The 72,089-nt window shown below is 36.5% G+C and overlaps 1 non-coding gene and 1 pseudogene across 1 annotated transcript; one reads left to right on the top strand and one right to left on the bottom strand.

The window, feature by feature from the left end:
- Positions 1 to 15,401: 15,401 nt before the first annotated feature.
- LOC121406619 lies at positions 15,402 to 51,693 on the bottom strand (annotated as a pseudogene).
- TRNAR-UCU lies at positions 42,118 to 42,189 on the top strand. The gene has a single exon. It is a non-coding gene; the product is annotated as a tRNA-Arg (tRNA).
- Positions 51,694 to 72,089: the final 20,396 nt, after the last annotated feature.

Consider the following 72,089-nt stretch of genomic DNA (forward strand, 5'->3'; position numbering starts at 1 on the left):
TCAAAACCCATTTGCGCCAAGTCAGACGATTACCTGTACCCGCTGAAACAGAGACAAAAGCATTCGCACAAACAGTAAGCGTTAAGTTTATGCGTATTTTTATTAAGCAAGAAAAATAAATAGGAGAACCAGTAAATCAATAAATTATCTTCACTGAAAAGTTCCTTTTTATTGTCATTTGATGATGTTTACGATGCCCCCTTGGGTATTCCACAAGATTACCTTATATTTCGTCGTGATCGCCCTGATAATCGGCGTGGAGGTGGCGTCTTGCTTGCTATAAAGCAGTACCTGATACCGGAACGGAAGGTAAACAACAGCTGTCTTGAAATCATCTGGGCCTCCTTCAAGAATGGTTCTGACTCATGGCTGATTGGTGTATTATATAGACCTCCTAATAGCAACACATCTTATTGGGATAGGTTGCAAGCTGAATTAGATTTGATCAAACCTGATGATTATGATGGATGTCTCCTTCTAGGTGACTTCAATGTTGATATGTCGCCAAATGTTCATTCTTCAAATCGGATTCACTTGTCATCAATGATGAATGAGCTTGATCTGATTCAGATGGTATCCTCTCCAACTAGATTGTCGAATGGATCTTCCACTGAGGGATCAATCATCGATCTTGTCTTTACCAACCGTCAATACGCTCTTCTGGATGTTAATACCATGGCTAATCCTGTGGAGTCTGACCACCTAGCAGTAAGTGTTCGTCTGCGATCACCGAAGCCTGCTCCGACGCCTTCAGTTCTCCGATCGTTTCTTCATTTGAAACAGGCAGACTTTGGTCATCTTCGGCATACTCTACACCTATTACCATGGAATTCTCTATTGGATCCGGCTGACATTGAGGAAAGCTACGAACTATTTCTTGACCTGTTTCATGCTGCCGTCAATGATGCTATCCCACGTACCTTGAAGAAGAAGTCTAAATGTTCACCTTGGATCTCAGCAGAACTAAAGAAACTTGTCTTGCTGAAACATTCTTTGTTTAGAAACGCTAGACGGTCTAAAAGACCTGAAGATTGGACTGCTTACAAAGCTCTTAGAAATAAGGTAAAGAAAGAAACTAGGAAATCTTACTGGACTTATGTGAACTCTCTCTTTACTTGTAAAGATAACAGGCGTAAATTCTGGTCATTTATACGTAATAAAAAGCATGCTGTACCACCTCCTAAATTCAAGTTAAATGATATTAACATGTGTAAACCTTGCGACATTGCTAATGCTTTCAGCACTTATTTTTCCTCCGTTTTTGGTCCTTCTTTACCTCTTCCTAAGGCTCCTTCTTTATGTACTTTGCCTATCCCTTCTCTCTCTGACCTGTCCGTCTCCACCTCTGATATTCATTCTGCTCTTCTTCGCCTATCCAAGAACAAACCACCGGGACCTGACGGCTTGTTACCCAGTGTACTCAGTAACATTGCCCTTGAAATTTCACATCCTCTATCTATTTTGTTTAATGCTTCTCTCCACAGTGGAACTGTGCCTTCTGCTTGGAAACGAGCCCATATTACCCCTGTTTTCAAGAAAGGTGAAACATCCGACATTACTAATTACCGGCCTGTTGCCCTAACATCTGTGTTGTGCAGAGTGCTTGAGAAGATGATCGTGAAGTCTATTGATAACCATGTCGAATCGTTTGGTCTCCTTAATAGAAACCAGCATGGTTTTACGAGAGGGAAGAGTTGTGTTACTCAGCTGGTGAATGTGCTCAATAGATGGGCGACTGTCTTGGATAAGAGATCCCCACCACGAATCGACGCAGTTTTTCTAGACATGTCGAAAGCTTTCGACAAAATGCCTCACAATGCTCTTCTTGCCAAGCTATCCTCTCAATTCAACATTCAGGGTAACCTGTGGAGATGGATTTGTTCTTTCCTTTCTAACCGCTATCAGTCTGTTCTCTTTCAGGGTTCAACCTCTCCTTGGATTCATGTTCCTTCCGGAATTCCGCAAGGGAGTGTTCTGGGACCAAAGCTATTCAATCTCTTCATTAATGACATCTCCATCTCCCTTTCTTCTGAAGCTGTTCTCTTTGCAGATGATCTTCTCTTATTCCGTGTTATTTCTTCTGATGCTGACGAAACCATAGTCCAAAATGACTTAGATAGCTTGATACAGTGGACTGCCAGCAATGGTATGTCCTTTAATGCACACAAGACTAAAGTTATGCATGTGACCAGGAAGAAAAGAATCCAAACTCCTCATTACTATTTAGGAAACGTATGTATATCATCCGTATCTTCATTCTTGTACTTGGGTATTACAATTAGTTCAGACCTATCATGGAACCCACACATTGATTCAATTGTCTCTAGGTCGAACCGTCCGCTTGGTTTTATCCGAGTTGTTGCACGTGGTGCCTCTACCAATGCCATATTTGCATTATATAAAGCTCTCATCTTGCCAATCCTCGAATATGGCATTCCTGCCTGGCACCCGACGACCTTAACTCAATCTAGGAAAATTGAAAAGATTCAGCGAGCAGCAACCCGCTTAGCTCTCAAGCAGAGGCGAGGCGAAATGCCGTATGATGAAAGACTTCTGGCACTTAATTGGTCATCACTCACATCTCGTAGGGACTACTTGTTATGCTCATTTGCATACAAGTGCCTGTCGGGTTTATGTGACTGTGAATCTCTTCTTGAAAACATACTCATTAACCCCCGTCATATGGAAGTTCTTTCCTTTCGACATCTTTCTTCTAGGACACAATCCCTCTTCTGCACCCCCTCCAGAAGACTACCTCGACTGTGGGACACACTACCCAACGACATCAAGGATGTTGCTGTTCTTTCTCCTTCTACTTTCCTCAGTTCTGTAAAGCAAGCAATTCTATTTCCTGATTAAGACCTTTATGCTTTTCTACTTTTCCTGCTTAATACAATGATTCTGGTTCTGCCTTGGAGACATTTTCTTTTCATTATCTCTGCCTCTCTCTCTCTCTCTCTTCTTCTTTTTACTTTGTATAAATTATATCTTTCTCTCCTATCAAAATTATGCAATTATACATTATGCACTTAATTGCATGCTTTTCTCCAGATTTTATCTTGTATTTTATCTTGTAAATTATCTTAATTATTTTAAGGCTAGTACAGTGATATTCTTATCCTTTCTCTTTATCTCCTCGATTCGTTAATCCAATGCTTTCTCATCCCAATTTCCTCTCCTGATGAGTTTTATCATGTTATCATGTTTTTTCACTGAACATGTATCGTTATGATAAATCAAGTGATTATATCCTGAAAAAGTTTTCGATATTAATTACATTTTACTTTGGACTTTTACCCCCCTTATTTTTTCAGATCTCCAGTTACACCAGATCTGATAATCATATATATTTGAATTACCAATTGCAAGTTTATTTAAAAATACCCCTTTCATTACTGTTCAGCACCGAGGTGTTATTTTTTACTATGTTATATTTTTTCCAATTTTGCAGTGGTATTTTTTTATGCATCTCAATACTATCTAATTAATTATTTTGGCACCCTTTTCAGTATTCCCTTTTTAAACGTGCAATATTTTGTGTAATAGTATTTATATATTTTTATTTATGTCTTGGGAGCGGCATGTGTGGGGGCTCATGCCTTCGGGCAACAGTGATGAATTTCGCTTTTGTGCCCCCTGACCCACATGCCGTTCCCGCATTCTTTGCATGTTAATGTACTATAAATTTTCTAATGTAATGTGTATGTACTTTTTTATATTGGTCAAATAAATGATAATAATAATAGTAATTTTTGCCACAACTTGGATAACGCTTCCCGCCTTCAACATGTTCAATCTTCCACATGTTGCTCTGATGATGCACTGCTGCAAGTCATCCAGATCTGCAGGTTGGGTACTGTACACTTTTGACTTCAATCATTGCTTCTTCTTTTTTATTTGTCGACTGATTTTAGATTTAGATTTAGATTTTATTCATTTTCCGTTCACAAAGCACAACAAAAATCAAACAATACATAGTCAAATTCAAAGTACATCAATCGAAATAAGGTATAAACAATGAGAATTAATGCAAACTGCAAACTAAAGTAACTTTGGCTATAATAACTATATAAAACAGAACGGAGGGGCTTGCCAAGAAAAGCGAAGCTTGTATGGGAGGCAAGCCCCCGTAACTTAGTTTCAATACGTATATTACAAAACTATAGTATAAAGGAGAGACGGAAGACAGTTTAAAAGGAGGCTATACAAAATATCGAAGGTAACAACGAAAGAGTGAACCAAATTAGAATAAATAATAATAGTAATAACAATAAAAATAATAAAAAAATAACAACATGGTTACAATAATTGTGATTATGAGGGAAGAACAGAGGCAAATATAGGGAGAGAGGGGGTGCAGGTACAATTGGAGGTGCAAAGAAGAGCATGGCAGGTGCGGAAACAGGTAGCAGGCAAGTTGTATAATGGGAGGAAAAAAAATTGTATATGGTTTTGGTTATGTGGTAGATTGACTTGTTTGCGTAAAGTATTGGCAAATAAGCATCTTTTTAAGGTTATGTTTAAAAATTGTGATGCTTGGGGATTCCTTAAAGGCGTTGGGCAAGGAATTCCAATATACAGGACCAGAAAAAAAAGAATTTTTTGCAAGTAAAGTTCGGGTTGGAGGTAGGTGATAAGAGTTTCGTTGTCTTGTAGGATAATCGTGTACAGAGGAGTTTTTGCAGAACATAATTGAAAAAATTGCGGGGAGATCATCTTTATTTAGTTTGTACATAAATTGGCCGAGTTGGAACAGATATATATCATTAACTTTAAGGATTTTGTTTTCAAAAAATAATTTATCTGTGTGACATCTGAAATGTGTATGAAATATTATCCTAAGTGCTTTTTTCTGTAACAAAAGTATCCTATGTAATTGTGTTTGAATTGCACAACCCCATGCCAAAATACCGTAATTAATGTATGGTAATATTAAGGTGTGATATAATGTAAGTAGTGTACGAGATGGAAGAAAAAATTTGAGCTTGTTGATAATTCCAATATTTCTTGAAATTGTTTTGCATATATTATCGATGTGTGGTTTCCATGACAATTTATTATCAATAAGTACACCCAAGAATTTTGTTTCAGAAACATTTTCAAGGACAGTGTTTTCAAAAATGAGATTGCCAGGCAAACTATTTACTCTATTACTAAATAACATGTAATTGGTCTTTTGTAAGTTAAGTGAGAGTTTATTTGCCTTAATCCATTCAGTCACATGCATGAGTTCAGAGTTAACGATCCTAATAAGTTGGTTTATGTTATCATGAGAAAAGAAAATGTTGGAATCATCGGCAAAGATTATGAATGAAAGTAAATTTGAAGTTTTGTGGATGTCATTGATGTATGTGATAAAAAGAAGAGGGCCTAGTAAGCTACCCTGTGGTACCCCGCATGTAATTGGAAGGTTGGATGAATTGTGATTATTTATTGATACAAACTGAGTCCTATCTGTAAGGTAGCTCTTGAACCACTCCAAGGCCTTCCCCCTAATACCGTAATGAGATGGTTTATGCAAAAGGATTTCGTGGTTAATGGTGTCGAAGGCCTTGGAGAAGTCCAGGAAAATACCGACAGTATGACAACCTTTATCAGTGGAAGTAGTGATTTTGTTAATGAAAGATAAAATTGCATGCGAGGTGCTGTGATTTTCGCGAAACCCAAACTGAAAGTCCGAAAAGATATTGTTTATTTTAAAGAACGTACTGGTTCGTGTATGGACAAGTTTTTCAAGAATTTTTGATAACGAGGTGAGCAATGATATGGGACGGTAGTTGGAGACGAGCTGATTATCTCCTTTTTTTAAAAAGAGGGACTACTTTTGCGATTGTCATAAGATTGGGTACCCTTCCAGTGTTCAAAGAAATATTAAAAACATGCACCAAAGGATCGACGATAGCCAAAATAATTTTCTTAAGTAGGAAGTTGGAAATACCGTCAAATCCCGGGCACTTTTTGGACTGCAGACTGTTAACAATATTTATAATTTCTCTTGAACTTGTGGGATTAAAAAATATGGAGTTTGGGTTTGGGTTGTCGAGAAAATTATTGTAAGATTTGTTAGTTTGAAGAATTTTGCTTGCTAATTTGTTGCCAACTTGTGAAAAATATGAATTAAACTCTCTTGCTATTATGTTATTGTCATCAGTGATTGTATTGTTTGATTTTATTTTTGTAATTGTAGAACTCCTCTTTTTATTGCTTAATGCCCCATTGATGATTTTTCATGTGTTCTTCATATCATTTTTGTATAGATCGAGTTGAGAAGTGTAATATTCTTTTTTCGCAATACGAAGTAAAGATGTAAGAGTATTTTTATATGAAGTGTACTTGTGGCGAGATGTATCACTTGGTTTAGTTATGTATTTGTAATATAAATTGTTCTTGCGGTTGATGGATCTTAAGAGTGATTTAGTAATCCAAGGGTGGATAGGGATCTTTTTATAATTTGATCTTCTGTTAGTTGTAAAGGGAACATGTGTATCTAGAGAAGATGTTAGTAAGGTAATAAAACAGTTGTATGCATCGTCAGCGTCCGAGGAGTCATATACAGTAGACCAGTCTGTTATGTTTAAATCATTAATCAAATTGGTTATGTTGTCGTCAGTTATCTTTCGGAATGAATAATTAAATGTTTCTTTATGGAGACTTTTATTAGTAGATAATTTGGCAAAAATTGGAAAGTGGTCGGAGATATCACTAAGAATGATACCAGCTTTATGATTTTGTCGAATTGTATTACTGAAAATGTTGTCAATTATAGTGGCCGAGTTATTCGCCACTCTTGTCGGCTTAGTTATAAGGGGCAAAAACGAATGTGATAGAAACATTTCAAGAAACTCTTGCGACGTGCTATTAGAGTTGCAATTTACTAAGTTGATATTGAAGTCACCCATAAAAAAACAATCTTTATTTTTCAAAAGAGGATTTAGTAGAATTTCATTCAGTTTTTCTAAAAAAGCATTTGCATTTGAATGTGGAGGTCTATAAAATACACCTAGCATAAAGTTTTTACCCATCGGATTTATGATTTCAACAAAAAGTGTTTCTAAAACATCGTTAGATATTGTCATGTTAGCTATAGGAGTATAATCGTATTGTTGAGGTATGTAGAGTGCGACACCACCCCCTGGTCTTCTTGTTCTATTATTAACAATCAAATTAGAATTGGGGAGTGAAAAGAGGGAACATGGATTGTCCGAGAACCACGTTTCAGTTAAACCAATGAATGACGATTGCGGAAACTGGTTGTTATCTAGAAATAACTTAAGTTTATCAAAATTTTTGCTTGCACTGCGAATGTTTATATGGAGAAGGGGTTGTCCTCCGCTTTATCTGACGTAACGAATGATTTGAAATGTTGTTCTGTGAAATATTGTGATGTAACGAGCTGCCCGCATTGATCATTGGAATCGAAATTGTAATTAAGATTAGCGGTATTGTTATTCATAAAATTTCGTATGTATGTATCGTATTTGGAATTTTCATGATTATCTAATGTTTGAGAAGTGCCACGTTGCGCCGAGAGAGACAACAAGTCATCATTGTTCAAGAAACTAAATGGAAACTTAGTCAAGTCGGTCATTAAAATGGGAGGAATTAAACAATAGTACCTAACGAATCGAATACACTATGCCATATACTTAACTACCTTTAAATAATTTACAAAAAAAAAAAAAAAAAAAAAATTGAAAAAAAGCAAGAAAAAAAGGAAGCAAAACGTAAGTGAACAAAATAAGAAAATAATATAGACAACAAATCTTCATCCTGTATCCGTCTCTCCTGTAAAATTATGACATAATTAAATCAAGTGAGGATACATAAGTACAAATAAGAAAACCGTATACTAGTAACCAAATACAAGATTTAAGCCTAAATGATCGGAAGAAAGCAAAAGAGATTGATCAACCATCAAGCGGACCGAGACTACAGATATCGTGGTCTCTATACTGTAAATTTATATATAAAAAAATAAATACCGAAGATAATCGATTGGAAACAAATTAAAAATGTACAGAAAAGACACTGCGCATGCATGGAGTCACGTTACAATCAAAAGAGATATACGGTCAATTCAAGCGAAGAGAGAAAACGAGGACGAGGGACCAATAGTCGTATGCACCGCCATGTTGACCGAAGACATGCATCATTGCATGAAATGTTGTATCAAATTATTAAGTTCTTGTAAACACGATACATTTATAGATTGACTGCACTTTTTTAAATATTTATTTATTTATTATCTATAATTGTGAAGTCATCTTGTTTCATATGTGGAAATATCATATTATCCAAAATCGTAAATAGGCCTTCTATGCTGGAAAATATTTGATTTAGACACTTCGCAAAGCCATGGAAGCAATGCTCCATCGAGCTCAGAAGTGCATCAAGAGAAAACGGACAACATATGGAAGACTGAAGGTGGAAAGCTTCGTCCAAGTCGTGGCCGAAATGACAATGAAAATGGACTTTTACGTGAAGATGATTTGATATACTGGTTCTCTTGTTTACTTTTCTTGATTAATAAAAATAACTTTACGCTCATTGTTTGTGTGAATGTTTTTGTCTCTGTTTCAGCAGGTACATGTAATCACCTGACTTGGCGCAAATGGGTTTTGACACTTTTTTCAAACAATGACGGTTGTGCACTCAACCATTACAACACTGAAACAAATTTTACCAAGTGACAAAGGAATGTTTACTCTATTTTCAAATGCTAAAATTTCTCTCTGAATCCCACATTTTCTTGAAAAATACTTAAAGGGGAAGTTCACCCTGACGAAAAGTTTACTGTAAAAATAGCAGAAAAAATAATAAAAATATTGCCGAAGGTTTGAGAATAATTCATCAAATGATTAAAAAGTTATAAGAATTTCAATTATTTGATTTGTGACGTCATATGCGAGCAATATTCATACATAGCGAATGGTAAAAAATCAATGAAATGTCATTTTCTCAGAAAATTGAAAATGGTTTTCACTGTAGCTTTTGTATATCAATAGACTGATCATTTCACACCCGATCATGAAAAGAATACAAAATTAAGTCGTCAGGAACCATACAAAATTTGAAATTCATACATTTTATATTGCATAACACATGGGGCAGCTGCTCGTTTATGACGTCACAAATCCGAAATTTTGAACTCTAATAACTTTATTACTCTCTAACGGATTTTCCTCAAACCTTCACCAATATTTTTTACTATTTTTTTTTTACAACAAAGTTTTCTTCAGGGTAAACTTCCCCTTCAATTTAAAAAGTGTAACATTTTTTCTGACTCACACTGTATATAACAAGCCAACACTTGGTAGAAAAACAATGATCATGGTTAAAAATGAAGATGATGAGGACGATGATGATATCGATGATGGTGATGATGATGATAACGATGAAGATAACGGTTGTGGTGGCGGAAATGATAATGATAATGGTGGAAAAGGAATAGGAAACGATTATGACACAGGAAATTTACCTTGCATAATCCGATAGTAACATGACATTAACTTTAGCATAAGATGGATGTAGAGAGCAATATGATTTTATTTACAAAGGTCAGAACCATGATGTATTACTGATCTCTGGGCAACATGTATTTTGGATTGAATAAATGTAAAAAATGACTATCGTCAATGGTGGGGTATCATAAATTGTTGAATCTAAAGTATAAATATTTTGAAATGGTGATAGAGCATTCCGTTAAAATAATTTGATACGAACAATGATCATTTTAGTGAATTAATGTCAATACGTAAAGTAATGGTCTGGTGAGAGATAAATACAACAAACCAGTACAAATGCAAAGCGCTTTCTTTCGCAATATGTAACTAACATTTATTTGTTGCTTTATTCGAGGTGGCCCATACTCTATTGCGGAATTTAAAAGAAATTTATGTTTAATAATAAAAATAAATAAAAATAAGTATACAGGTATGCCCCCACTCCTTCATGCACACTTTTATACATTCCCGTCTACTGACAGCTCTTGATGGGGGTGGGGCACCCTAAATTCTACCAATTAGTTGCTCAATATATTGGTCTCACCCCCCCCCCTCAGATGAATTACGCCACTTGACCTACGTGATTTCCATTGTTATATAGCCCCAATATTTTCGATATTCTGATCTAAAACTGGATGATTTAAAAATTGAACAAGTTGCGAATCTGAGTAAAGATGCACGCACTTGTTTCCGATCAAGACCTAGAATCTGGGCACTCTAAATTGTTTTTTTTGTCATAAAAATCCAAGCAAGCGTAAAATATTCGATATTCCGATCTGAAAAAGGGGTCAATTTAAGGTTTATAATATACATTTCAAGCACTCGGTGTCAGAATGAAACTCTGGTGACCGTTTATTATTTTTTTTCTTCAGATTTTATATTCAATGTAATAGATTTAAATTTTTTCTCTTCCGATAGAGATTTCCCAGATTACATCCTATTTGATATAAAAAACCATTAAAACAAAATAGTAATATAACAATGGATGTATATACAATGTAATTTATGTACATGCAAAAAGGCGTAGAAAAGGCGTAAAACACTAAAGAAGGTGTAAATGTGTTTATCATAACACATTCGTCTTTATTAAAGGTCAGGATCACCCAAGAAAATTGTTTATTTGAATAAATAGAGAAAACTCGATCTAGCAGAACACTGGAAATTTCATCAAAATCGGATGTAAAATAAGAAAGTAATGACATTTTAAAGCTTTTCTTATTTTTTTTTCACAAACCAAATATATTCACAACTCAGTGACATGCAAATGAGAGAGTCGAGGATGTCACTCACTCACAAGGGTCGTGTGGTTAGAGCATTAGACTCATAATCGCAAGGTTGTGAGTTCGAATCCCAACTCTGCCATTGTCTCCACTTTGATAAAAAGGCCCAAGAGTGATATCTGTCGTCTACTACGTCAGCCACTATAACTGATCAACCTAGACGTAAAATGTTTCCAAGGTAGTTGTTATATACCAGCTTGGCGTTTACCAGCAAAATGCTGTCCTTCTTAGTTCTTGCGGGAGTTACCACAAACAGAAACAGAATTTATTTATTTTTTTTAATCATGCAATATTTCATTATTTATAGACTTAACAATAATGACCAACGTGACTGAACCATACATTATTAAACAATGCTAATTCCACATGTTCAGGCGGAATTAATTGTTGTTTCACTTGACAATGAGGAGAAAATTAGAATATTTCATATTTCATATAATAAAATCTAAAAGAAATTGTGAATGGGTGACGTCATCAGTCTCATCTTTTGGATATTGACCAGGATGTGCATATAACTGTTTTGCAAAATTAAACGAAATGTCATAACTTTCTCATTTTACATCCGAATTCGATGGAATTTACATTGTTATGCTTGTTGGATTTTTCTTTTTTATTAAAATCAACTTTTTGTTGAGGGTGCATTTTCTAAAAAAATATGAATATTGTCTTTTAAAGGATACGCAGTGCACCATTTGACCTGGATATCGTCGCTTCCTTTTATTCCACTACTTGAGTAAATGGGGGACTAGATATTCTCGTCAATATATCCTTTTCGTGTCGAATGGTGATAGTTTTCTTTAGTTGTTGATGTTTATGATAAAACAGAAATGAATAAATGCACATGCCAATTTTTTTTACCAAAGTAAGACAATTAAGTGATAAATTCATTTTTTGTCAAAAAGTATTTATCTCTTTTGTTCAGAAAACGATCGCAATCTATTTCTACTATCTAAACCATTCATTTAATATTTTCACATTGTCTGTAGAAAAAATGGAAATAATTGATTTTCATGAAAAATCCAAGATGGCAGCAAAAATTTCAAATTTTGAACCCCATATGGAACACGATTTAGCGAAGGAGCATGAATATCGATAAACTAGACACTATAGGTAATTACAAAAATATGTTGGTTAGAAATATCTCATGATGCTTCAAGAGAACCCACATTTCCGACCCAACTATACATTTCATATGGTCTTGAATGCTGAGGAGAAGCAAACCCCCCCCCCTAAGAATATGCTTAAAGACACAAAAGAGGCTCTATCAGTCTTCGGTCACAACCCAGAACCATGACCGACCAATTAGGAGCCTGCATAAATAAATAAATGAATATTTAAATAAATGGGGAAAAATCATTTTAAAGCCTCAAGTGATGAAATTACATCAATACACTATTCTAAAGATCTATGAATCTAAACAAAATATGACCGATCAGGTTAGGATTTGTTTGCTGTTAGCAAATAATTCATACGCTTTGTCAATGTATAGTGTAAAAGCAATCCCTTATTAGCCCAGTCATTTTAGCCCAAATTTTGACCAAACTTGGAAAAAATTGCAACAGATTTGTTTTTAACACAATGCATTTCTGTGAGGTCCCTAGTACAACATACTAAAAGTCCCAAACTTTCCGAATAGGGGAAAGGCATCTAATTTGCATAAATCCAAGATGGCTGCCAAAATAAATTGATATGCCTTATCCTTAATATTTTTGTACAAATAATGGAAAAATCAATTCACTATGATTAAGGTATCATAAATCGATTGCAATCGTTTCCGGGACTGTCCAGTTCATATTTTTCGAAAAAATGTGAGAAATTATGCCAAAATTTCCGTGTTTTCGGTCAAAAATTTGCATGTGCATTGAAATATTTCTGTTTTATCATCAACATCAACAACTAATGTAAAATATCAGCATTCGAAAAGAAAGGGGATATATCAACGAAAAAATTGATATGCTTCATAACAGTATTAATGTCTTAACTTGCTTAGAATAAGGGCGAATACATCCGAATGTATAATGCGATATTGCGATAAAGTGACACCACAAACCAACCTCCGTGTCCCAGTCGATCTTTTATATCGACTACAACGCGATCGCTGGGATGCCTTTGAAGATTGTACAATATATTAAATCGGTCTTGCCTCGCCTTTGTTGGTGTGACTAACACGCGTAAATACAATGACGTATAGCGATACCAAGATGTATATTACTTAAATTGATATGTGGGCAAATGGCTTTTTCTAAATATGAAAGTAACTTTTATGTTAATGAAATCTCTTAGAAAAAGTTAGAGGATGCATTGCTCTACGTGCTGCATGCTATTACGTTCAAGAACGTCACAGCATAGTCCCGCAATAGCTTGTCAAAGTTATCCCCCTTTGCAAAAGAGCAGACTTTTATCTATGAGTTACATATAAAGAAGTGATGGCACAGCAAATCCTCCCTTTCAGGGGTCTTCCGAAGTCACCAACCCCTTTTTGTATTTTGCTCATTCTTGGAAAATTCGCACAATTTTTAGCCCCATTGAGGCAATAGGCGTTTCCCCATTGCAGTAAACCGATTTAATTGTTTTGTTAGCAGTTGGGGATGAAAAAATAGATTTTCTTCTATCAGCTAAATTTAAAGATGTGCTGGCACAGCAAAATCTATCCCCTACGGGGTTTGGTAAAGTCAATCATCCCTTTTCCATATTTTGCCAATTTATGGAAAAATCTATAAATCCGGAGCCCTCATCGAGGCAAAAAGATGTTTCTGCTACAATGTAGCCACTTTTATTGTTTTAAAACCACTTGGAAACAAAGAGCAGCCTTTCTTCTATGTGCTACGTATAAAGAAGTGCTGGCACATCAAAGCCTACATCCTTCAGGGGGCTGCTGAAATCACCCCACTCCTTTAGCGTATTTCTTGTTAAATTTTGGAACCCCAGTTTGCCGAAGTCACCCATTACTTTTCCATATTTTGCCTGTTTATGGGAAAATCTATCAATTCGGAGCCCTTATTGATGCAAAAATGTTTTTTTTAATATATTTATAGCAAACAACTTTCATTGTCTCTTAACGACTTGGAGATGAAAAAAAAAATCCTTAATCAGCTACATATAAAGAATTGCTGCCTCAGCAAAGCCAACTCCATTAGGAATTCCTTAAGTCTCCCCACCCTTTTTGCCTATTTTCCCCTCCTTGTTTTATTTATAATTTATGGGGAAAATCTGCCAATTTGGAGCCCCTATTGAGGCAAAATTGTTGTTTATGCTCTATAGCAAACCTCTTTCATTGTTTCGTAACCACTTGGAGATAAAAAGGTCGATTTTCCTCTATCAACTACAATGAAGAGGTGCTGCTCAGCAAAGCCTATCTCCTTTAGGGTTTCCCGAAGTCTCTCCACCCTTTTTTGCTTATTTTTCCTCTTTCTTAAAACAAAATCGCAGTTTTTGACCCCCTATTCAGGCAAAAGGCATTTGTGCTATATGGTTAAGTCACTTTTATTATTTGAAACTTAAAGATGAGTAGGTTTAGTCTATCAACGCATCGATCCTTCCCTCTTCAGGGACTCCAAATTGACAGATTTTCCCATAAATTGGCAAAATACGGCGCATCGACCCCTCCCCTCTTCAGGGGCTCCAAATTGACAGATTTCCCATAAATGGGCAAAATACGGAAAAGGTGTGACTTCGGTATATAGTTAAATAGAAGTATAATAGGATGTGGCTAGTCTAATAGCTACATCTTATTTTTCTCTTGAACTCTGAGATCGAGCAAGCAGAAAGTGTCATTATTTGGGTGTACAATATCACGTGACTAGCATATGATAGTTTCCATGCCTAGACCCTTTCATGTTAAACAATTAATACAGTCCACACAGAATCGAATTTATGTATGTAATGTTAATAGTAACAAAGTTCTTGTAGTATAAATCTTGCTTACTGATATTTATGATATAGCGATAGTTTGAGGAAGTCAATGTTTATAGAATATCGAGGCCGGAATTGATAGGATTTGTAATCGGGTCTAAGTACATAGTATACACTAGCGTCGTCTGCTACGTAAACTTAATGAGCGAATATGACAAAAATTAACCATTATGTTTATGCAAATTAGAACACTTTCCCCTATTCGGATTTTCTGGGACTGTTAGTATGGTCTTCTATGGACCTCAAAGAAATGTTCTGCATTGGAATAAATTCTGTAGCAATTTGTTCCAAGTGAAAAGTTAAAATGACTGGACTATATACAAAAATGATTATGCAGTATTGAACGTAATTACATCAGTATCCTTTCATCCAGCTTCGCGATCAACATTGGAGAGGTGAATTAAGTGCTTCAATTGTTTAAAGATTATACTTAACAAGCGAATTTTCCTCATTGTAAATCCTGCTTTTAAAAGTAAAATAAAGATAAGAAAGAAATGGATACTATTAGCTTTCACTCTCTATGCTCTTTTTATATTTCAGGACGATGTTCACATCGGTTATGGTTGATAATGGCAATGGCGGGTCAAGGTTGGTGGTCTACCTTTGCCGCTTGAGAATGGAATCTACATGATCAATGAACAAAACTGATTTGATGTGTTCTCGATATGGAAATATGGATATAAATATTTCTTCAAGATTCACTTAATTAGCCTAACCTTTGTTTTCTATTCTTTATTCGAAAATATTCTTCTTTTTGACGTTTCATGATGTCAACAGCCTTCTCGTAAATCAAAATATCTTCTAATAACGCTTCTCTTACTTCAGCACTATTAAATAAATCTTGTTTCATCTGTTTGATAGACGTTTTATCCACGTTTTTTCTTTCCTTTCCAGCATTCATCGGGACTGAATATGCAGCCGTGAAATTCCTTTTGAAAACTTCTCCAAAAAGCTCGAGGGATAACTGATATTCCTCTAAAAGTCCTATTACCCCGAACCAGTTCTCTAAGTTTTCAAGAATGTAGTGGAGAAGTGCACGACGTTCCTCTTTCGTTAGAGTTTCTTTGTGTAGAGCTTTTTGTTGGAACCAGCATGCGTCTTCGCGTTTTTTTATGTACGGGATAATATCTCTGGTATGGTTTTGATAGCGCTTGACGTACTCATAAGATCTGGAATCATTCACACAAGTTTCCGGGAGCATGAGAAGTTGATTAAAGAAGTGACTACCTTGATGGATCGCCCAAGTAGTGATGGAAATGTCTTTTGCTGTCACAGGTCCACACAGTACGGGATGAATATTATAACAAAAATAGTACGCTGATATAATCCTGTCATATGGATTACGAAGAACCGCCATGTATGTACATGGTCTACCCTTTAGAACATCACATATGCCAAAGCTAAAACCTCCCATGAAGATTTTAGGTTTGGATGTCCACCCTTTTTTTTATGTAACGAGCAAAGATTTCGGTATTAGAGTTCCTGGTCATCGTTACTACAGGCATTTCTGTTTTATTACGAACATGATTTAATACATACTTATTTGTGGATCCTCCTGCCTTATGCAGGTGTACGAAGACAATGCTACATTTCGAGTAATCTTCCCCTAGTCCAAGTCTGGTCCCATGAATGTAATAGTTGGGCAAGCCTTTTCTATGCTGAGTGGCATTGGCGAGAATAGAAAAAGTTAGACTGGCGCTTTTGTCGTCCATGAGTTGATTCAGTGTCCTGTTTTTCCCCAATCTTCTGTCTTGGAAACCATGAAGGCCCCAAACTTCTGCACTTTTTGAAAAGATCGTTCTTGATGAAAATGAAATAAAGAAAAGAAAAAGGGATAACTTCATTAACATTGGATTAAAAATGTGTTATTTTCGAAATATCTAAACTCATGTACCTACATATGCATATTTGCATATATATTCTATTTTTCAAAATCAATTATACTTATCTCTTTTTTCTCACACTCATATTCATGTTTGCTGTCTTGTTTTTGGCACAAGTTGCTCGAATGAATTTATCACTTACCAATAAATCATTCAACGGAAAATCGATTATTTCAGGTACTATTTATACTGCCTTAAATCGCTTGATTTTATTTTCATTTCAAATGAAAGCCCGGTGGGTCCAGTGGTATGAAAAAAAGAAATTGATAAAAAATACCATAAGAAAAGCAACATAAATAAAATTTTCGCCACAGGGCTTCATCCGGAAATGATGAAAGTACGCAGTGCACAAAGCGCAAAATGTAAAAGACAACACGCTAAAAGTTAACGTGTGAAATGCAGCGGGTCATAAAGGAAATAAAGAAAGAGACGAGATGAGAGAAAGAAAGAGGGGTACCTTAGCAAATGCACATTACACCCCCAAAAATGCATCGAAAAAAAAACAAAACGTAGAAAAGAGAGGGGAAGAGAAAGGAAGTGAAATAAAAGAGAGAGAGAGAGAAGTAAGAACAAGGTAGTAAGCGGAAATGAAAGAAACAAAGAAAAAGTACGCGGAACTAAATAAAAGTAAATAGAGAATAGAGCCAAAGGAGTTAAAAAGAAAACAAAGAAACAGGGGGAGAGAAATAAAAAGAAACTAGAAAAAGGAAGGGCAAATATGTAAATGCAGATGAAGAGAAAATGAACTGATGTGCTTCGCGCTTTAACGTTTACGCGTTGTACTTTGCTCACCTCGTAACTATATTATGATACCGTTAATTACATTTCAAAAAATAATTTTATGATAAAACCCCATGGTCAAAAATCCGAGTTGATTTGGTATCTCTTAGGCTTGTTTGTATACCTCGTCTTTTCATCTAAACAACCATGTATGCATGCAATATCATTGTACATGTACATGAATCTGGTCCCGCATCAAGTTTGGTTATATGAAATATGGATTAATGTTTAAATATCTTGTTGCGCATGTGCATGAGGATGCTTAAGGCAACGAAGGTTCGTCAAAAAAAAATTAATTGCTAAGGCTCTTTGTCGAAAGTCCATGCAGCGTTCTTTAGCGTCTTTACCGCTTCCGGGTTTTAGTCTCGGGTTATCTGGCCAGCGTTCCATTGTCTTCAATGGAACGGCCGTCATCAAATGCCCCTTGATACCACCGTTCCTTTGTTTGGCTTTCCTGCAGACCTTTTTTTTGTTGACAGACCGACTTATGTATGCTAAACAGCTCCCTCTACGACGAAAACAAAAGCGTTGCTTCATACGTACGCACACCACTAACTGGATCAGGCAATTTTGGAGAAAAAAAAAATGACGTAATGGTAAAAAAAAAACATTTAAAAAATCAACGGTGCAGATCTGAAAATTTTTCTTTCATATGGGCATAGAAAGGGATTACTACTGGATTTGTGTCAGTCCCATGGGAGAGCAGTAATTTTTCAATGCTGGAACTTAATTTTGGAAACTTAATTATTTGCCCAAGAAAGCCTCTGAGCATTGTGACTGTAACCAAGTTTGCATGAAGTCTTGTTTTGAGCCCCTATAGCTCGAAAAAAGGACTGAAAAACAGCTTTTCATATATTTAGCGTTTGAAGAAAATTAAATGAACTACCAAATGATAAGGGTGTGAATGATGTCGTTATTAAGACTTTGTTTTTGCGATTTTTTCAAAGCTAAATTTTAACACATGAGTCTATGGGAAAATTTTTAGAGGTGTGTGCCCATACTGTATGAACCACGGAAGATAACCTCCATGGTCGGACACAGATCTGAGTATACTACAGTGTACAGATCAGTGCCGTCGGATCGGACAGATAGGGTCACTGTTCTGTATGATAGTTTAAGTCTGTAATGGAAGTTCGGGTTCCGTCATTATGCTACGGTAGCTCAAAAATAACTGACAATCACGCACAATATGTCATAAATCTTTACTTATCATTTAACTTTGCTGCAGTCACCTGTCATGAATCCTCGTTTTGCAATGAGGAGAGGGTCAATTTTTCATGTTTCAGTTGGGAAAATACGATTTCCCACATTGGCGTTTCGTAGGCCTAAGACATTAACTCTTTAAGCGCCATTGGCAGCTATTTGTGCCCATAGGCCACTCGTGCCGGTGGCAGCTATTTGTGCCCAAGTACCTTTTTTTTGTTTAACCAATTTTAGAGCCAGAAAATCAACACCATATTCTGCATTTTTTATGTTGTTATACTGGCAAGGAATTCACAATTCATTTTATCATATAAAAAAATAGTGGTTTACGTAGACAATTTTTGAGTAAAATTGTATTTTTGCATCATTATTTTGAAGGGTTGATAATGGACATTGCCGCGATCTGAATCAGGATTTCCCCTATAGAAACGTGTGATATAACGGTTGTGTGTAGCAATACACGTACTTCTATGGGCAGAGCAAAGGCGAGTGTGCGAAAGCATTCAGCTCGGAATTGACCAATGACAGAGCGGTACGATGTTCCTCACTACTCGCCCATTCGCTATTGTTACATGAATATTCATAAGCTATCGATCGGGTCTTGTGCAGGCCGGTATGGTAGTATTCTTGTGTCAAGGCTTTTTTAAACCTGCAAATGTGCACGGTTTGGGGGAGATATTTTTTTTCTTTTGGCAGGGAGGGAGGTTTTATACTTTGTTTTTTGCATTCTCACAAAAATGTTGTCGTTATGAATATATGAGTATAGAAGGCTGTCATTTCCAACTCTCGTCGCACTGCAATCATCACACTCATTGTTTATTTATTCATTTATTTTTTTATTGTTATTATTATTATCATTATTAGTATGTGAGTATTATCATAATCATTATCATTATTGTTATTTTAATTGTTATTGTCATTTTCGATATTTTCTCCTTCACCTTATTCTTATCATTAAAGGGATGGTCCGGGCTGAAAGTATTAATAGTTTTATAAATAGGGCAGGATTCACTGAGCAAAATACCGAAAAATTCATCAAAACCGGATAACAAATAACAAAGTTATTGAATTTTAAAAGTTTAGCAATATTTTGTGAAAACAGTCATCATGAATATTCATTAGGTGGGCTGATGATGTTTCGTATCCACTTGTTCGTTTGTATTTTATTATATGAAATTAGGTTTATTAATTTTTTCCCTCCAACCAGTACAAAAAATGAATTGACAACGGATTTAATGCATTAGATATTTATTGCTGCAACTTATTTCATTATTAGGGAAACATATTATTCACACAAGTATGAAATAATGAAAAAAAATATGATTTTATGTAATAACATAGGAAAACTGAAAGTGGGGATGTGACATCATCAGCCCACATAAAGAATATTCATGATGACTCTTATTTTCACAAAATATTAATTAATTTTAAATTTCAATCACTTTATTATTTGCTATCCAATTTTGATTAAATTTTCGGCATTTTGCTCAGTGAATTCTACTCTATGTATAAAGATATGAATATTTACTGCCCGGAACATCCATTTAATGTTATTGCCATCAGAATCAACATCATTATGATTATTATTCAAAAATAATCGTTGTAATCATATCGATTGCATTTCTCCTGCAGCCAAACTCTCTCGTCATAAATTTAAGATCAGGCAAATAATGGTTCATATTTGTTTGTGTTTTTAAAGCCCATACCATTATTAAAAAGAATGATTGACATTGGTATGCTTATAAATATCATCTTCAAACTTTTCACAAAAATATGAATCGTTCAATATTCTCCTCCAATAAAGTAGGAAGAAGCAACAAAAAGTGACAATTAAATAATGGCCGTTATTAACGCTTTATTCCTCTCATGATTTATTTTTTTCAATGTGAAAGACTTTCTTTGCTAAATCAAAGCATTAATTGGTCAGAGAAAATGTAAACGGAGTATATACAGTAATATCAGATGTTTTGAGAAAAAAAGGATAGGGCAGGACAGCTGTTAATTTCAATAACGAAACCGACCAGACTTACCTATTAGTTCTTGCATCCTTGACGATATGTTGGCCCAGAAAACTTTTTGTCAGAAAGCAGTAACATTTTGTTGTATCAAATTTAGATAAGAATATATCAAGTATGTTCGCTTCGGCTACAAAAACAACTAAATCTGGAAGGACATGTCCACCCCAAACAAAACGTTGATTTGAAAAAAAAAGGGACAGAAATCCAACAAGCAAAACACTGAAAATTTCATAAAATCGGATGTAAAATAAGAAAGTTATGACATTTTAAGTTTTGCATAATTTCACAAAACGGTAATATGCACATCCTGGTCAGTATGCAAATTGGCAGACTGATGATGTCACCCACTGACTATTTGTTTTGTATTTTATTATTTAAAATATGAAATATTCTGATTTTCTCCAAACAAAACGTTGATTTGAAAAAAAGGACAGAAATCCAACAAGCAAAACACTGAAAATTTCATAAAATTGGATGTAAAATAAGAAAGTTATGACATTTTAAGTTTTGCATAATTTCACAAAACAGTAATATGCACATCCTGGTCGGTATGCAAATTGGCAGACTGATGATGTCACCCACTCACTATTTGTTTTGTATTTTATTATATAAAATATGAAATATTCTGATTTTCTCCTCCTTGGCAAGTGAAAAGAAGTTTTATATCTCCCAGAACATGAATTGCAATTGCCATCATTTTAATAGTTTATGATTAAGTTAAGTTGTTCCTTATTGTTCCATCATTTAGATTACAGGAAATTTGAAGCATATTGTTGATGGTAAATGTCTTAAAGCTCGAGGATAGTTTTGGTGAAGGATCATAAAATCCAGTTGTATGGGTCGTGGCTATTGAATAACAAGAACTGATCATAATGCAATATGAGAGTGGCAAAATTTCTACTTGAAAATGTCTAAATTTTAAATAAACTCAGAAAATGAAGTCATTATCCTCGGCTGAATTTCACCGACATCTTACTCAATCTACCTATTCGCAATGTTTAAAAAGGTCACTTTTCACAGCGCCCACTTTCGTCCATGACTGAGCATTTGTTTTTCACGTGACCGATATCTACTTTACTGGAAAACAAAATTCTTCCGCGCATCGTCTGCTATCGCTAGGCTACACTGTGTGCATGCAATGCTTTAGTATCCAAATTTCACCGCGAGTGAGCGTGGGAGCATGGCCGGAGAAACGCCGAGCAGCCACTGTCGTAAAGTCGATTTGTATTGAGCCAGAGGAATTGGAGAGATATCTGTTGTAGATTTACCTTCGCTATGCTAATGCCATCACTCAGACTTACATATATATATATATATATATGTATTTATATATAGTGTACTTTGATATCCATAAAATAGTATCGTTGAGGTTCCTGAGAATATTTTGTAGAGATTATAAGACGACTACAATTTCTGCAATGGTTGGTCGAACAACCAAAACACAGGACACCGGATGCGATGCACAAATCGTAGCATCGCCTGAGGATGTGTACGGCGGGCCGGCCGCTGACATTCACATCACACTCATTCACGCGAACACTTCTGACCGCATGTAATACGTGCCGCTGAAATCTGCATTCTCTTTCTTATCACATGTGACACACAGCCGCCTCTCGACCAATTTACTTTTTCTAGACTCTGTAAGCAGCTCTGCCATCACACATTTTTCTTCAAAGAACAATTTACATGACCGGCGTCGTCATGTGATTGTAATCTCAATAAAATTCAACAAATTTCTCCTTTCTATTGTCTTATTGCTGACAGTTCCCCGGGCAGTTCCCCCCTAAATTTGAGGTGAGGGAGGGGACGGTGCTCCCTAAAATTTTTGTTGATAACCTTTTTTTTGCTTGTCAATTTCCTTTCATGCGTCCCTCCTAAATTCACGTGGACCCCCCTGAAACGTTTTGTGTCCCCCCTAAAATTTAGGTTGATGAACTTTTTTTTTTGCTTGTCAAAAATTTTTGGTGATCCACTCCTAAAACTTAGGTTGACAACCATTTTTTTTTTTTTGGGGGGGGGGCTGTCAAATTTTTTACCTGTGCCCATCCCAAAATTTCAGCTGGACCTCCCCTAAATTGTTTGGCTTCCGCCGCCAAGGTGTATTTCCATCTAAATATGTAAAGCATTTTCAAGAAACAACATTTCAACTAATGTAAAGAAAAAATGCACATTTTCGAAATGGCAATTATTGGGTCCTTGATCCGTAAACAACAAGAGACATCCTCTTTTTTATCATTATCTTTTAAAGTGCTTTGCAGATTTTCGCCTGTATATTTTGCTGATAAATTTATATGATCTTGGCCCAGGGCCGGCGCTAAGACTCAAACGTAATATTTTCACCTGCAGCCTACCCCCCCCCCCCGAACAGCAAATCGATACTTTTCTTTTTGGGAGGGGGGTGCAAAGTTCCAATGCACTGATATCTAACTGTATCACAATCCTGATCATAAAGAATTCCATTACGAAAATATGTAAAGGTCAGGATGGAGAAATAGGCTTTATCTATTACATAATTATATACATCTCTTCTATTTTAGCATCTGACGTGGCGTACCTAGGATTTTCCAAGGAGGGGGGGGGGGCAATTTGACAAGTAAAAAATAAAAAAAAAAGTCTTCAACTAAAATTAAAGGATTTCGTACAAGAAGAAAATTTGACAAGCAAAAAAAAAGAAAGAAAAAGGTCTTCAATTTCAAAGGCACGGGCCACATGTGGCTCATCACGGATCAGTTGTGACTCGTCGGGGGGGGGGGGGGGACATGGGTTGTGACTCGTCATGGGTTGGGTAGTCTGTCCCTCTGTAGGTACGCTAATGTCTGCTAATGTCTCCAAGGTCTCCCCCAAAAAAAAATAATAATAAGATTACACTCGAAATTACCAGGAACTGATCGCTTCTATCACCGACATGCTGTATAAATAGCACTGACCAAGTTCCCCCATCTATCTCTAACCCCGTTTTTTTTTCTCTTTTTTTTTGGGGGGGGGACAGAATCTTATGCCATTGTGGTACTAAATGAGGTGCACATTACGTTCGGCATGGCTGGGGGGGGGGGCACGATAAAACAAGTCGGGAGTCAGTTGATATTGATCGCGCTTCTTGCGCTAAATAGCCATATAAAATGACCTGAACATGGAATGGGAATTTATTTGACGACCGTTTATACAAGCTATAGGAATTCACGAAGAGCTAGCGTATCGCTGCTAGCACGAAGCGCGAGCTGATATTGTTTGTATTCCCCGGTTGTATTCAAACCTGACAATAGTACATTGGAGGAGGCCTACATACTAGCTTGTTTTGCAATCATGCCGTGGAATCTATATAATTAACAATTATAATAAGTAAACAATGCGAGAGCGAAGCGCGAGCTGTGTTTTTTTAAATAACTATTTATGTTTACCCCCAAATCGAACGTTTGACATGTAGGTTTGTGATGAAAAAGATATAAAATCCAAGTACAAGTGCGAGCTCTAAGCGCGAGCTTGTTTGTTTTTTTCAGACTGGGGTGGCGGAAGAGTGGAGCACTTGCCACCCTTTCCACTAAAAAAAAATATAATTTTTTCAAATTGAAATGTGCCTTACAAAATTAATGCCCCGTTTGAAGTAAAACAAAATACATTTTAGGCTAGAAAATGACAAATTCTGGGCTGGCGCTTCGCGCTCGCACCGATTTTTGTTCGTGCAAGAATCATCATGTTCATGGTTACATTTCGTGATAATTATTGATATTCTGATGTGAAACTGGATAATTTAAGTGCAGGCTATCGCGCATGTTTAAGATTTAGACCTAGAATTTGAACATTCTGAATACATTTGTTTAATGGAACATTATGGAATACAAGTATACAATATGAACTTGGCAAATCAAAGAATGTGACCACGCAGCGTTAGCTTAAAATGCTGATATGTATAGACCATAAAATTGATATTTTACAGAGCACTTAAATTTGTAAATGAAAAAAAAATGAAAGCTCGTTGTCCGAGCTAAAATATGTTTTGTATATTGACTTCAAAACTTGCTCCATATCAGCATATTGAGCAAGATGTTAATCTATTCGAACACGCAATTCTTGCGCCAAGCGCAAGCAAAACTTTTATATGGTAACATGAAAGATTTGCAAGTCTCCTCACATTATTACATTCACTCGTCTTCCTCCTCTTATTTTCCTCTTCTGTCTTTCTTCTTTTCCCTTTTTGTTTTTCTTTCTCCCTTTTTTTGCTCTGTCAATTTTTTTCAGGGGGGGGGCACGTGCCCCCAGGCCCCCTCCCCGTAGCTACACCACTTCGAGTCAGCGGTCACTTCGCCCCTGGGTTCGCCAATGCCCAATTTTTAATGATCCTACATGTCTTCATTACAGAACATTTTCAGTTTATTTAATCCCATTCAATATTAAATCTATCAATAATTGTCAATATACATGAACCTCTATGAAGGGGCTAGTTTTAGCGGCTTGTATTTCCGCTCAGAGTTTTAGAAAGATGCAAATTGGTCGCATCCCGTAGGAGAACCTCTTTTCTTATCAATCATGGCAATGATTCTGGTGAATTAAGTTACCAAAGAACGATCGGTCAGAATAATTTATGTAATTAATGTTCAGTGATATCGAAGTTGAATGGCCATTTTCAAATTAATGAGCTTGCCTAACAGTAAGGCAAGCTCGTTAATTTAAAATGGCCATTCGTATAGGTTTTTTTAGCTTGTAGAATAGGAAGGAGAAAATAATATCATTTTGGATATTGAAACAAGGGGTAGAAATAAGTTTTTTACAAAAGAGGGGATGCAGGTGGCAATTTTCGTAGATTTAGCTATATCGTGCGGGACTCTCTGGAGAAGCATGTATACTCAAGAAACTAGCCTTGGAAAAAAAACCGGGAATAGATAGATAAATAAACAAATAATAAATGAATGAATGAAAAAAATAAATGTAAGCCTATGTCCGCCAAAGATGATATGCCATGAGTGTCGATCGGTGGGGGGGGGATGGAGATGGGGAAATATACCCCAAAAGAATTCAGGTGGGGATGGCTTGTAAAATCGCACCCCCCATTATATTGAGGGCATCGAAAAAACAGTATATCTCCAGAAAAAAAATCGATCTTATAAAAATACATGAAATAAAAAAAAATGTTAACACGGAAATACACAAAAGAAAGAAAAACAATTTGTTTTCCAATTCAGTTATACTTTTTTCTGAAGTTGACAAGTCTGTTTTGAAATAGTTACACATTTATCTGTAATGATAAGTGAAATTGCCGATATCTTAGGGTAATTTCATGAGCCATGAATAAATGCAAATGTTTAGGCCCTCTCTCCATTCCATGGTGCAAAGGTAAAATTGTATTAACAACAAAAGCATTTTATATATGTTATCTGAATTCATAGGCGAATCTATAGGGGGCGAGGGGAACGATTCCCCCACTCCTATTTGCGGAGCAAAAGAAGAAAACGGGGAAAAGTTAAAGAGAGGAGAAAAGAAAAGGAAAATAAAAGAAGGAAGACGAGTGAATAGATAAGACGATGGGAAGACTTGGCAAAAAAATCTTTCATGCCACTATTTTCGATCGCGCGAAGCGCTCGTATTGCTTGTTCGATGACCCATATCTTGCTCAATAGGATGATATAGAACTAAAAATATCAAGTACTGAAGTCAATATACAGAACATATCTCAGCTCGGACATCGAGCTTGAGCTTTCAATATTGCTATATAGTGCTTGAAATAGTGCTTAAATTACCCCTTGTTCAGACCGGAAGAAGAACAAATATTTTCAGCTCACGTTTCGCACTAATGATTGAGATCGGTTAAATATTAAAATTTTTCTGCCCGCGGTTCGCGCTGGCATTATATATGTAGGAAGAAACCAAATTGCCCAGATTTCATGACTTACAAAGCATGAATTGAGAGTTCTATTTTTAAGTCAGAATTTCATCTTTTTCCGCTGCTCGCGCTTCGCGCTCGCATTTATCGTTTAGCTTTATATCCTGTCCTTTTCATGATTACAACAAGTTGTTAGAATTCCATTGTGCCAAAACGTCAACAAATTTCAGATGTATACCTATCCTGTTCATGATGAAAAAATCAAACGCTCAGTGCTCTTTCTCACTTCATAAAAGATGACGTATGGAATATATAGGCGAGTATAAAGTCAGAGATCTTATCATTATGAGCTACGTTTCGTTGACAAACCAAAATTACACTTTTATGTCGGTAATTTATTTTGATTATTTTTTCCTCGCTCTTTGCTTGGTCCGTATAAGAGGTTGAGGAGTAGCGATTTTGTAAGTCGTGTAGTTGAACAAAGTAATATTAAAAAAGAAAGTGTATTTATAATGACCAATATAGTAAAAAGTATTATTTTAATATCATTTAAAATTTTGTTGCAATTTATCGATTGCAACACAACTTTCTGCCATTCTCTCATGAAAGCAGTCAGATGGACAATTCTGATAATATATTTCTCCCTTTTATAAAGTGAGAGGTTGAAATTGTTTTTTTATTATGTGAATGGATTGTTTGTAAAAAAAAACAACAACGAATTTATACTGCAATGAAGTCTTGAAACCATCCTTGTTGACAACGCGATCCAGTTATTCCCTTTCCTTCAGTTCTTTCTTTCTTTATCTATTTATCTATTAATCTCTATTTTCTTTCATTGCATTCTTTCTTCCTTTCTATCTCAATTTCCCCTCGTGCAGTTGTTACTTGAATAGAGCGGTCTTTCCTGCTTTGTACAAGGCCCATTCCGTTTTTTTTTTCAATTTACTCGCTCGCGGATTCGCCGCGGCTGCATGTGCTGGTCTATTTTCAGTTGGTATAATGTCAATTCGTCTAATTATGAACTGGTCTACTGGGGTCTACCATCATCAGTTCGTCCACTCACTGTTTTGTCTAATAACCAGTCAGGTCAAATACCCATCTAAAGTCCATATACCCCCGTATTTAGTCTAATAATTGGACTAAAGTGTGAATTGGTAGAAATTAATAAAATAAAATGGGTATTAGACCAACTGGTTATGAAATGAATGAAAATAAAATGGGTATGAGGATAGACCAAATTGTTTATGAGACGATTTGGTCACTGTGATAGACGAAGATGAAATGACGATCGAAGTGGATTTGGCAACACGAATTGGCACTTTACCGCTGTGCTTTACGGTGGGTACAAAAACAATGATTAAAAGAGGCGAGCGTGACCCCCCCCCCCGAGAAAAGCCCCGCAAAAATGAAATAAAAGAGGAAAACCCAAAACACGAGGCCTATATTCGGGTCGCTCTTTGTAGAGAATGTAAATTCCTAAACATCATCCCTCACATTCGGAGATCATGCATATAAAAGATAACACTATTGCGATCCAAAATAAAGTCGTGTCATTTTTCTAGCGACAGTTATGAAACATGTCTATGTCTAATAATTGCATATCGTCATACATGTACATCGAATCCCCGGGACCCACAAAGTTTTTTCTCATATAGTTAGTAGCTTATGTTAATTCTAGGACGTATGTGAAAATCATCCATCAAAATATGGAAAATATACTAAACTCAAATGACACTATATACAGAACTTTATCAAGTTACTTTCCATTTCCACATTTGAAGCTTGGTATTATATAACCTCGATTGAATTATTTCTGCAGAGGACAGTATACATGCATGTAGTGTAGCAACATAACCGTGTATATAACGCATACATAAACCCATATACATGTGTGTATATATATATATATATATATGGCCTTTCCAGTAGACCGATGCATAATGCAAGCATTGAACTATGCATGACCTCGTCTGGACTAGCAGTATATGACCTTATTACGTAAAGTTCATCTGCTCTCGAATCAACACAATTCCCATGCATAGTACACCCATAGAGCTGTTACACATAAAAACAACTTCATGTAGTTTATGATTTCAGACACAATCCACCCAGTGATGGTTTGTTTCTAATTGTTTTAGCGAGTTAACACTCCCGTAAAAACATATCCAAATATAAATTGCCCCCGTCTTTTGGCAATTGGAGATCAGTTATTCAAATACACTCATTGTAGCATATCGTGGTTCCACTTTTTTTAAATGGGATGATGAGGGTTTGTTTATCGTCGGGGTTTAGTCGTCGATTGGCAATGAATCTAACTTCCAAGGAATAGGAAATCAAGGTGCATTAGCTATAAGACTAAGTTCAGTGAGGTACGTATCGTTCAAGTATTTTCTTTTGTTCTTCTCTGCCGTTTGTTGTCACGTTATGCATCGGAATTATCATCGAATAAATAGTACGTATACAGAACGGGCTTAGCAAACCTGAGTGACATATATAGACTGGACAACTCCTCTTTTCAGCGGACTACATTTTGTTCCCGCGTACGTAGCTCAAGCGGTGGTGCGTGTATACTGCAGAGCGCTAGCTGGAGGCCGAGGCAGTGCATGCAAAATAATGCATGGATTTCGGTGATAGAGGGAGGCAGCTCGCAACCTGCTCGCGGCAGATCGCTCGTCAGTTCGATAATTCTGGGATACCCGACAGGGTTAAATTACAAGGGAAATTGCAAAATTAACTATGTAAAACACCATTTCATTTCATGTCATCCACATCATGGCTGTTTTAGGGCATAAGCATTCATATCATATAGAAATTAATTAGAATGGTGACAAGCAGATTTTGAGGATTAACCAAAACTATCCACCCTCTTTAAAGTCGAAACAAATATTTGAATAAAAATTATGTATTTTAATGGCAATAAGTCAATGGAAGGTGTTGGGGAAAGAGACAGAGGAATTTTAATCTTGATCTCAACGGAGAGAAAAGCTATTGTTCGTATTGGAACCTTTGAAAGTATTCAAATGTCAAATCAAAAGACACGCGCGTGGCCCGACTTCTATGAACATCCTGTGCTAAATTGCTTTCCTCGATAATAGGTCAGGAGGGAGCGCAGATTAGACATTCCTCATGAAAGGGAGTCTGGGCATCTATTGTTCATGACTTGGTGGCATGAACAATAAAATGTAGTCGCTATCAGACAGGTGGCTACTTTGGTCGACCATTATTCTTTTTAATGCCGAAACAGATATAATGAATATTTCGCCCCATCATGAAATGTCCACAAAGTGAATTTTACCTGTTATGTTTATTGTTCTTTCACTGTTCAGCTACGATTTTATATCAAATAGTGATCCCATTGGGCTTCCTTGCATGTCGACGCAGACCGTTGCCTTTTTTTCAAACCGCTTGCTATGTATGCTCGCTTGCTGAATGAAATGAAGCCTAAAGTTTGAAAATAATCAATTATTCAAAGGCAAAATATGCAATGAGGCCCTTTTCTTGTCTAAGACGTCATTATATTTTCATATTTATATTGCATTATATTTTCCACAAGAAAAGAATATCCGGCATCTATTGTCAATTCCTTGGCATGTACGAGATGCATAGTTGGCTCAGATTAATATCCTTTCATAGATGAGGCTACAAAGATCAGATATGATCATATTTAAAAAAATATTTTTTTCCAGAGATCTTTATATCCTCTCTATACAAATCATCTTTATTTCATAACAAAATATACAATTTACCCAGTTCCTTTGCCGGAAATAGTGGGGCAAAGTCCGCGTCACTGGCAATATGCAGGATTATGGAGAATATTCACTCGGCAAAAAAGTTCTTGGACACTTATAAAAGTTAAAATATTCCATATAGATATTTGATTAAAGGCAAATTATTGTATGTCAACATGAACAAACAATATTCCTCTTCCAGTATGACATGACATTTTCATGTGACCAGTCATGCATGGGTGGTTAAATGCTTTAAACATAGCAATGTCAGTAAAAGAAAATTGCAAGAAATGGACCAGTCAGTGCATGGCTGGTTACAGGCATTAAACAATAGCAATGTCAGTAAATGAAACTTGCCAGAAAACGATCAGCCATTCTTTCAGTTGTGAAAGTTTATGTGGCATCGATATCTATTTAACGATGAAAGCAAAGTTAAATTCAAATACCACTCTAAAAGTGAAGAGTAAGTTATCCACCTTGGATGCATCACTATTGCACTGGAATTTTAAGTCAAAGTTAGTCGATGAAAAAATGTCCAATTTCAGTATCTTTGCATTTGTCCGCCCTGGCTCTGAAGGAGTGCAGCACATCGATGTCACATGCTTGTCACAAGTCGGCGAATTTGCTCGGGGGTGATGTTGTCCCATTCTTCCCGGAGATAACGCCGGACATCTCTAAGAGTGTCTCCTGGTTGAATTCTTTGATTGATCAATTTTCCTAGCTGATCCCACAAATGTTCAATCGGGTTCATGTCTTGTGAGCAAGCGGGTCATGGATCCAAGAGCTGAACATTGTGGTCATCCAGAAATCTTGGACAATATTCGTTCGATTGGGGATGCGCATTGTCATCCATGAGAAGAAACTGTTCGGATCAGCTAGGAAAATCGGTCAATCAAAGAATTCAACCAGGGCCCTGTTGCATAAAAGTTTATGTATTGATTTAGGTCATGATTTATGTCACGATTTATGTCTTATAGCATAAATCATGACATAAACACAAATTATGACATAAATCCGTTGCATAAAACTTTATGTCTTAAATCACGACATAAAATCATGACATAATCCATTTGAATGACATAAATTTATGTTGTGATTACAATCAAGACATAAACGGTGGCTTTCCGCAATAAGTGACTTAAGGGTAATTTTACTTTCAGTCTAGAATCGCCCCTTTTGTGCTTAATTCAAATGTGATTAAACAAAAAATTTGGTACGCACACTGGACGATTTCAAGTCCGATGTTGGCGTTGATATTGGAATTTGAATTGCTTCCCGTAGCTTTAAAATCTATTTTGTGTGTCAGAATTCATGTTGCCATGGTAACGGCATATTATATGACATAAAATTGGTAAAAACGTTCAGTTTTAATTACTAGATCAATTTTTAACAAATTTTCATGAAATTTGGTTCATATATTGAGTTAGAGGTATAGATGTGAAAGACACATATTTTATGTGTGTCAGAAATTATGTTGCCATGGTTACCACATACTATTTGCCCCAAATTAGGTAAAAATCTATTGGTTCCTGCTTCTTGATTAATTTTCAACAAATTCTCATTAAATTTTGCTCACACATTCAGGGTGACCAGACGTCCCGTATTTTGCTCCTTTGTCCCGACAAACCCTTCCCGTGACGCCTATTTGTCCCGTATTTGGGAATATTGAACAAAATGTAGTTAATACATTTAAAAGTGACGAATTTTCATCAAATAACCAACAGATCCGAAGCAGAAACAACAATAAAATCGATAACTGTAAACTTTTGCAAGTTTTGCGGTGATTTTCTTGCTAATTGAACCCGATACATTGCAACGAACAGGCCTCCTGCCCGTGTGAGGCAGGCTATACTATCTAGGCAAGTATGATCGGAGCAGATTCTCAATGGTGCAAACAATTTTGATAAACAGTTTTTCCACCAAAATAATCACATAATCGGCGGGAAATTTGTATAATTATATCATGGATTCTTAGATTACTGATTTGGAGATGTAATCGGAGGAACAAGTGATTGAGTTTTCATAACTAGATCTGGTTGTTTCAGCTTTCGATTTGAATCTTAATTGTTGTGATGCTGCAATGATTCATCTCATTTTTAAGCTGACAATGTTTCACTTTGAAATTTTATTCCATTTTAGCTTTTAAAATTTCAATGATATATTTGAAAAACACCAAATATTATGATTTTTGTTAGATGATTGGATCGTTTTTGTTTGCTTTAAGTTTGAACTCTTTTCCTTTTTTCTTTCTAATCCTTTTTTCTTTCTAATTCTTTTTTCATCCTTCTATCCTTCCTGCTTGCCTTTTTGTTGTATCTTTATTTCCTATATTTCTTTCCTGATCCTTTCTCTCTGTGTTCAGTTTTCTTTCTTCCTCTTTTCTCTTACCTACCATCTTTCAGTAATCTTTAAAAACATACTTGTTCTCATGTTAGATTATTTTGTTTAGGAAAAGCACCATGTATGTTGCAATGTTTTATTTTTTCATTTTGTATTAATGTATTTTATTTTCAGTATACCTGCATTAGACTTAATTGCCTCTTTTGTAAAGCGCATAGAGATTCCGTCGAATATTACGCGCTATTATTATCATTCTTTGTTTAAAATTTTCTTTGTTTCCTTCTCCTTACCTCTGCTTTTCTTTCTTTCTCTCCTTCCATTATTTTTTTTCATTCTTTCCTCCCTTCATTCTTTCCTCCCTCTCTTTCCTCTTTTCTTTCACTTTTTTTCTAATTCTTTTCCCTTATTCTTAACTCCTTCCTTCCCTCCTTTCTCCCTTCCTGTTTTTCTTCTTTTTTCTTTGTTTTTCTCAAAAAATGAAGGAAACATTTTTCTTTCCTTCATTCTTTCTGTCCTCCTTTATTTTTACTTTCTTTTCTTTCATTTCCTTTATTTTGTCTTTCACACATTTATTCATCTTCCATTTCTTTTTCTTTCTTTCTTTCTTTCTATATTCAAATCAAAGAACGACGGAAACCCCTTTCTCTCTTTTATTATTTCTTTCATCCTTCTTTTATTCTAACTTTCTTTTATCTTATTTTTTATTTTTCCTTCATTTTCCATTCATTTTTTCTTTCTTCTCAATTCATCTCTTTTTCTCTCCTTCATTCTTTCGTTCACCCTCCCTTCCAATTTTTTTTACAAGTCTAAGAGTTTTGTTGCCTTCTTTGTTGATCTCTAATTTTGTCAATTGTCCCGTATTTCATTTTGTGAAATCTGGTCACCCTGCACACATTGGTCTCGAGGTTAAAAAGTAAAGGACATATTTTTTTAATGTGTCGGAATCGTGTTGCCGTGGTAACAATATATATGTCAGAAATTAGGCAAAATCTTGCGGTTCAAACTACTTCATAAGTAATGCTCATGACTTGCTAGTGGAGGTCTCCTTCACAGAGAACAATATTTGTATCAGTCATCCCCAAACCATGAACACCGATTGAAAACCATGCATATATCCCTGTAATCAATGATTAATTTTTTTCTTTGTAATTTAAAATTTGTATTTTATAAGCATGTCATGGAACCACCTTGCCAGTGCAGTTGGGGTGAGGGTTACAAATGTGGAAGCACAATGGGGGAATTTCTTCAAGAAAATATTTGACAGAAAAAAAACAAATAAACAAGCCTAAATAAAAAGAAAAGAGACGGGGTTTAATCCTTGCCCAAAACTGGCGATTAGAGATGGGGCGATGGGGGGGGGGGCGGTTGTTGCACCCACAAATGTAATAACACTTTACCCACAAATATAATAACGCCCACAAATGTAATAACACTTTACCCACAAATGTAATAATTTTTGATCACCCACAAATGTAATAATGACTTTACCCACAAATGTTATAAATTTGAAGGGATTTTTGGCGAATCCGTTCTAAACTAAAATCCTATAGTAATGCGTTCATATAGCACAAAAGTGCAGCCTTTTTTCAGACCGGGTTTATAAAACATCAAAGTACAAGTCAAAAGTCTTTTTCCAGACCCGGTTGTTTCAAAAATTATAATATAATTCCAAAGTCTTTTTTCCAGACCCGGTTGTTAAAAAAATATAATAAAAGTCCAAAGTCTTTTTTTTTCCAGACCCGGTTGTTTCAAAAATTGTGATATAAGTCCAAAGTCTTTTTTCCAGACCCGGTTGTTTCAAAAATTATAATATAAATCCAAAGTCTTTTTTCCAGACCCGGTTGTTTCAAGAATTTTAATAAGTCCAAAGTCTTTTTCCAGACCCAGTTACTTCAAAATTTACAACATAAGTCCAAACTAAGATACGATAATGATATTCCTGTGGAAAAAAAGGGAATTGAGCTTAGTCTTTTCTCCAGACCCAGTTAATTAAAACTGGTGGAATTAATGTCTTTGTTGTTGTTTCAACTTATACGGTGTATATTGTGAATATATGCACTAAGAGTAAATTGAGAATCAAGCGTAGTCTTTTCTCCAGACCCGGTTACCTGTTATTTAAACATTATGAATAACAGTTTAAAAACAGTATAAAGACCCCATAATCTTAGTAATGCTGGATATAGCGTAGTCTTTCAGCCCGACCATTTTTTTCTTTAAAAAAACGCTAATAGTAAGAATTAAAAAAATCAAAGTCTAAGACCAAACAAACCTTCAACCTAAGAACCTGTTTTAAAAGAGGTTTAGAGTAATGTCTTTATTCCAGACCTAAAACAGTTACGAAAAAAAATCTTCTATCATAAGACCTTATATTCTTATTCTCGTGGAATAACACGAGTTTTAAAACGTACTCTTTCCTCCAGACCCGGCTATTAAAAAAAAGTAACTGAAAAACTTCAAATCTAAGACCAAATTTCCAAAGTTTCACCCAGTAAAAATATGTCTTTTTTTTATAGATAATACTACTACCCCTACTAACCCGTGGATAAGGCAAACATCCTTTCTCCAGACTTGGTTACTATTTGAAAAATAAAATAATTTTTACAAATATTCTAAAACGAATACCCAATAATCTTATTACTGTGGAACATCATGAAGACCGATTGTCGAAGATCGACTTTCCTCCAGACACAATTATTTCAGGAATAAAAAATCAATAAAACTCAACCCCCAACAACGAATCTAAGAACCAACAATCCTCCAAATTAAGACCATGCATGTAGAAAAGCACATGTTTAGAGCGTTGTCTTTATTCCAGACCCGGTGATTTAAAAATGATTTAAACAATCCTAAAAACAAAAGACTCATATTCTTATTCTTGTGGAATAACACGAGTATTATGCTTAGTCTTTCGTCTGGACCCGGTTATTCAAAAGATAAAGAAATATTGAAAAAAAATGACAGGAGACCAATCTTCAAAATTAAACCCACTTCAAATGCTTGGGCTTAGAGTATTGTCTTTACCCCTCACCGACGTATATTATAACTTTTGAAACGACCGGGTCTGAAAAAAGACTTTGGACTTGCATTATAATTTTTGAATTAACCGGGTCTGGAAAAAAGACTTTGGACGTATATTATAATTTTGAAACAACCGGGTCTGGTAAAAATACTTTGGACGTATATTATAATTTTGAAAAACCGGGTCTGGAAAAAGACTTGGACTTGTACTGTAATATTTCATTAACCGGGTCTGGAAAAAGACTTTGAACTTTTGTGCTCTTTGAACGCATTACTATAGGATATTGATTTAGAACGAATTCGCCAAAAATCACTTCAAAATTATTACATTTGTGGGTAAAGTCATTATTACATTAGTGGGTAAAGTGCATTATTATATTTGTGGGTAAAGTGTTATTACATTTGTGGGCGTTATTACATTTGTGGGTAAAGTGTTATTACATTTGTGGGCGATCAAAAATTATTACATTTGTGGGTAAAGTGTTATTACATTTGTAGGCGTTATTACATTTGTGGGTAAAGTGTTATTACATTTGTGGGCGTTATTACATTTGTGGGCGATTATTACATTTGTGGGTGTAACAGGGGTCCACTTTAAAATATGCTCACTTATTGCCCAAAATTCCAAGAGGAGTGCACATGAGGGGCCACTACTCATCACGGCTTTGTGCCTTAATTGGGACACGTTCATACCACCTGTATCCCTTAATCCATACCTCTGTCACCAATCATTTACATTTATTCATCTTTGAGCACCAGGACATTTTCTTTCTATCTCTCTCTCATCAAAATTTTTATGTAACCCCCCCCGAAAAATGATGCTTTATCCTTTTATCGCTTTCATTATCTCCCTCCCTCCGAGATTAGGCCACTATCATTCACGAAATTTATCTTTACAATTCTCTATACATCTCTCTATCTCTGTTAATGACTCTTTCACATTTATACTTTTTCATTTCCCTTTTCCCTTTCTAATTCACCTCGCCCGCGCTTTCTCATTATTACTTATACATTGCATCTCTACATAGATCTATCTCATTTTCATTTCTCGCCCTCAATTACTTTCCAATTTTGATAAAAACAATCCTACAATTTTCTACAAATATTAATTACTATTTTTAGTAGGGAAACAAGGGGCAAATCATATTTTGACCACCCTCACCCCCCCGATTCAATAAAATAAACAAAGAGATGAAGCAAAAAGAATGACATTCTATGTAAATCTATTACTTTTAAAATAAATACACACTAAAATTTGTGAAACAATGTTATCTTGTCACCTGTCCTATGACTTTATAAACATGATTAAAAGTGGAACTTGGATTTAAATAAAATGTATTTTTCATACATTATATATTATATTATTCATAAATATTTCCACTTAAAGATGAAGATTTCTGTAATATCATGAAGAGGAACTCACAGTGTTGTAATTTATTCTTCTTCTCCTTTTCCCCTCTTCCACTCCTCTCCTTTTTCTTCTTCTCCTCCTCCTCCTTGATTGTCTTCTTTTCTACTTATTGTTCATTTGTATTCGTATGACCTATCATCATTTACATTATAATAATTTTATGATAATCATAAAATATATCCACAATGTCAATATAATGATTATCATCTTTGAAAAATGAAAATTAGTACTTTTGTTAATGTTCAAATTTTTAAAGCGTTTTTACGATACTTGAGTAATATATTTATGAACAGTAATATAGTTCCCTTGCCAGGTGCTATAGGTCCATGACGTCACCTCTTCAACAGTCTTGACTCTTGAACAATCTGAAATAAGAAGAATCAGTGAAAACAACTTTAGCAACTCAACTTGATAATAGCAGAGTTTTCACATACATTTACATGTATGATGTATCTCTAAAAGATTATGAAAGAGCCTTTTGAGATTGCAATCACAGGCATGATTAAAAAATATAGAATGTTAAATAAAAATTGGGTAAATAGCTTCCGAATATTATTTTTTATATCCTTATAATTAAAGTCAGAAAATATTTAATTTAAATCAAGTCATTTGAGAAAATTTTCATATGTGGTGTTACTTGAAAATGAAAATATACCTTTCTACTTCTACTATTATCTTATTCTTAAATGCACTTAAATTGCGTTTATGCTTGTAAGCTCTCATTGTTAGTCTCTTTGTTGAGATTCTAATAAAATATAAATCAACCAAATCTGAATCTCTTGCAAAAGTTAAGTGGAAAAAAATTGTTACAATAGTATGGATCTAATAGCCTTCCTAGATTTTGTTGTTGCTCTTACATATTTTTTGAAAATGCATTCCATAATAATATTATCATTAATTGAAATATTAAGAGGGCTCAGTTGTCTATTAAAACTTGAATTTCTATGAAAATTCATGAGATTGATATTATCAATTTTTTTGAGTAAATTTAGGATGAATTTATTACAAGATGTGGATGAATTTTAAGAGATTCATATTTGAAAATTACTATAACAGGACATCACATTTACATCTGCTCTTAAGAACAATAAACTAAACGAGAATAGATATTACCGTACAGTAGTATACTTGTATTTACAAGTAGAATGTTAAATAAACTCAACTTTACATAAAGACTCACCTTCATACAGGAAGCTTGACCCCCTGATCCAAAGAGAGACTTCTTATTCAATGGCAGACCGTGGTAGAGTGTCTAGACTTCCCTCTCCTTTCAGTTGCTGTGCCCCTTTCTCTCTTTACCTCTTCTCACCGTTTGTGTGGGTCACCTGTTAGAAAAGTGAATACCAAATTTTTCATATAGTAACAGATGAGAATGAATTTATATTTACATTTTGTACAAACAACTGAAGTCCCTTCTTTTAAAAAATATATTTTTATCATTACAGATTTTGTCAAATATATTTGACAGGGGTGTTGGTACAGCTTTACACAATATTTTATTTTAAGGCAAATGAGGTCGTCTTTCAACCTTGAAATGGTTTGATAAACACACTAAAAATCGGGATTCAAATTTTAACCTTAGGGGTTGTTACAATAAGGGGTGCTAATTGTTTATGGGTGAAGCAAAAGTTATACATGTATTAATCACCATATAGGGCGCAGATTTTAACCATGTAATAGAGGTTAAAAATTTGAACATTTTTAATCATTTAGTATTATATATGCACCTTTATAAAAGGTTAAATGTTGCCCCTTTTATTGTGTAAACGAACTTTATGGGTGCAAACAATGACAAGGCCACTTTTTTGCACCTTTTATCACTTAGGGTGCAATATCAAAAGGATAGTACAAGTGATTAATTTAGGCTTTATTTTTTTTAAATGTTAGAAAAATGATTTACACACTCCATAGATAAGTACTTCTTATGAAGATAGGTTTTGATAGGTAAGAAAATTGTAGGCTCTATAATTCTATTATTTATACAATTAAGTATTTTCTTTACTTCAAATTGCCAGGGTTTGTTTTCTAAAAAAAGCACCCCTCTAATAATTGATCTTAAAGAAATCCTCTTTACAGTAAATAGGTACAATGAATAGAATGTACTATGAGGAATTCTTAACAACAGTCATCAAGAGAATTTCATTTATCATGGTTATTTTTATCCACAGATCAGAAACCAAATACTGCAGTTACCAGTAATTGAAATGCCTTTTCTCCAAGCATATTATTTGTGCACTGTTTTGTAAATTAATAGAAAAGGCATTTGATAATTTTTTTAACCTGTAAAACAAATCAAAGAACTAAAATGTGTATCCATCATAGGTGTACAATAATATCTTTATTAGATATTAACATAGAACGTATTCATGAGTTTTTCGTGAAGTTACATGTCTTTTTTCAGTTCAGTGTTTAACTTAATTAGTTGAGTGTGTAATTCTTTTTTTTCTCCCCCCCCCTTATTTCCCTTCCTGTTCAGTAGTCTCCAGTCTTCGTTAACACAGAGGGTGACCCAGGATTTTCTAAATTATTTTATCACCTTTATTACACACCAATCACTCGCTGCTAGGGTCTTATACTCTACACATGTTATTGTAGTGCACATCTACCAACTAATAAATCATCTAGGCCTCTACTCCTGGCACTAGAAAACAATATTATGTTAGAGCTAGACACCCTATTCCATAGCTCTATCATAAACTCAGGGGGGCTCCATCACCGTAGCGTCGGCAGTGGAGGACCCGTCTCCCAAAGAGCCAAAGGTCTAAGTTTAATTGTATTTGAATTTTGATAGAATAGATCTAAAGTAACTTTTGTAGTTCTAGTAGATCTATGTTACTTGTTTCATATAGATGATATATAGCCCAACAAATGATTAGCTTACTAATGATGTAAACATAGTTTCAATTTTGGGCCCTGAGCTAGATCTATTCTAGATCTCTTGTATTGTTATACAGTTACTAGATTAGGTCTCGATTTGATCTATTAATAAAAGCATGAATGATAGGAGCCCCAGCCAGACTCAGTCCAGGGCTGCACCACCTCATTCACTGGCCAGGACCAAGGCCCAACCCAGGGTAGGCCTAGTCAATGGTAGGGCCAGCTCAGCTCACCTAAGTAAGACAAGTTTAACTTAGAAATTTTTAGAGCTAGACTAAGTCTAAATTAGAACCCAGATTTGATCTAGTCCCAGATAGAAAACTAGATAACGATAGATCTAGATCTAGACAAGAACTTAATAAAGGGGCCAAGCTGTTACTTGCTAGGGCCTAGCCCTGCATTGACACTGACAGTGACATGCCTAATTTTCATGTTTTTTTGTTTGTTTAATCTCCCAACATAGGCTCAGCACAACTAATTATTTAGGCCTGGGCTAGGCACTCACGGTGAGTGACAGAGCTGTTTTGTATAGACTCTAGAGTGTCTAGTCTAATCGTAGTTAGACAGTCCGGCTCTAACGTTAGACTAGGCCTAACGAGTAACGTTAACGTAGATCTTTCCAGGAAGAACATGGATGCTCTTAAAAAAACACCTAAATTTCAAATCAATGAAAATGTCTAATAAAATTTCGTGAAGATTAATTAAAACTGTTTTCTGTCAGTGTTTATCCCATGAATTATTTGTGTTTATCCGACGCCGGAACCTTAAAATCAATGTTCAATGTCGTGAAGATTATTTAACACTGTTCTGTTGGTGTTGATTCCATTCATTATTTGTCTTTGTCAGACGCCGGAACCTCCAGCTAGCACTGCCAACGTTGTACGGCTAAGAGCAGCCGGAGAGTATCCGAGCAATCGTTACATAAAATTGACGGCGATAATGATTTATTTAAAACATCTCTCCGTACTTAGAATCTTTGAATTTTGGTCAGAACGTGAGATATATCTATTATCTATGATATACAACAATGAAAATATGATACATACGAAAATATGCCTCTTTCCCGTCGAAATAGGAAGCCGAAGACACTTTTTCGCAAGAGCTTCCTGCGGCTGAAAAATGACAACTTATGCCAAGTTTATGTCAACAGGCTCGTGGAGCGTTGTGGCCCAGTGGATTAGTCTCCGGACTTTGAAACAGAGGGTCGTGGGTTCAAATCCCAGCCATGGCGTAGTTTCCTTCAGCAAGAAGTTTATCCACATTGTGCTGCACTCAACCCAGGTGAGGTAAATGGGTACCTGACAGGAATTTATTCCTTGAAATGCCAGCGCGCTGTAAAAGGCTGCGAGGCTAAAGCCAAGGTAATAATATCCAAGTCCTTTGGAAGCGCATAGAGACGTTATTTATAATGTGTTATGCGCTATACAAGAACTGTCTATTATTATTATTATTCATGACTATTCAGTCTATGAATATCGCGTGATAACTTGATATAAGCTAAAACAATGCATAAATATTTTTATGCAACGAAATTTATGTCATCGACATAAGCTATGCATGATTTTATGTCATGCTCGAAATTTATGTCATTATGACATAAATTTTTATGCAACAGGGCCCAGGAGACACTCTTCAAGAGGTCCGGCGTTATTTCTGGGAAGAATGGGACATCACCCCAGAGCAAATTCGCCGACTTGTGACAAGCATGCGACGTCGATGTGCTGCACACATTTAGAACCAGGGTGGACAGACGAGATATCGAATTTTCTTTTGCTTATGCCAAGATAATGGAATTTAACATTTGTTTCATCGATAAACTTTCATTTAAAATTCTAGTGGAATAGTGATGCATCCAAGGTGGATAACTTTCTCTTCTCTTTTAGAGTGGTATTTGACTTAAAGTTTGCTTTTAGCGTTTGATGGATAGTTATGCTACATAAACTTTCACAACTGTAAGAACGGCTGATCGTTTTCTTGCAATTTTCTTTTACTGACATTGCTATTGTTTAATGCCTGTAACCTGCCATGCACTGACTGATCCATTTCTTGCAATTTTCTTTTACTGACATTTCTATTGTTTAAAGCATTTAACCACCCATGCATGACTGTTCACATGAAAATTTCATGTCATACTGGAAGAGGAATATTGTCTGGTCATGTTGACATACAATGATTTGCCTTTAATCAAATAATCAAATATCTATATGGAATATTATAACTTTTATAAGTGTCCAAGAACTTTTTTTGCTGAGTGTGTGTGTGTAGCTTTGAACACCAGTGCCTTGGTATAGTGTCGAAAATCTGTCTATCTGACGGTCAATGGATCGGGCTCAGTCTAGCCACTAACCCGTCTCTGTGGTCTAGTGGTTAAGGCACCGGCGTTCTAAGCTGGGGGCCCGGGTTCGATTCCCGGCAGAGACATTTTTTCGGCATCACCAATTTTTCCAAAGGGTAGATAACTCTGGGGAACTTTGATTTAAGCTACGCCTACCATTTTTCTCTTCATCCTCTGTGAAGAGTAGAGTAGAATCAAGGATGAAGTAAAGTATACACCATGTTGTAAAGCTTTCGGCCCTGGCCTTTTTCTGTTTTTATTTGCTAAACAAAACAAATAAAGCAAATCATAGAATAAGCAACAGAACAAACATAATGTAAATAATAGCAAATTGAATCAAAACCAAAACAGAAGAATAAGAGAAATCATATGGTAATACACGGAATAACAAAGGATCATACTCAACTTTTTATTTCTATTGAATATGATCCTTTGTTATTCTGTGTATTACCATATGATTTCTTTTATTCTTTTGTTTTGGTTTTGATTCAATTTGCTATTATTTACATTAAGTTTGTTCTATTGCTTATTCTATGATTTGCTTTATTTGTTTTATTTAGCAAATAAAAACTTAAGAAGGCCAGGGCCGAAAACTTTACAACATAGTGTATACTTTGCTTCATCCTTGATTCTACTCTACTCTTCAGACATATATTATAAACAATGATCAAAGCGATTGGTACATATATCCACGCCCCCCCTCATTATATATATATATATATATATATATATATATATATATATATATATATATATATATATATATATATATATATATGATATACAAAACCTATTTCAGCTTAGACATCGAGCTGTTTTTAATTTGTTTGATTTACTTTTTTGTTAATTGCAGCCGTAATCCGTTTTATGGTATCATTATCAATGCAGCTCACGCTACGCGCTAGCTAGCATTATTTATCAAGTACCCATTCTGTAGTACTCATATATTCCATAAATTCTCAAAATATTCCTATTCAGGTCTAATTGTCAAAACCTATCAGCTAGCATTGTACGCTCGCATTTTGATTGGTGAGAAATTCAATTCTAAAACAAACTATTAAAAATCCCTTTTTATGACAATTTATCAAAATTTTTGGCTCGTGATTCGTGCTTTCCATTCATTAATACAAAAATGCTTAGAATATCCAGTTTTCAGAACTTGATATCAACAAATTTCTCGCTCTCATCGGGCTTATGAGATAAGATAACAATTTCATGAATTTCCAACAATTATATTGTTCTTTTTTCAGAATGTCGACAAGTTTTCTCTCGCGATAAGTGACACTAATAGGAAGATTTCAATTTTACATGATGACAAAATGTCCTTAGAATATCAGCTCGCGCTTCGCGCTTGAATCTTAAGTGCGATCTAACTCCAATTTACAATTGTCATTGTCAGTGTTTGAAACTAGTGCTTATGTTGACGTTTTCAGATCTAAAATCAAAAATATTCTGCTCGCACTTAGCGCTCGCATTATAAATGTAGTAAGACACCTAGTTATACCCATCTTCACGAATTACAAAATACAAAAAAAACTAGTCATGCTATACTAGTGTCCCGTTTATAGCTCTAAATCTAAATTTTTCTCATCCTGATTAGCGCTCGTATTGTTTAGTTATACTACCTATCCAGTTCAGGATTACGGAAAATGTATAGAATGCCAATTTTCTTGGTTTGAATTTAAAAAATGATCGGCTCTCACTTCGCGCTCACATTACTCGATTTTTAAAAAAAAGGTCTACATGTATGCATCGTCGTGGCTATACTGCAATCAGAACAGGTCCCCTTCTATCAGGCTAGCGCTTCAGATTCATGTTCGCAGTAGTTATTAGTTCGATATACGAATCTTGCTCAGGATCAAAAACACTACTAAGAACGTTTTTTTCAGGAAATAAATATGACATTTCCAAAAAAAAATTAGCTCTCGCTTTACGCTCGCACTATTGAATAGGGGATTATAGGATTAAACATAAATGTTGTTTTATAAGAATAAAGCTGACTGTTACAGGGGCCGCGGAATGGTTTTCAGAGGGAGGGGGGGCTGACCATGCAAAAAATCGCAATCCTATGGTAATTTTTACGTTTTTGTGCACGGTTTTGGAAAAAAAAATTGGGGGGGGGGGGGCGGGCGAATCCCCCATCCCCCCTCCCGCTTAGAGCGATCGATCTTGGAAAATATGGGTGAAAAATCCCCCCAAAAAATATTTGCGAAAGCCGGATACGCCCCTGCTATCATATTTAGCTCGTTCCATTCTAATTTCCCGTTTCCTTATTCCTCATTTCCTTCCCCTTCACAATAAATTCCCGTTCCATTTTCAAATCTCTTATATATATATATATAATCCCCATCATTTATTTGTATTTCGCGATTGTCTCACTAGCAGGCCTACATCTGTTCATTTTCCCCTTTCTTTCCCTTTTTTCCCGCCTTTCCTCTCTCCAAGTTCTTTCTTTTCCTTTTCTTGTCCATTTGATTGTTTTCTTCTCTTCTTCTTCCTTTTGTTTGCCTTCCCTTTTCTTTCTTTTCTCCCTTTTTCCAATTTCCCTCTCCCAATGCATGCGTTGAAATATGACGTGAAAAACATGAACACAATCATCGTACACCATATGTCGTACACGCAAAAATGTGTTTGTGAATGTTTTGCTCAGCGAGCGTGGCCAATGTCGATCGCAGTGCAGTTCAATGCATGGAGTAGATGTATCCCGTGGTTCAACCAATCTTGCATCTTGTCGTACGAGAAAAATTGTAGCCAAAATTTTCACAGAAACCTCTATGAACAAACGTTTACATAAACGTCAAACAAATTTAGGTAACATATGAACTACAGGTTGGACGGACAGCATAAGGGTAAGAAGGTCCATATATTTTTGTTTTATTCTCTATGCTAACCATTTTTCTTACAATGCTACCGTTGCCTGTACTGTGCTCCACGCCGAACTCGCTGCCTTGCTATAAAAACGATTGACGAGCGTCTACACATAATTAGCAGACTAGGTTCGCAGGGATATTTCTGGTTGATAAAAGTAGAATGACCAGCGATCGACGAAATAATCAGTCGTGGACGGTAGTGGGCGCTATGTGAGTGCTCGTAAATTCAGCGAAGAAAATGAATTCATTTCTTAGCGTTTATTTGAAATTTTAATATTTCCAAGAAGAAATTATATTAATTTCTCATTGAACTATTATCAGCAATTGTTATTCAATGGACAAGATCAATTCAAGCGGAATTTTTGTATCCTTTACCAACTTTATCCACGAGCCTTAACACCGAGGACATTGTAGCGGGAATGAAGCAACTCGGAAACGACCTGGCTCAGATAATCTGCCAGATTGAAGAGCGCCAACTTAACTCCAACACCAACCAACCAACCTGGGAAGACCTTCTTTCTTGCTAACAAAATGAAAGATTGAGTAAGCGATATAGCTTAAAGTAGACCAGTCTACCTTGTTAAAGTTGCAATTTTAACAAGTTGACAAACGAGACAACAAAGTTATATAGACTTTGTGAATACTGGGGCTGAATAAGGTCATGGCCTTAAATGGGATGGGGGGGGGGGGCTGCGACATTTGACCGCACTAGTAAGCTCCCCAGATTATTTTTGAGAGAATGGGATTACCTGTTCTCACCCACTACTAACTAAAAGAAAAAAGAAGGCACATAGCGCTTCGAACTGTTTTGTTAAAGTGCCGGGTTCGTTTGCATTTTGATTCATGGGTTTTGTATATAAGCCTTATAATCAGTTCTAACAAAGCTTTCCATGAAAGTTAATAACAAAATTTGGTTCGTCATCGCGTTAATATATTGCCAGAAATATACACATGCATCCTTTCATATTCGAAAATGTGTTTAAAATATCAAGTTTTTTTTATACGTTTGTTGGCTTGCACTTCGCGTCCACATTATATGATTGCTTAAATTAAGATTGTCGTCTTTATGGGTAACTGTACCAGTGCCTTATGTATACACATTGTTTTGATCACAAACATCACTTTGAAATAAAGTTAAATTTCCAGGGCCCCCAAAAAGAAACTTCCAACAATTTTTTCGGTTCGGAGTACCCCCTTGAAAGAAATCAACAAAAATAAGCTTTGCGGGGTAGTATACGGAAAGGAAACTATTTTGCGGCCTCACCTGTATTGCCAAAAGCTGAATCCGCCATGAAAAATGTTCCCTTTTCAAGCTCACAATTCACGCTTGCATTATTTAATCATTTCAAAGAAAAATAACATTTAATATATAGATACTTATAAACAAATCATATTTCGTAAGCATAATACAAAGTGCCTTCTCATATTCCTACTTCATCTTAAACGTATTTTTAAAACACAATCTATGAAAAGAGCAGAAGTTAGGCTTTAATTTTGATGCCAAATCATACTTGGGATTCGTTGCAAACACGGTTATAGAATACAGCACACATCGTGGACATATCAAAGTATCAAGACAGTCACCAGCACGGACAAAGTGGTAATCTCGCGTTAAAATACCCCCACCAATCAAGAAGTTATCTTTCTATTGTTATCCGCCACCAGCCAGACCACCTTTATGCTCAAGAATAGGGTAATCTCCCCAATCAAGAATAGGCTAATTGAAATCTACCTTGACAATGGGGTAAGCTCTCCCATTAAATACAGCTAACAATGCGCTAGCCCAGGTAATTTAGAAAGTCCGGTTTTCGGGCAATTAAAATGAGCATCAAATGGGAAGTTTTCTGTTCTCCTTTCGCCCCCACAGTAGAGCCTTATGGTAATGTGTATGTTCAAATTTTTGATGATTTTTTTTTTCTGATGCCTCGGTATTTCATGCTTACTCAGTGAAAAAATTCACGGGAAATTGATAAAAAAACAGTTTTTCCAGGATTGTTTTTTCGGTCAGTTGCATTTTTTTTCTGACATTCCGCACGTTCGACTTCATCGAATTTCGCTCTTTACTATTAAAGTCCGTCCCAAGCAACTTACGCAGTTGTTGATTGGCTATTCATGAATACGTTTAAGTAAACAGCTGCCAGGTGCTCACTCGATCGATCGATAAGCCAAGGATACAGTTTTGGAAAGAAACATCGCGCTCAAAAGGTTTGATCAAAAACGTGTTTTGTGACAAGATTTTACAAGCGGGACCAGGAGATGGAATAATACCTTATCTAGAGTAGATAAGCCAAGCTATAATCGCGAGATAAGAGCAAAAAACGCAAAGTATTCGAAACACGGTGAGTTTGAGAGGATTGTTTTTCCCGGGTCATTTTCATTGAAAATAACAAGGACAAGTTTAAAACTGTTTTCATTATAGGCCATTGATCAATTTGATTTCATTTATAAATAGTGCCCTCTATTGCAAACTAAAGGAACATTAAAATAGCGCCTTCTATTGCAAAGTCAACAAGAACTAACAACTCTGTTGTAATCATTCATTTCAGTTATTATTAATTTTCAGGGCTGGCTTATGATATCATCCTTCATAATCCATATATTTTTTTTTACGCATCAGTGACCACTACATTTAGAATTAGCGCCCTCTATAGCGAACTAAAGAAATATTAAAATGGCCATAAGTTCCTTGTTTTCAATTATTTCGGTCTAATATTTTCAGGGTATGCTTATTGTATTATTCCTTATAATCCAAATGTTCATATGTATCTTTGACCATTACCTTTAAGAAAAAGCGACCTCTATTGAAAAGTGGAAAAATGGCCCTAACTTCCATGTTTTCACCCAGTTTGGTCTCATATTTTCAGGGTCTTGTTACGATACTGCAACAAATAAGTATAATTTGAATGTTGAAATTGAACTTCCTTTTCTTTTATTACAGGAATTGGCTATGCATTAACAATCGTAAATGAAACAAATAATAATCTTACATAAATCTCTTGAAGTGTCCTATGTAAAATCCCGAAGTGATGACACTATATCCAAGTAATAATCCAAATAAACTCACAGTCGGTTGGCGAAGATAAGTTCTCAATGATGGCGATGATGAAACTGATGTTGAAGTACGATGAATAATATGAGTCACTGTAATCAGTTGAAATATCCGTGAAGACGATGTTGATGATGATTGACAGTTAATTTCAGCAATCTATGGGTTGAAAAACGTTCATTAAAACCGGTTGATTGTCTCGATGAGAACTGACAATTTTTCTCTCAAAATAACTGCAAACAGTTCATTGATGGCAGGCAAATAATTCCACAGAAGATAAATATTCCAGGTGGAAATAAACTCTGCTCTGACATAAAGTCTGGTGCGAAACTCTGAGTTCTGATCTGATATGATGAAGTGATCTAATATGATCAAGTGATCTCATATGATGTGATGATGTCTTTGAAGAATCTGCCAGCTTTATATACTAATTACAACTATTCTAGAGACTTCTAGTATTCACTATTCTAGAGACTTCTATTATTGTCTGATACAGAACATTCTGCCAATTTCTAGAGCAGTCTACAATTAGAACACTCTTAAATGACCTCATTGAAATCAACGACATAGCTAATCCTATTGTTCTGTACCACTGCCTGAGGAATCAATTGTTTGCTTTTCCCTATTCAACAATAAAACTCCTTGGCCTTTAAAGAGAAATGCCAGTAGTTGCAGTAAAGACTGATTTGATGAGAAAGTCTGTAAAACCAGGCTTAATTGTCAGAATATCATCGAGGATCTAGATCTGGTACAGTTACATAAACTGAACTTTGTAAAATCTTGAAATCTACGCTGAAAAATGTTCACACTGAAGATCACCAACACAGATAGGCACACGTGGGACAGTGTATTATTATTGCTGGAATAAAGACCCGACGGAAGTGACCGAATCCGCGCTTATTTTGTTTATTTCTCAGCAATTACACAATTTCTTCTAGAATCCTTTGGCACATATTTTTTATTCATACAAACAGACACTTGGGTGGTCATTATATTAGATTCTGTAAAAAGTCATTTTGAGATCGTTACCAAAACTGGAATTTATCTTTAAATAGGCAAGAGGCCGGCAGAACGAAAGCTTTTACAAACATGTTCTCGAATGCTCTTTATCATTCTTGGCTATGGATATCCTTAAAGAGGAAATAACTAAATAAATTAGTGTAATTGCTTTTACAATTCTTATTATGTATAACATCCCCCCCCCCGGGGAAATGAAAGCTTTACCGTAGTAAAGGTTTCTTTAAGATATTTTATTTTTCCCCTTTAACTTTTCTAACTTTTCTACAGTTATTGTGTACAAATGTGTACTATACAAACATGTGTAAACAAATGAACATCAAACACATTTTCTTCAAAAGACACAGTTGGTAAAAAGCATATATAATTACACTATTTATACTCTTGAAAGAGCATCGGCAATTACGTTATTCTTTCCCTTTATGTGTACAATTTTCAAGGGGAATGATGGAGCATTAGGCTCCATCTGTACAGTCTTTGATTCTTTGTTTTGAACTTCTCCAAAAACACAAGAGGATTGTGGTCTGTATAGACTGTAATCTCTCCATTGGTTAGATACACCTCAAACTGCTGAAGGGCTAGTACGAGACTCAGGGCCTCTTTTTCGATAGTTGAGTACTTCTGAAATCGATTCAGTTTCTTACAGAAGTAGCACAATGATTTTTTGATGCCTTCTTCATCTTCTTGGAGCAATACTGCTCCTACTCCAACATCACATACATCAATAGCTACTTTGAATGGCTTTGTGAAGTTTGGAGCTGCCAAAACAGGCTCATTCGCCAAAATGGCCTTTAATTTCTCAAATGATCTCTGACATTCGTCAGACCAAACATACTTCACTTTTGCCTTCAGCAAGTTTGTCAGAGGGCTAACCACTGTACTGTAATTTGGCACAAATTTCCTGTAGAAGCCACTCATACCTAAGAATCTGAGCAATTCTTCCTTAGTTGTGGGGGTTGGTAAGGCTAAGATAGCTTGTATCTTGGCTTCTCTTGGTAGCACTTGCCCTTGACCTACCACATGACCAAGATATGCGACGTTTGCCTTGGCATATTCACTCTTCATCAGATTCACTACTAGATTGGCTTTGTCCAGCCTGTCAAACAGTGCTCTCAAATGATTCAGATGATCATTCCAAGTATCACTGTATACTAGGATGTCGTCTATGTATACGACACAATTGTCAAGTCCGGCAATCACTTGATTTGTTAACCTTTGAAAGGTTGCTGGTGCATTTTATATAAGCCTTCAGGTGTAACAAAGGCTGATATCTCCTTGGCTCGGTCAGTCAGTGGCACTTGCCAATATCCTTTAAGCAAGTCTATCTTTGTGATATAGGCAGAATTTCCAACTCAATCAATACAATCTTCTAGCCTAGGAATTGGATACGAGTCGGTTTTAGTTACTGCATTTACCTTTCGGTAATCAATGCAAAATCTCTGAGAGCCGTCTGGCTTTGGAACCATTACAATGGGAGAACTCCAACTACTCTGACTCGGTTCGATTATGTCATTATCTAACATGAAATGTATTTCCTTATTTACCATTTCCAACTTGCTTGGATTGAGTCAATAAGGATTCTGTTTGATAGGTCTTACATCACCTACGTCTACATCATGTACATTTAAAGGTGTACGACCTGGTTTGTCTTTACATACATTTTCATATTTTCTTAACAGGCCAGATATATTATTTCTCTGATTTTCAGGCAGATGTTTTAATGCCTCATCCATTTTTCCTAACATTTCTGAGTTAGATAACTTTACACCACATGGTTCGTTTTTAGATACATCTGTATAAGACAATTCATTATCTGTCTTTTCATAGCATTCATCTTCATGTATATGTACATGCATTTCTTGTTTAACCTGTGTTGTACCTATTGGCTGACTAGCCTCTCGCTCATAGTATTCTTTCAACATGTTTACATGACAAACTCTTTGAGGCTTTCTTCGATCAGGGGTACTGATCATATAGTTGACATCATTCAATTTCTTTTTTACTATATAGCGACCACTAAACCTAGCGTTCAAGAGCTCACCTTGCAAAGGCAACAACACTAACACTTTGTCTCCAGACTTGAAACTTCGCTCTTCTGCATTTTTTGTCAGCGTGAGCTATCATTTTCCCCTGCGACTCTTTCAAGTGTTCCTTAGCCACATCACAAGCTTTTGAGAGCCTTTCTCTAAACTTTGACAGATAGTCTAGAAGGTTTACATCATCATCCTGAACCATAAACCTCTCTTTGATAAGCTTACGGGACCCCTGACCTCATGACCATAGACCAATTCAAATGGACTAAAACCTGTGGACTCATTCGGGGAATCCCTAGTTGCAAACAGTGGGAATGAGATCCCTTTATTCCAGTCATCGGGATAGTCTTCACAATAAGCCCTAATCATGGTCTTCAGGGTCTGATGATAGCGCTCTAACGCTCATTGGGACTGTGGGTGATAAGCAGAGGACTTGAGCTGCTTTATTCCAAACTCCTTCATAACTTGCTGAAATATTCCTGACATGAAATTTGACCCTTGGTCAGACTGAATTTCTTTAGGCAAACCATACCGAGTGATAAACTGCACTGACGCCTGTACCACTGTCTTGGCAGTGATACTCCTCAAGGGTATCGCCTCTGGAAAACGTGTAGGCAAGTCCATAATCGTCAGGAGAAATCTGTGACCCGACCTCGTTCTGGGTAAGGGTCCGACACAATCAACAAGAACCCCAGTAAACGGTTCATCAAATGCAGGAATGGGTATCAATGGAGCATGCTTGATAGAAGGCTGTGCCTTACCAATTATCTGACATGTATGACATGTCTTACAGAAATGCACAACATCTTTGTGCATCTTAGGCCAATAGAAATGCCTCATAATTCTTATGTCTTCCGAATACCAACATGACCTGCCATAGGTAACTCATGAGCCATATTCAGAACATCTGTGCGGTAACAGGGAGGAACTGCAACCTGGTGAATCATAAACCAATCTTCATCAGCTGGTCTCCGGGGAGGTCTCCACTTCCTCATCAAAATGTCATCTTTGACATAAAAGCACTCAAGTACCTTATCAGCCTCAACATCAGAACATGCTTTCTGTGACAAGCTTTTCAATTCTGGGTCTGCCTGTTGTGACTGTACAAGGGAGGATTTACTAAACAAGCTGTCATTGTTAGCAACAGAGCCTTCAACGCTATCCCCAATCAAATCCTTGAAAAAGGTTTCAGCTAACCAGACATCAGTCCTCTCCTCTACATTAGTAGATTCCGCATCATCCTCTTCAGCTCTAAGAGTCTGAGACCTAGTAACAAAACAATCCGGAAAAATCCCTGGAAAATCTTCCTGAAACAATTCAGTTTCGGCTATCTCAATCGGCTTCTCCGAAACCACTGGAGACACAACAGAAGCGTACATTATGGCTACCAGCAGCAACATGTAGAAGAAGATCATATGCAGCTTAGGCAAAGACTTCAGCAGCACCAGTTACGGGTCAGATCGTGGCTGTCATTGGAGCCGTCGTCGCCGTCCAGTTCGAAGATGACCTCCCACCCATTCTCAATGCCTTGGAGGTCCAAGGAAGGTCAACAAGGCTGGTGTTGGAAGTTGCACAGCATCTTGGTGAGAACACAGTCAGGACAATTGCCATGGATGGCCCGGAAGGTCTGATCCGAGGCCAGAAGTGTGTCGACTCCGGCTCACTCATCAGCATCCCCGTCGGCCCTGAGACGCTGGGACGCATCATCAATGTCATTGGTGAACCCATCGACGAGAGAGGACCAACAGACAGGAGATCAGTAATTCACGCAGAGGCTCCAGAGTTCGTAGAGATGAGTGTAGCTCAGGAAATCTTTGTAACAGGAATCAAAGTTGTAGATCTACAAGCCCCATATGCCAAGGGAGGAAAGATTGGTCTAGTGGAATGATTCTCGCTTTGGGTGCGAGAGGCCCCGGGGTCGTTTCCCGGACGCGAAATTATTTTTCCCACCATATTTCTGGACCAAAATACGAACTCATTTGCATACAGCCAATCAGAGACGATTATTTTTCCTCTCTATTTTTCGTCTTCGGAGTACGCATGCGCATGGACTTACATTGTAAACTAAAATTAAAAGTTTTGGGCAGCGTCGAGCTAGTTCAAAAATCAACTTGAAGTTGAATAGATCTTCTTTCTGGACAAAATGTCCAACATTGTGTTGTGCTCGCATTCGACAGAGGCAGAGCCAGATCCTGAACAAGTAAGCTGGTTAGAGGTAAGTTCATATTTGTGATAAGATAGGACTTAGTCGTAGACCCTACCTCGAACGAAGTTCGTGCAGGCTCGCTCCACTCCACTAGGCCTACAATGTAGGTACAGGTGGAGCGAAGTGCAGCGGCAGTGAAGCGTGGCGTGGAGCCTGCAATGTTGCAGGTAGTTCTAAGAATAAGAGGCCTACTATTACTAGGCCTAGCCCTAGTTTATTGAATAGAAACCCCACTCATTCAATGAACAAGGTTATATATAACCTTGTTCTCAGTTACATCTCCATGTGTGGCAAAATAAGGGTGGCAGTGTTTGGCTTATTTTCTATTTTTCTATGAGTACCGTACCGTATCCGTATCATCGTATGACGAGACGAAATAAATTTAATAAAATGCTTGATTCTTTTACACTTTCAGTTTTCATGCCTACAGCTATCATATACCTTGGCTTTTATGTAAGTTTAATTCTTTAAATTAATTTTTCTTAATTAAAAACAGATTGAAAGATGAAAATTTTCTTGCCATATTACTTTCCACCAATAGACATGATAGACATGATAGAGGGCGTACACAAAAATATGCCCAAAATTCAAGTTTTTGAGCGCTCCGGTGAAGACAAAAATAAGTCCCAAGTTACTAATGATAAATCAATTGCAACTATGTAAGAAAATTAGTAATTTTGGTCACAAAAGTGATATTTTAATGATTGTTTAAGTGTGTGATATGTACAGCATTGGCATGCCATAGTCCTACCTGTAGATTCCCTACAGGCATGGCAGCAACTGCGTAGCCAGGATTTCATTTTTGGAGGGGGCGATAAATGCACGCAAAGCGAAGCTTTTGGTGATTCATAAATTAAAATGAAAAGGTGCCATCTCTCTTGTCTCTAGTACCTATATCAGTTCCAATTCAGTTGACGATTTTGAACCTTGTTTTCAAAGTGATTATGAACGCACAAAAAAGGAATACAATGGAGGAAATTAAAATACTAATAACTCTGCGCGAAGCGCTGAAGCTAAAGCGTTTTATCATTTTTTTTTCCATGGAAAGGGTCCCGAGAAAAGGGTATTCTCAAAGATATATTGAATACTTCTCTTGGAAAGATCCGAATTGATTACAAACAATTTAGCGACAGCGCATATCTTTAACTCGCAAAACAGAAGAAAAGAAATGTATTTGTCGGGAGGAAGATATTCCTTCCCACGCAGAGCAATGAAACTCTGAAATTTCAAAGGGCGGACATTTCATCAAATGCAGGTATCTTGTACCCAATCGGCTCTATTTCAATTGATTTTCTACGATTATTGAACTTCATTACAAGGAAAATAGTGCGCAAAAAGTTGAAACTTCTGTGATTTATTGAAATTATATAAAAAAGGATGCCTAATTTCTTTTACTTATTCTGAAGCACTTCATTTTGAATCAAAGGAACGTAAGTGTCATTCAAAATTTAAAACTGAGGTCGCAAAACAGGACAGGAAATGAATGTGCAGGGAAATGACATGAAATTTAATAGAATTTGATAAAAAAATATTGTATACTTTTTTATTCAAACGACAAGAATTTTATACCTTCCTCTTTTTAAAATTAGAAACCTGTTTGCCCCAAATTATGGTTGTTTAGTAATGAGCTGAAAAGCAGGAGAAGTTGACTTTATGGAGGTGACGGCAGAAACTGATATAAAGATTTTACCCGCCCCGGGGCCGACCCGACCAGAATTTGCGTGATCAATAAAAAAAGGATAACTTCTTATACTTCGGCCTAAGCTTACTTTAAATCCATGCCCTATATACATTTGAACTTTAACTGGCAAGAAACACATATAGCTGAGGTGGAAAGTAGGGTTAGAGAAAGGGTGGGGGAAACAATGGAGAAATTCAATATTGTCATTTAACCGCGCACAGCGCGGAACCAAAATTCATATAAAAATACAGAGCGAGAATGAAGGAATTTCTCTTTAAAAAAAAGAATAAAAAGGAAAATAAAACACACAAAGCTACCTTTCTTCCCTTTTCTCCCTTCCCTTTTCCTTTTCTCCTTTCCCTTAGTCTTTTTTTGGGACGTTTGGGGGGGGGGCGACCGCCCCCCCTGGCTACGCGCCTGACAGGCAGGATGGTTGCAGTGAACCGCATACATTCGTAATTCCGAAGGTTCGTAATTCCGAAGGTTCGTCAATCCGAAAACGAAATAAGGTTCGTAATTCCGAAGGTTCGTTAATCCGATAACAAAATAAGGTTCGTAATTCCGAAGGTTCGTTAATCCGAAAACGAAATAAGGTTCGTAATTCCGAAGGTTCGTTAATCCGAAAACGAAATAAGGTTCGTTAATCCGAAAACGAAATAAGGTTCGTTAATCCGAAAACGAAATAAGGTTCGTTAATCCGAAAATTAAATAAGGTTCGTATTTCCGAAAATGAAAATAATTCATTTTGGTAACAAAAACGATGTTGTCATTACAAGATTACACGATATTATGCAATGATAGTAATAACGATCGATGATACATGCGTGTGTTGGGGCCAAAGCATGTATTTCATTAAGAATGGCGCCCTGATCAAGCATAGGCTAATTTCGATTTTATCTGAGTAATTGCTGCCTATAAGCAAATGATTTAATTAAAGATGCAGGAGATCAAGTGTGTTGGAAGCGTGCGAGCAAACTCTAGATAATAGGATTTGTATTGGAGGGGATGTCATTTTAAATAACAGCTTGTGCTGGTAATAAAAATAAAAATAATACTAATAATGATCCTTGTGAAAGGTTGAAAGCGCGAATCGCAAGCTGAAACTAGTAGACATTTCATGTAACAAGACGTGAAGTGAGCATTCGGAGCATTTTTTGTAATCGTGAGAAAGATGTGTATCTTTCTAAAGAATTAATGCGAGGGCGAGCTGTAATTTGTTTATATACTGACCTGGGGCCCGTTGCATGAAACGTTTTAATTGAGAAAACTCAGGTTGTTTTTACAGGAGTTTTTGCCCTGTACTAAAGTCATGGGCGGAAATCAGACTAACCTTAGTTTTCAGTTTTTACCAGAGTTTTCTCAGGTAAAAAGTTTTATGCAACAGGCTTCAGAAAGTAATCTTTTAAGGACTGCATTTAGTGACTCATGAATAGAATATATATCTCACGAACTAAATAATGAGAGCGCGAACCGCAAGCTTAAAATTTGTGATATTCCAACCTGAAAACTGGACATTTCATACTTCTTTTTTGTAACCAGGAATAGAAAAGTTCCTCAATAAACAATACTTGATGCGAGCGAGAAACGTGAGCCAAATTTTTCCGATTTTCCAACCTGAAAACTGGACATTCTAAGCATTCTTGTAAAAAAAATAATAATAGCTGGGAGAATAGTTTTCAGAACTGAAGTGGCTTCCCTGGGTAAATGATATCTATATCAATATTATCATTCTAGGCCCACATGAAATTTCCAAAAGTTTGAGCACGTGATTCGCTCGCAACATCTCACAAGGATGCCCTTTTAACAGTATTGACCAAAAAGGTGAATTTTACATCTTCAGATTTGACTTTTTCCCCCAAACCGCTTGCTATCTACGCTCGCAGAAATGAAACATAAATATATAACTTTAGTGATCACTTAAAAAATTGTGCTCAATTTAGTTGCTACAAAACACACAACCTCTTTACACAGATGATAATCTAATGGTGAAAATATCCGTTTGCACCAAACTGCCCCTATTGGCCCCTTTTTTTTGCTTTGCCCCCCCCAAAAAAAAAATACGTTCCGCCGCCATTGGCTAAAACACGCATCGTCTTCATGGCTAACTGCAAAAAGTTCTTAAAATGTCCCCTTTAGATCAGGTCAGAGCTTATATATTTAAAAATTCTCTTCGCGCTTCTTGCTAGCAGTTATTGTCTAATTTTAGTTACATAGGCATCTCGCTTTGAAGATCACAAACATATTGCCCATCATATTAACAAAAATATATAGCTCGCGCTCGCATAATTTAAAAAGGGTTTATCATGTTATTACATATTTACTTTATTTTATAAGGATAAAGCTAATTATTGACTGTTAGGACTACCCTTTCAAAGAAACAAACAAAAATCAACTTTAAACTGCCGATCAAGGAAAATATGGCTTAAAAAAAAATTGCCCCCCCCTCTATTTGACGAAAGTTGGATCCACCGGGAGGGAGGCAGGGGGCATCAAAAATGGAATAAAAAACAGGGGAATTAATATTTTCCAAAATGGGAAAGTTCCTTTTTCAAAAATAAATATGCCGTTTTTCATGATTTTATCGAAATAAAATACTCTTTTTAAAGTATACAAGTTAAGTTAAGTTTTCAGGCTGGAATATTGAAAAATTTCAGCTTGCGCTTCGCACTCTCATTCGATTGGTGAAATATTCATCCTAAAGAGGTCACTAAATGCTTTCTTTAACAGGTTCCTTTTCTGGTCAGTATGTTTAAGCTCGCGTTTTGCGCTCGTGTTAATTCTTTAGTTAGATGCACATCTTTTTTAATGACAGCAGAAATCTGCTCGGATTTTTAAAAACTAATTTTCATTTTTTATTGAAATAACCTAAGGTTTAGCTTGTGATTCACGCTCGCAACACCTCGCAATAATGCCATTTTAAGAATAATTGACCACAAAAAACGTTATACAACTTCACCTTTGAATTTGTTTTACCAAGCCGCTCGCTCATTATACTCTCTCCCGAAAAATAAAGCCTAAATATACATTTCGCCATAATAAGAAGTCACTTCAAAAAAGTTTTTCTCTTCTTAATCACTATCAAACACACAATGACTTCAAGCAGATGATAATCTTAAGGTGAAAATGTCACCAAAGTGCCCATTTCGTTCGTTCGGCCGCCCTTGCCTTCCCATCCTCATATGATAATTGAACGGCAACAGTGTCCCCCCGCCCCCCCTCCCTTGCCTCTGCCTCTGCTTTCCCGGTTTTCATTTTTCGGATTAACGAACCTTATTTTGTTTTCGGATTAACGAACCTTATTTTGTTTTCGGATTAACGAACCTTATTTCGTTTTCGGATTAACGAACCTTCGGAAAAACGAACCTTATTTCGTTTTCGGATTAACGAACCTTCGGAAAAACGAACCTTATTTCGTTTTCGGATTAACGAACCTTCGGAAAAACGAACCTTATTTCGTTTTCGGATCAACGAACCTTCGGAATAACGAACCTTTTTTCGTTTTCGGATTAACGAACCTTCGGAACAACGAACCTTATTTCGTTTTCGGATTATCGAACCTTCGGAATAACGAATCGTCGGAATTACGCCACAAATGTTCGGATTAACGAACCCTTTTTCGTTTTCGGATTAACGAACATCGAGGTATAGGCAATTTACGTGTTTCGGAATTACAAACCTTCGGAATAAAGAACCTTCGGAATTACGAAGCTTCGGAATTACGAAGTGTAACCGCAGTGAACAAGTGAGTCCCTAGTCCTAGACATGTCTTACGTATGCAATTGTTCTTGACAATGAATGCGAATCGCGTGTGAGACTTTTTCCCTGCTGCTTTTTGCACACACAACGTGTGCATATACCTCGATGGCTGACAGCCGTCTCTGTTTTGAGGAGTTTTTGTCTCACCTGCGTAGCAGAGTGAGACTATAGGCGCCGCTTTTCCGACGGCGGCGGCGTCAACATCAAATCTTAACCTGAGGTTAAGTTTTTGAAATGACATCATAACTTAGAAAGTATATGGACCTAGTTCATGAAACTTGGCCATAAGGCAGGGTTCCCACGGTCATGGAAAATCCTGGAAAAATTGTGGTCCTGGAAAGTCAGGGAAAAGTCAGGGAATTTGGAAAATTTGTTAAAAGTCATGGAAAAGTCATGGAATTGCATTTACCTCATGGCTATGGCAGCTTTCCGTTTTGTCGTGTCACGCAAAGTTTTCTCATACTTAATTATATCCACTGGTGATATATGATTTTGGTATCTAAACTATGGTTTCAAGGGTCAAATTATATATAAGAACAAGTTACAATGACACTCATTGGTCTAGTATGTTCAAAATTCCAAGATGGCTTCCAAAAATGGAGTACAAAATGTCTGATGTTACTTTTTAAATAAAAAAGGACATAGTTCGTTCAATATCTGTCTTGGGAATATGAGTTTGGTATCTAAACCATGGTTTAAAAATTAAAGGGTCAAGTAATAGACTAGGGTTAGTTACAAGACCAGTCAGTTGTCTGTATGTTCAAAAATCCAAGATGACTTAGTGTTAGGGCTAGCAAGGTTGAAATGACAAAAAAGGTTTTTGTGAATACATGTATAACACAGCCACAATCCACATTTCTCACTCAAAATACTCATGGCCATGAATAAATTGATTGCTCCTGAGTCCTGACATTAAATTTGGACAACCAGACTACAGAAAATTTCATCTTATTTGCAATGATATAAGATGTTAATCAGTCAATGTATTTTTAATATGTCACATTTTGTAACCAGTTTTGCGTTCTTACTTGTTTTTAGAGAATTTAAATTTCCAGTTTAGTACAATTTTACTCAACATTCATGGCAATTAGTTGACATATCAAGTCACAACTGATCAAGCACTACCAGCCTGAACACAATACATTCAAAAGGTTCTGAATCTCTTACTTACACAAGATGTTTCATTTGCTATTTTAGCGTCAAGTAATGTGTCCTCTCCTGGAAAAGTTACTTGAAAATGAAGTTTAATGAAATACCAAAATAGGCATCAAATGTGCAATTTTCAAGATATCCTCATTATTTTTGGAGCATATATTATAGAGAAATTATACACTTCTTAATTTAGCTGGTGTCCTTAAGTTGTATCACAAATGGCCTCATTTTTTTGTAATGTAGAGTGAAATGCAGCAATTATGACTTATGTTGAGAATTTTAGGATGAGGATGTCTTTGTTAGCCTTTCTTTCATGTCACCTTATTGTAAAAACTCGCGTCACTTTTTTTGTAATAATTTGCTCATGTGCGACATATGTAAAGTGTTTCATCTTCATATAATTCAGGGTTCCCCAGAAATTTGAAAACAGAATACCATGACTTTTATGTCGAAGTTTTGTAGTAAAGGTGAATTCAGGATCCTAATTTCAATATGACTGGAAAATTTGACATTTACATCTATTGTATAGTTCACTTTTGTGACAAGATCTGCATGCTATGCTTTGAAAATTTGGAAATATTTCATGGAAATCCGTCAGTTCAAGAAATTACATGAGTTTGTGTTCGAGACAAGTTTGAATCTTGATGTTGGTGAAACGAAAATGGTACTGTACCCTGGTCAGAAACAGACCATATACCAATGATAATACATATAGATGTACATGTCATGAGCAGTGTAGTAAAATCACGCGAAATCGTCATTACGCAAACATGTAATAAAATGAGGTCACCACAGTGAATCGATAACAGCGAGAGCGCTGCACATTGCCAGCGGTTCACGGAGATTTGCACGCAAAACCTATGAGAAACGAGCGAGAGCGAACGATTCCACGAGCTGTTCCCCCTTCTTTCCCTTCCCGGCGATTTGTCCCATAACAAAAGGATTTCTGCAAAGTACGATACTTTGTTTTTCAACTTTATTAGCATTCGATCTATCCGCGCCGATTTTTTTTTTACCGTGGCATTTTGTTATAAATTACCAAAAGAACCTGTACATCAGTTTTGCCGAGCTGAATAAAACGACTGATAGGCGTTTATGACAGCCGTCATTCACGTAAACTTTTGTATCCGATATGTAAACTTTCATTCTACACGTAGTGTACTGATCAATATGCACACAACGTCGTACTTGAAGGTTCGTTATAGTATTAATATTCATAGGTGATAGCAACGGGGAACATAAGATTGACATGTACAATAAAAACCAGTAAAAACTATTTAAAAATGATGAGTCCTTGATGCAGTTCACCGACACAGTGAAGGATCAGGATCGTCAATTACAAAACAGATGAACATGATGAAATTATAAAACTTACATGACTTGTCCAATATCGCATGAATCATTAATATCCCTTATTTTTCCTTTGGCTTATGACTGTTAAGTGCAGAAAAGGGGGAAACGGTGAATAATTTGGTACTGGCTGTATGGTCCCGTGGTCAGTTAGCGTGCATGTTTGTAGGCCTATATTCACAATGATCACGCCGATGGTCAGAGAACAATTTCCCTCATTCACCTCAATCCTCTCTTATCATGCTTATCATTACATGTATCATGTGTATACCAGGGAGATGGGGTTTGGTGTGTGCATTAACGTGTGCATACAAGGAAAGATAGCCGAGGTATAGGCCTTAGTTTGTGTGTAAGTTCATTGGACATGTAGGGTCGTCTCTTCGGTCAAGAGCGTGGTTGCTGTGTGCATCATTGCACGGTGCAAGCTTGTGTGTCAAATACGCGCGAAACGACTAATAACAGGCTACAAAAATCACTCGACCATGCTGCCGCTATGCGAATTCGGTGTGCGAAGATTACGTAACTTTCACCGAAATTAACGCTACACCGTAATGACGATTTCTCGTTATTTTACTACACTGATGAGTAAGGCAGTGGGTGGAAGGGATGGCTGTGAGTGGAGGTTGATTTTGGAAACGGTGCCAGAAAGCAAGTCATGGAAGCAGCAATTTAGTCATGGAAAAGTCAGGGAAAAAGTCATGGAATTCTGTTTTCAAATTTCTGTGGGAACCCTGATAAGGTTAATCAAGTATTACTGAACATCCTTTTAGAGTTTCATGTCACATGACCAAGGTCAAAGGTCATTTAGGGTCAATGAACTGAGACCATGTTGGAGGAATCAACATCGAAATCTTAACCTGAGGTTAAGTTTTTGAAATGTCATCATAACTTAGAAAATATATGGACCTAGTTCATGAAACTTAAGGACATAAGGTTAATCAATTATCACTGAACATCCTGCGTGAGTTTTATGTCACATGACCAAGGTCAAAAGTCATTTAGGGCCAATGAACTTTGGCCGAATTGGGGGTATCTGTTGAATTCCCATCAGAACTTTGAAAGTTTATGGATCTGATTCATTAAACTTGGACATTAGAGTAATCAAGTATCACTGAACATCCTGTGCGCATTTCAGGTCACATGACCAAGGTCAAAGGTCAATGAACTTTGGCAGAATTGGGTGTAACTGTTGATTACCATCATAACTTTGAAAGTTTATGGATCTGATTCATGAATCTTCGACATAAGAGTAATCAAGTATCACTGAACATCATGTGCTAGTTTTAAGTCACATGATCAAGGTCAAAGGTCATGTAAGGCCAATGAACTTTGGCCGAATTGGGGGTATCCGTAGAATTACCATCATAACTTTGAAAGTTTATGGATCTGAATCATGAATCTTCGACATAAGAGTAATCAAGTATCACTGAACATCCTGTGCGAGTTTTAAGTCACATGATCAAGGTCAAAGGTCATGTGTGCGTGTGTAATGGTGTATTTGTATATGTGTGTATGGAGGGGTGTGTGCGTGTGTATGTATAGGTGTATATGTATGCGTGTATGTATTTGTGTGTATGTATGTGTATATATGTATATATATATATATATGTGTGTGTGTGTGTGCGTGTATTGATGTGTATGTATGTGTAGACATAATATAATTATATGCAGCAAATTAGCTTTGCATCCCTCTCCCTATCTCTATTTTCTTTCTATATTCTAGGCAGTTGTTATCGTACTATTGTCCACCTCATGTTCATGTGTTGTGTTTCGTGTTATTTACTATTATTACTTGCCTTTTCGTTATCTTCATGTATTTACGTATATTTCTATATTCCTTGCATCTATTTTTTGAGGGGTCCACATTATACAAGCTTTGCTTTTCAGTGGACCCCTCCATTCTTCTTATGATATATAATTGCATTGATTCAATTATATCTAATGATATTGATTATATTGATTTAATTTGACATGTTTGTGGATTCCTATTTAGATTACTTTCAAATATGTTTTTTTTTTCTTCCAATATTGAATTTTGTTCATGCTATTGTTGATTTAAATTGAATCAATCTATCTTGTACTTATTTGTATCATTTTGAAGAATGAAAATAAATTTGAATTGAATTGAATTGAATACAGTATATATGAAAAGGTCATTGACCTTTGACCTTGAAAAAAACACTTTCCCCAACCCGTATTCCTACTAATTTTTTTTTGGTAAATGTTAACACCCATACCTACTCAAATCAGTCAAAAAAACATTTTCAATAATTTTATTTCAGATGGTTACTAATTACGGGATACTATATTATGACTGGCGACCCTCATCCATTATTATGACTGGCGAAGTCCATCTACTATTATGAATAGCGACCCTCATCCACTTTTATGACTGGCGACCCTCATTCACTATTATGACTGGCGACCCTCATCTACCATTATGACTAAAAAAAACCTTCGACTATTATGAATAGCGACCCTCATCTACCATTATGACTGGCGAAGTCCATCTACTATTATGAATAGCGACCCTCATCCACTTTTATGACTGGCGACCCTCATTCACTATTATGACTGGCGACCCTCATCTACCATTATGACTAAAAAAAACCTTCGACTATTATGAATAGCGACCCTCATCTACCATTATGACTGGCGAAGTCCATCTACTATTATGAATAGCGACCCTCATCCACTTTTATGACTGGCGACCCTCATTCACTATTATGACTGGCGACCCTCATCTACCATTATGACTAAAAAAAACCTTCGACTATTATGAATAGCGACCCTCATCTACCATTATGACTGGCGAACCCCATCTACTATTATGAATAGCGACCCTCATCTACCATTATGACTGGCGACCCTCATCCACTTTCATGACTGGCGATCCTCATCCACTATTATGACTGGCAAACCCATCTACTATTATGAATACCGACCCTCATTTACCATTACGACTGGCGAACCCTTCTACTCTTATGACTGGCGAACCCCTTCTACTATTATGAATAGCGACCCTCATCTACCATTATGACTAGCGAACCCCTTCTACTATTATGACTGGCGACCTTCATCCATTATTATGACTGGCGAACCCCTTCTACTATTGTGACTGGCGACCCTCATCTACCATTATGACTGGCGACCCTCATCCATTATTATGACTGGCGAACCCCTTCTACTATTTTGACTGGCGACCCTCATCTACCATTATGACTGGCGAACCCCTTCTACTATTATGAATAGCGACCCTCATCTACCATTATGACTGGTGACCCTCATCCACTTTTATGACTGGCGACCCTCATCCATTATTATGACTGGCGAACCCCATCTACTATTATGAATAGCGACCCTCATTTACCATTATGACTGACGAACCCATTCTAGTATTATGACGGGCGACCGTCATCCACTTTTATGACTGGCGAACCTCATCCACTCTTATGAATGGCGACCCTTATGATGAACGAACCCTTTTCCTCCTTATGACTGGCGACCCTCTTTCTTGATTATGACTAGCGACCCTCTTGTTAGATTATGAATGGCGACCCCCATCGTTGATTATGACTAGCGACCTCTATGAACAAAGCCCCTTATGAATAGCGACCCTTATGACTATTATGACTAGCGGTCCTTATAACTAGCGGGTATTATGACCATAGGGATTTAATAAACTTGGATTAGTTATTCAAGCAAATAAATATGTAAATTATGCTTTTGTTTGGAGTTGAAAAAATGGAATGTATCTTTTGACCCCCACCCCTCCACTCCAGTGAAATTTCGAGGATGTAGATAATATCATCATATGATACGAATTTTGCATTATTTTTAACGATAGAGTTGACAATTGATACATCGATTGTATGTATGATATTACAAAAATTCATGTTTGTACAGAATTCTGAGCACAAATCGCGAACCTGGAAATTATTATTACCTTCTCCTCATTGTTTTCTCTTATCTTCTATACGATGTAGGAGTTTCGGTTTCTGTGTATCACGAATAATACACGGTATGCAAATCATATTGATACGTGCATGACCAGGCTTCCTTTCTCCCCTGGTGTGAACGAATCGTTGTGATATGCTTGGTCCCGGCAAACCCCTTTCGGGCTTATTGCATAAATGAGTGCCATACAACCTTACACATTGGAATGTTCAGTGTCGTAGTTTCTAAAGTTGTCATTTAACCATCTTGTCATCGTTATTACCTCTTCGTTCCTTTTTACATCAATGAATTTCACTACAAGAAACGGTATCATCATGGCATTTTTGATTGCATTGATGATACTTCTAGATTATCTAAGTGTCATCAATAGAAATGTGCCATACAGTGCAAATAAAAAACTGTGGATTGCCGAAAAACAAGGGCAATGTACAATGCAACTTAAGGCTTGGCATTCTAATCACACTACAGTTAACGGGGATTGCATGGTCATCCCCTTTGTGAAAAATATTTCAAGCAAGAAGGCAGGTTTCCGGAAAGAACTTACTGAGAACGGTAAGTAAAGCACTGATAAACCAAACCGATTAATCCGATATTGCATTCCTTTTTTCATAGAAAACGTTCGTTTAAGTTGGTTATTGCTTGATTTCTATTTCATTTCATTCATTCAATACTTTCATAAAAACATATAACATTGTCGATACATACAAATAAAGAAGTATAGATAAAGGAAAAAGTAAAACAAGTAATACAAATGTAAATTTAAATCATACACACATACATCAACATCAATTAATAACGAATGTGTTTGCGGGTGTTTGATAACGAATGGTGTATGTGTGTTGAATCAACACACATACACCCATTCGCTACATCAGCAAACACACATGCATAAATTTCTTACTTAAAATATAAAACTATTATATTACAGAGGTACTTATTTGTAGTAGTAAAGATTTAATTTTTCTTTTAAAAGTATTCAGCGTTGAACTCTGTCTTATTGTAATTGGTAACTCGTTCCAAATTAAAGGACCTTTATAAAAATTTGTATTTTGATAGGTTGAAGTTCTTGTTAAAGGAAAGTGGAAATTATTGGAATGTCTAGTTTGATATTCATGAATATTTCTGATCAGTTGGATATATGAAATAATAGATGTTGGTAATAATTTATGGATACATACATGTAAATATACACACAAAACATAAGTCCCCCCTATATCAAATTGCTGTAACTTTTGAATCAAATTATTTTGAGATATGATAATTCATAGGTGTTTTTTACACTCGTTAAGCAACTCATGGGGAAGAATGAAATCGATCAGTCGAGTCATGCATGAGTAATTAAAGATTGAATTAAAAATGACAATTTTTAAAAGTCACAAGAGTCGCTTCTAAGTTTGTTCATATACAAAATTGGGCAAAAGATGTTTTTAGGTTCAAAATCCTTTAAATGTTGACTGTTTGAAAGGAAAAGGCCTTAAATTTGCTCATCTTAATGTCCGGAGTCTTCTCCGTAATATAGATGAAATCAAATTGTTTTTTACATAGTAACGATATTCATCTTCTTGCATTAGGTAGCTTGTCAAAAGTCCATGCACCGTTCTTCATCGTTCTTCCCGCATCCGGGTTTTCGCTTCGGCTTTCCCGCCCAACGTTCCCTTGTCTTCAAAGGAACGGCCGCCATCAAAGGCCCTTTAATGCCACCGTTCTTTTGTTCGTCTTTCCTGCAAGTCTTAATTTCTGTCGAAAGGCCGAAGAATCTATTCTAAATAGCTCCCTCTACGACCAAAACAAATGTGTGCCTTCATCATGTTCATATTGACTGTCGGATCGAGAGTTCGGGTCACTGTTCTGAACTGTGGTTCGCATCTATCGGGTGCATTCATAAAGCCACGGTAGCTTAAAAAAAAATCACGCATGTGTCAAAAATCGTTACTGATCTTTCGAATTTTCTGCAATAACCATGAAAACCTCTTTTTTTGCAATTGGAAGACAGTCAATTCATGTTTTAGGTGGAAAATAAGATTCCACATATTTTCGTTTCGTAGGCCCAAGCCATTCGTAGAATTCACGTCGATTTGGAATATTAATTATTACTCGCATCTCAAACAGGTGTCGAGAACGCCCCCCCCCAAAAAAAAAAAGACGGAAAAAGAATGATAAAATAAATATGACCGGAACAGCTTAGCGCTATTAGGCATAGAAAAATAAAAGATTTACAAAGATTTATTAGAAACTGTTTTAAATAGTTTTTTCATATTTTTGACGGGCAACCATTTCCCCAGGATAACATATTGTCTCTTAATTTTCTTTATCTCCATGTTTTAAAGAAACGGGACCAAAAGGGATTGTGAAAAGAGGAAAAAGAAACTAAGAGGTCAAAGGGAGAGAAAAGGATGGGGAAACAGAGAGAAATAAGAAAATAATATTGGGATGGAATAAGAGGAAGGGTGAAAAAAATGGAGGAAATACAGTTGAAAGAGTGGAAAAACTCGGAAATTTGAGAGGGGTTCTCCCGATTTCTGCCTCTGCATCGAAATCAATATTCATGAGAAAGCAGAGTTGTGTCCTCGCAGAAACCGTGATCAGGTGGGGGTGAAATTATTTTATGACTTGCGTCTTCGGAATGAGAGTACGCATGCGCGTGGACTGGATATTTACGAAATTGTGGTCGTCTATTTCGAAAATTGTATGCCATGAATGAATCAGCATCCTCAAACTTCCTGTACCCTTCTATCACTGGGGATTTAGGGGGGAGCCGCCCTTGCCCCCTTCCATTATGAGAGGCACAATTAGAATTTGTAATGCAAAATGCAGCCAAAACAGAAGAGTGCCCCCCTAAAAGCGGAACCTTTTTCCCCTGTCATGGATCCTCCCCTGACCTTTAGACATTATGTTGTATAGATCCGATTCTTGGTTGGATTTACATTTACAAAGGCCCCCCCCCCCCTATTGGCGGAGCAAAAAAAAGGGAAAGAAAGAAAAAAGAGAGGGGAAAAAAGTAGAGGAAAACATAAGAGGAGGAAGGCGAGTGAATAAGATGATGCGAAGACTTATTAAATAATTTTAATAATCACTACGGCACTGGGACAACCAATTCAAAGAAATAATTAAATATCAACCTTGGGCGGCCGATCGGGGAAAATATGGGTGAAAAAAAGCACCCCCCTCCCCTATTGGCGGAGGCTGGATCCGCCCCTGATTTAGATTTACATTTTATTCACCCTATCGATCCCCTCTCGGGGGGGTGTCTGGAAAACGAAGACCGAAGACCGAAGACCGGGGACACATATCACACTCGTGTGAAGGCGTTTGTAGTTCACGCACGAAGTGTGTACAAAGCAGTGCAATGTGTGTACAAAACACGTACGCGGGTTAGAATGGACTTTGGACCTTGCCCCTACACATACACGTTTTCCCATTGACATAACGCATGTCCCCGGTCTTCGATCTTCGTTTTCCAGACCTGTTGTTGGGTGTCTGGAAAACGAAGACAGAAGACCGGGGCCATCGCATCCGTCTAGCTAAAATAAACCATTATTATATTCAGATCAAATTCAGGAATATTCTGATATTGGATATGTAATGAATTATGATTGGTTGATAAGTTAATGATTAATTGTATGGATATCGTAATGTGAATGATAATTGATTGAGCAATATATCGCGCTCAGCTCAGCTGGCATTAAAATTTCACACCATTGACATAACGCATGTCCCGGTCTTCGATCTTCGTTTTCCAGACCTGTTGTTGGGTGTCTGGAAAACGAAGACAGAAGACCGGGGCTATCGCATCCGTCTAGCTAAAATAAACCATTATTATATTCAGATCAAATTCAGGAATATTCTGATATTGGATATGTAATGAATTATGATTGGTTAATGATTAATTGTATGGATATCGTAATGTGAATGATAATTGAGTGAGCAATATATCGCGCTCAGCTCAGCTGGCATTAAAATTTTACACCATTGACATAACGCATGTCCCCGGTCTTCGATCTTCGTTTTCCAGACCTGTTGTTGGGTGTCTGGAAAACGAAGACAGAAGACCGGGGCCATCGCATCCGTCTAGCTAAAATAAACCATTATTATATTCAGATCAAATTCAGGAATATTCTGATATTGGATATGTAATGAACAATTGGTTGATAAGTTAATGATTAATTGTATGGATATCGTAATGTGAATGATAAGCAATATATCGCGCTCAGCTCAGCTGGCATTAAAATTTCACACCATTGACATAACGCATGTCCCCGGTCTTCGATCTTCGTTTTCCAGACCTGTTGTTGGGTGTCTGGAAAACGAAGACAGAAGACCGGGGCCATCGCATCCGTCTAGCTAAAATAAACCATTATTATATTCAAATCAAATTCTGATATTGGATATGTAATGAATTATGATTGGTTGATAAGTTAATGATTAATTGTATGGATATCGTAATGTGAATGATAATTGATTGAGCAATATATCGCGCTCAGCTCAGCTGGCATTAAAATTTCACACCATTGACATAACGCATGTCCCCGGTCTTCGATCTTCGTTTTCCAGACCTGTTGTTGGGTGTCTGGAAAACGAAGACAGAAGACCGGGGCCATCGCATCCGTCTAGCTAAAATAAACCATTATTATATTCAGATCAAATTCAGGAATATTCTGATATTGGATATGTAATGAATTATGATTGGTTGATAAGTTAATGATTAATTGTATGGATATCGTAATGTGAATGATAATTGATTGAGCAATATATCGCGCTCAGCTCAGCTGGCATTAAAATTTCACACCATTGACATAACGCATGTCCCCGGTCTTCGATCTTCGTTTTCCAGACCTGTTGTTGGGTGTCTGGAAAACGAAGACAGAAGACCGGGGCCATCGCATCCGTCTAGCTAAAATAAACCATTATTATATTCAGATCAAATTCAGGAATATTCTGATATTGGATATGTAGTCAGTTATGATTGGTTGATAAGTTAATGATTAATTGTAAGGATATCGTTATCAGTTAGGGCATAATTAATACATAACAATTATAACGTACAATACACCTCATACTGCGCAATCACGTACAAGCAGTCTCAACTTAACTGCTGTTTGCAACTACCATTGACATTACGCGTGTCCCCGGTCTTCGGTCTTCGTTTTCCAGACCTGTTGTTGGGTGTCTGGAAAACGAAGACAGAAGACCGGGGATCGCGTATAATTTTGTCTAGCTAAGATAGGCCTATAATATTCAGCACCAGTTCAAGAATATTTTGATCTTGGATACATCATCTGCTATGATTGGCTGCGGTTAAGTTATGGTTATTTGTGTGAATGGTTCTAGGACAATTACCCCCCCCGGGCAGTTACCCCCGGACAACTACCCCGGACAATTACCCCCGGACAATTACCCCCCGGACAATTACCCCCCGGACAACTACCCCCCGGACAACTAACCCCTGGACAATCACCCCCGGACAATTCCCCCAGACAACTACCCACCGAACAACTACCCCGGACAATAAGCCCCCCCGAGGACACTTACCCCCCCCCCCCGGACAATTATCCTCGAGGACAATTACCCCCTGGACAATTGGACAATAACCCCCGAGGACAATTATCCCCGGACAATTACCCCTGCCTGAGGACAATTACGTACAAGCAGTCTCAACTTAACTGCCGTTTGCAACTATTTTACTACCATTGATATTACGCGTGTCCCCGGTCTTCGGTCTTCGTTTTCCAAACCTGTTGTTGGGTGTCTGGAAAACGAAGACAGAAGACCGGGGATCGCATCCGTCTAGCTAAAATAAACCATTATTATATTCAGATCAAATTCAGGAATATTCTGATATTGGATATGTAATCAGTTATAATTGGCTGATAAGTTAATGATTAATTGTATGGATATCGTGATGTGAATGATAATTGATTGAGCAATATATCGCGCTCAGCTGGCATTTGCAATTTTACTACCATTGACATAACACATGTCCCCGGTCTTCGATCTTCGTTTTCCAGACCTGTTGTTGGGTGTCTGGAAAACGAAGACAGAAGACCGGGGATCGCGTATAATTTTGTCTAGCTAAGATAGGCCTATCATTCAGCACCATTCAAGAATATTTTGATCTTGGATACGTCATCTGCCATGATTGGCTGCAGATAAGTTATGGTTATTTGTCATTACGAAAATTTCCCGTTTGATTCTCGACCTCACTTCGGACTGCAAACTGCGGTTTCATACCCCGATTTGTGTTTGGAATATCTCAAACAACTTTTCCAACCCCGATAAACCCATCTTGGCCAGGTAATCCCCTTGTCTCGATTTCACCACCACGGGCCAGCTAAATGAGCGTTGAGCCAAGGACGAAATGATAAACAACAGCTGTGCTATTACGTAAGACTTGTCTGCCTGTAGAAGGATCTTCGGAATGAAATTATTGTATTCGATATTAATCACGTTTTCAAAGGCATATTACATTCAGACATCCAATACTAGTCCATTTTCAATTTCGAACGAAGAAAATCGACCTTGAAATAAGGAAAGTAAGCGAATAAAAATAGTTTCTGTCCGTCCAGCAAGAAAATGGGTTCACTCGCGCAATGATACAGTCTTAACGTTCGAAAAATAGAAGTAATGGCATACCAACATACAAAGTATAATAATCATGCTGCTGATATGCACAAAAATATGAAATCATTATTTTTTTTTACCCCAAAGTCTTATTCATAATTTAAATACAAACTATGCCTGTAACTATTTTTTTAATCGCAAACGTATTATCTATGTATAGGCCTACACCTCAACTTTGAGAAAAGGACATTTATAGGCCTCACTACAGATATGATTGGCAAATGCACGTTCTTTAGAGGTGTAGAAAGGGGGTGGATGACGAAAAATAAGTCTAGAAAGAAAAAAATTAGACAGCGAGAC

Source organism: Lytechinus variegatus, chromosome 1 (genome assembly GCF_018143015.1).
Source record: "Lytechinus variegatus isolate NC3 chromosome 1, Lvar_3.0, whole genome shotgun sequence".
Classification (NCBI taxonomy): Eukaryota; Metazoa; Echinodermata; class Echinoidea; order Temnopleuroida; family Toxopneustidae; genus Lytechinus; species Lytechinus variegatus.